This window comes from Rutidosis leptorrhynchoides, chromosome 9 (assembly GCF_046630445.1).
Source record: "Rutidosis leptorrhynchoides isolate AG116_Rl617_1_P2 chromosome 9, CSIRO_AGI_Rlap_v1, whole genome shotgun sequence".
NCBI lineage: Eukaryota > Viridiplantae > Streptophyta > Magnoliopsida > Asterales > Asteraceae > Rutidosis > Rutidosis leptorrhynchoides.
This window is the reverse complement of record NC_092341.1, coordinates 219,492,533-219,564,621: the sequence shown is the minus strand read 5'-3', so window position 1 is coordinate 219,564,621 and position 72,089 is coordinate 219,492,533. Positions and strand designations below refer to the sequence as shown.

Sequence of the window (72,089 nt, the reverse complement as noted above, 5' to 3'; positions counted from 1 at the left end):
CTAGCCCGGATGGGGTTGTCAAACCCGATAGATCTATTAATAGGATTCGCGCCTACGATACAGAGACCAATAGATTACGTTACCAAGCTATGGGAATATTTGTGATTCTAACCCACGTAGAATTAAGTTTAGTACTTGTATCTATTTTGTAAAACAGATATAAAACATTGCATGTATTCTCAGCCCAAAAATATATATAAAAAGGGAGCTATGAAAACTCACGATACAGTATTTCGTAGTAATTATACGTATGACGGCACTGAACAAGTGCAGAGTTGACCTCGGATTCACGAACCTATATCAAGTATATATATTAACACATATACTCGTAATCGAATAAGTTTATATATATATTTCAGTTGTTATATATTTCTATATATATACTTATATATATATATATATATATATATATATATATATATATATATATATATATATATATATATATATATATATATATATATATATATATATATATATATATATATATTCTATATATAAGTATTAATTTGATAAAATAATATTAATAATGATAATGAATAAAGAGTTGTATCATTTTATAATAATAATAATAATAATAATAATAATAATAATAATAATAATAATAATAATAATAATAATAATAATAATAATAATAATAATAATAATAATAATAATAATAATAATAATAATAATAATATTCATAATGATAATGATACTAGTAATAAAGATGTTAATAATAATAATGATATAGTTTTAATGATAGCAAAAATGATAATAACGATAGTAATAATAATAATTTCAATAAAGATGGTAATTTTTGATAAAAATGATAAGATAAAATGATACTTTTAATTATAACCATTTTTTTAATATTAATGTTAATAATAACTTTAATATTAGTAATAATAATAATATCAATAATTAATAATACTAATAATAATATTAATAATGATAATACTAATAAGCTTTAAATGATAATACTTGTAATAATAATGATAGTAACATTCATAATATTAATTTTAGTGATAACCATAATTAATCATAATAATAATAATAATAATAATAATAATAATAATAATAATAATAATAATAATAATAATAATAATAATAATAATAATAATAATAATAAAAGTTTGATAATGAAACTACCTCAAAAAGCTTTTCAAAAAAATTGCCACGGATGGGACTCGAACCCGTGACCTCTAGCTAACCCGTAAACACTCTAAACCAATGATCTGTTTCATTTTATCTGATTATATATCATCCCAATATATTTAATACTTCTTTTCCGTTTTCCCTTTTTCTCCATCTTCTCCAAAACCCAATTCGACCAGAGACTATCATAATCATATCCATGAATTAATTTGTTGGATTTAGGGGTGATAATGGAACAAAAACATTCAAATGTTTTCGATATAAAGTTATCAGAAAATTTAAAAATAATAATAACAGTAACTGTGCTCAGAAAAAAAATGAAGAACATATAAATTTGATTTTTGAGTTTGAGATGTTTTGAGACCTTGATTTCTACATGACATATTTTATAAATGATCATTAGAATCTACTAGTATCATCAATTGAATATAAGTTGTAACAGAAATCTCGAATTCGATTGAAGAACAATTGTTGACTTTTTCAATTCGAAACTTTGACTCAAAAATTCGAATTCATTTTGAAGAATTGAGAGATGAAATTTTGCATATAGTTTGAGTGAATGATTCCTAACACGACTACATTTATGGAATTTGAAATGGGATTCATTTTTGAAGTTTTTGAAAAATGAAACGTGAACAGAGGTACGGGCTTATATATAAAACATTTCTGTGTTTGATTCTTTGAATTGCAGTAAGTATAGTTGTTAGTGATGGTGGAATATCGAATTGTTTTATAACTAGAAAGAATTGATAGAGACAAGATCATAACCAGTAGAGGATTAAAATAATTAGGAGAAAGAATAAAATAATAATAAAGCTGGATCGTGGAGAAAAAAATAAAAAAATATATATAAAAATTAGGAGGAAGATCAAAGGCAGATACGATCAATTTAAAAAAAATAAAAAGTAGATTTAAAAAAATTACATGATTAGTTCATTGTTTTTGACTTTTAGTTTTTTTAATTGATATTAATAATTAATAAATATATTAATTATAATAATACTGTTAATATTATTAATAATAAAAAATACTAATAATAATATAATTAATAATGATAATAATAATTATTAGTAATAATGTTAATTATAATAATAATATTAATGAAAATATTATTAAGTTATTTTATAATGACAATAACAATAATTATAGAATTTTTAATAATTCTAGTAATAATAATATTAATAATAATAATAATAATGATATTTCATTATTTTAATATTAATGTTAAGTATTAATACTAATACTAATAATATTGATAATTATTAATTATAATAATTATAATACTGATAATAATAATGATTGTAAATTATGTATATACACACACATATATATTTACATATCTTTTTATAACTGGTTGTTCGTGAATCGTCGGAAACAGTCGAATGATAATTGAATTCATATAAACAGTTCAAAAATTTTAAGATTCGTGATAACAGACTTTGTTTATCGTGTCTGAATTATGAAAATAAGTCAAAAAATTTCGGGTCATTACAATGATGATACTTAGGACTTAATTTATTCATTTTTAAACTTTTGGGGACGATCTACTAACTTAGTAACCTATGACTTAGGTTGGGGACCTTTCGGACTGACTTACTACTTGCATACTTTTCATATCGACTTTTACCGCACATTCACTGTGAGTTATAGCTCCCTTTCTACTTTACTATTTTTGGGACTGAGAATACATGTGCTTTTTATGTTTTACATACTAGACACGAGTACTTAAACTTTATACATGTGTGGGTGATATAACGGCACAAAGATTCCCCTTAGCACGGTAACGTTTAACTATTAGTTTTTGAACTGGTAGACGCGAATCTTAGATATGGATCCATAGAGTTTGACATCCCCACTCGGCCTAGTCGTGCTAGCATTTAACGGGTGTTTAATACTTCAAGAACATACGCATTCGCCAAGTTTACTTTTAGAGGGTGATATTTATTTTACGTTAAGTTAGTTACCAGGTGCCCACGGACAAGCATATACTTTTCATAGTGTTTTGAATACGAAATCTCGTGGTCTACATTATATCGTTGTTTACAAAAACTATAGCTCACCAGCATTCGTGTTGACATTTTAAAGCATGTTATTTCTCAGGTGCTTAGACGTTGTTGCTTCCGCTGTTAGACTTGCTGTTATAGACTCACTGTGTTAGACTTCTGCTGCATTGTCTAGAGATGTCTCAATCATGGAACATTTATTTTGCATTCACAACTTACGTTACATTTGAACAATGGCTTTGTAATGACCTTTGTGTTACGTACTTATGTTAATACTTTCTATTCGTAGAAGCACGATATCTTTTGTAAAACATTTGACGTTGGTAAAAACGTTACCTTTTCATGAATGCAAAACTTATTTTAAAACAGCATATAGTATTATACCGTGTAAAGGACCTGTTGTTGATGATCCGTACACGTTGATTTTGTACGGAGCGTCACATTACGCTACGTTTTACTAGAGGAATTGTATTTTATAATAATTATCCTTAATATAATTATTTAACATATATTTTGTTGTCCTTTCTGAAACAAACACAACAATAGATCAAATAACCTCTGTTAACCCGTCAGATAAAAACCAAAAAAACGTAAACCGACTCCTTCAAGAACATTTCAAGACACACACCCAAGGAGTGAGAACACCACATTCTTAATTTATTGACTTGTTAATAGTCAATAGTTAATTAACATTGTTTAAACTCTTATAATCCTAATTTCAATTTCAATCTCAATCTCAATTCAATTTTATTTTATTTTATTTATTTTTAATTATTACTCTTATATACTAATAGCCACCAAAATATGTGTAGTTTTAGTACATAAGCATTGTAGTTTTGCTCTTGGTTTCACACTTGGTTTTTATATTTTTTTTTTAAAGCCACATTTGTGATGACCCAGAAAATTTTGACTTATTTTGAACCAAAAACTATATATGATTTCATATTTCTGATACGATAAGCAAAGTCTGTATTGTTGAATCTCAAAATTTTTGAACTATTTTCATACAATCATGTAACTTCGATAAGCAAAGTCTGTATCATTAAATTAGCCCAACTTTAATGGATTTATGATCCATTAAGATGTAGTACAAAAACCCATTAATATGAGCCAACGTACTAGCATTTTTGTTAACCATTACTACACATGTTGCATGGGATCCCAACAACAAGCACCACTTTTAGACCACCACCATGCAAAAAGCAAAAAGTTGTCCCCCTTGTCCCCCCAATACCTACGGCCATACCACCCCCACCACCACTATAAATACAAGCCTTGATCCTTCATTTCACACTTGATTTCATTCTCATTTTACACACACTTGCTCTCTAATTTTCTCTCTAGTCTTTCTCACACTAAAATTGTAAGTTCTTAAATTTTCTTCTTCTTTCTTCTTCTCTTCATAATCACGACATCATCATCATCTTAAGATCAAGCTTTTTAGCTTTTTGATCTTGTTATATCTTGTAGATTCAAACTTTGATTTGAATTCTTCAAGAACATAAAAGATTCAAGCTTTCTAGCTTTGAATCTTCATTACTTTGTTGGATCTAAGTTTTCTAGCTTATGATCTCTTTATTTTTGTTAAAAAAAACAAAACTTGTGTTTATGATCTTATTATATCTCTAAGTTTTCTACCTTATGATCTCTTTATACAATCATGTAACTTCAACCAATTCCGACGATTCACGAACAAATAATTGTAAATAGATTTGTGTGTATTTAAATATATATATATATATATATATATATATATATATATATATATATATATATATATATATATATATATATATATATATATATATATATATATAACTGGAAATATAATTTGAAATATTATATGGTGTAATTGCTAGAATTAATATTGTAAAATAAATTAATATATAATAATTATCATTTAAAACATAGCTATATATATAATTGAAGTATATTGAATATATACATATAGTTTCGAATTCATTTAGTAAACAGTTGTAGCACTCGTTCATCATTCGATGGTTATTTAAGCAAGTTAAAAAGGAACTTATGTATTTAAAAATAAACGGTAATCCGAAAATGAGTTATATAAATTATACATTTATTAAAAATGTATTTAGGAGCTATTTGTTAAATTTTAACACTTTTTATATTTTACACGGGATCGAGCGCGGGCAGTTGATTTAATTTTTTATTTAATAATTTTAAACAATAAATGACCATTTTTATAAAATAATGATTAGAATAAATAAATATAACTACTGTAAAAATTTGACATTTTTCCGAAGACTTTTTATCCGCCACTGATTTATCAACGGAGCACGAATTTCAGTCCGTGAATGAAATAGTAGACGAAGGCTAATATTTCACACATTTTATTTTAAAAATATTTTAATAATTAATATTATATTTATATAATTATTTATGTTACATTATTATTGTACTATTATTATTATTATAGTATTATATAGATATAGATTGATAGGTGATAAATATATGGATGTTTCTCACTCCCACATATTGTTTCTCCTTTCTGTTTCCTTTCTGTTTCAATCAACACTTTCTGTTTAACATCCTATTCATAAAATGTAACATCCCAACCCGTAATCCTTGCCATAAATAAAATTTTTTTATACAACACAATTACACGCCAATTTAATATGTAACCCATTTCACGAGTTCTATTTAAAACGCACAACAATTAATTGTTTACAATAGGCACGAGGGCCACGAATAAAGTTTAGTACAAGTTTGACCCTTTACAAATGATAGTTTATAAACCAAACGACGTTCCGAGCATGGTTTGGGACTAAACTACCCAAAACTAGGCCAACTTCCAAAAGCTCCAACATAACAACAACAAGGGACACCTAGTGCCCAACGACCCCCTTGCCCTTGTCCGCGCCTGCATCTAAAAAGATAAACAACGATAGGGGTAAGCAAAGCTTAGTGAGTAGAATAAATATATACATGCATATAAGAGTTACCCACACTCATCCACGATATCATATAACGCACACAATCGCATAACATCTCGATAAATAAGCTAGTATCGTCAAACCGTACAACTAGCCACATTAATAACATAAATATCATAATCATAAATCAAATGCTAGCATCACCAACTATAAACCATGGTTAACCAAAATCCTTCGCAAGGGGAATGACTTTGCGAAACAAGTCATCGATGTTCATAACAACCGTTAGCTCCCAAACCCGGCTATGGTATACTAACCCCCGAAGTGTTCCAAAAACGGCTATGGCATCACCCCCAAGTGTTCCCAAAAACGGCTATGGCATCACTTGATCAACATGTGAGTAAAACACGGCTATTACTCACAATCTTGTACACAAATACGGCTATGTGCACAAATAACACGGATAACAACGTGGGAGTAAAACACGGCTATTACTCGCCACTATATGCACAAACACGGCTATGTGCATAAATAACATACGTAGATAAAAATGGCTACATCTCACAACTATGGTCACAAAACGGCTATGTGACACCATCAATACGGCACATAAATCATATACATGCATATATAGATATTCCACTCACCTCAAGTCCCTTGTGAAAGCTAACCGAGCTTGCAACCCTTCAATGTAATGTACCTATTACATTATGCATTTATTAACATACAATCTAGTTGAATTAAATGTCAACCACTAACCCTTGAGCATTTAATGACCCGTTTGCATTAAATGACTCAACTACACCAAAACCGCCCATTAATGGCCATGCCTCGTCATAAATCACTAAAAGCTAGTGATTAGGGTTTAATAACATCAACTAACATAAACTTGGTGTATCTCATAACCATTTCGCCCGATTAGGTCAACTAGTGCTCTTTGACTCTTTGACTCACAAATCAAGTCAAACTTACACAATAACAACTCTTTCATCATTTTGAAAGTGCATTAATGACTAACAACATCATTTAGCCCTTACAAGTTCTGATCTGGATTTGCTTTGTTTGCCTCGTCGCGGCCCCATTCCTCGCGACGCGGCATTGGCCTGTTCCTGGTCACTTCGACAACAAATCATAAAACGAAGGTTCATACAACTAGCACACCTCGTTCACTATTCCTATGCACGTCTAAGCTTCGCCCTTAAGTCTCACACGACTCAACACCATCGCGACACATACACAAACACGTATACGCACGCATTCGCATATACCCATATATATACACACATATACATATATGTACTTACACCTAACTAACACTTTAGTTTATTTAATCACATAACGAGTAAGTTATAAGCGTACTATTGATTAAGTACGTACCTTTAGACGCGCACGGGAAAACGGGGTGTTACAACTCTCCCCCACTTAAATCGGAGCGCGTCCTCGCGATCCAAGCCGCATGACACGAGGGAAGATAAACCAACACAAATTCTTCGGGCTTCCAAGTAAACTCGGAACCTTTACTACGACGCCATTGGACCTTAAACGTACTCACCTCCTTGTTACGCAACATTTTAACCTTCTCATCAAGTATAGCAATCGGCTCTTCGACATACTCTAACTTGTTGTTTAACTCGATATCATCTATTGGCATCCACGACGAATCATTCGCAAGACACTTACGGAGATGAGAAACATGAAATGTATTATAGATCCCCGCAAGCTCTTCGGGTAATTCCAAACGATAAGCAACTTCACCAACACGAGCCAAAATCTTAAATGGCCCAATAAACCGAGGAGCTAACTTTCCCCGTTTTCGAAACCGAATGATACCCTTCCATGGCGAAACCTTGAGCATCACCATATCACCTTCTTGGAATTCGATCAAGCATCTACGCTTATCGGTGTAAGACTTTTGCCTATCTTGCGCCTTTTTCGAATGTTCCCGAATCATGTTGATTTTATCATTTGTATCCAATACCAAGTCGGAGCTCCCGACTTCCCTTTGTCCCACTTCGCCCCAACAAATCGGGGTTCGACACCTTCTACCATACAACATCTCATACGGTGGCATTTCAATACTAGAGTGAAAACTATTATTGTACGAGAATTCCACCAAAGGTAAATGTTCATCCCAACTACCACCGAAGTCAATGATACACGCACGTAACATATCCTCCAATGTTTGATTCGTACATTCGGTTTGACCGTCCGTTTGAGGATGGTACGCCGTACTCATATTTACCCTCTTACCCATATCTTCATGAAACTTCTTCCAAAATCGAGAAGTAAAACGTGTGTCCCGATCCGAAACAATAGACGCGGGAACGCCATGTCTCGATATCACCTCTTTAATGAACATCTTCGCGAGTGCCTCCGACGAAATTGCTTCTTTAATAGGAAGAAACAACGCACTCTTCGTCAATCTATCGACAATCACCCAAATAGTGTCAAATTGGGTTCTTGCCGTTTTCGGCAACTTGGTAATAAAATCCATGGTAATATGCTCCCACTTCCACATCGGAATATCTAGCGGTTTCAACTTACCATACGGCTTTTGGTGTTCGGCTTTAACTTGCAAACACGTGACGCATTGCTCAACATACTTAACAACGTCGCGTTTCATGCCCGGCCATCAATAATCTTTCTTCAAATCATGGTACATCTTTGTCGCACCCGGATGTATGGAATACTTAGACTTGTGCGCCTCATCAAGAAGCACCTTTCAGAAATCACCCATCTTAGGCACCCACACTCTTTCTTGAAAAGACAATAAACTACGCGAACCCATCGTAATGAATTCCGATTGCCCCACAATTCGTTCCGCATGCTTGTTGTGAACGTAAGCCTCTATTTGAATCACACCAAGTTTTTCAAGAAAATCGTTGGTAATAATTATACGTAACAATCCCAATCGTAACGCCGGGTGGTGACTCTTTCGGCTTAACTTATCCGCGACCACATTTGCCTTGCCCGGATGATAAAGTATCTCATAATCATAATCCTTCACCACATCCCTCCATCTACGTTGACGATAATTCAAATCCCGTTGATCAAAAAGATGTTTCAAACTCTTGTAATCCTAATAAATCGTACACTTGACACCATACAAGTAATGGCGCCAAATTTTCAAAGCATGGACCACCGCCGCTAATTCGAGATCATGAGTCGGGTATCTCTTTTCATGTTCCTTTAATTGGCGAGAGGCGTAAGCGATGACTTTACCTCGTTGCATTAGAACACACCCGAGCCCATTCAAAGAAGCATCACAATAGACCGTCATATCATCTACACCTTCCGGCAATACTAAGACCGGAGCTTTGCACAATTTCTCTTTCAACAATTGAAAAGCGATTTCTTGCTCGTTCTCCCAATTGAATCTCGTATTCTTCCTTGTCAACTTAGTTAATGGCGAAGCAATCTTGGAAGAGTCTTGGATAAACCGACGATAGTAACCGGCCAATCCGAGAAAACTTCGGACTTTCGTAGGCGTAGTCGGTCGTCCCCAATCCTTCACCGTCTCTATCTTCCCCGGATCCACTTGAATACCATCCTTGTTCACAATATGGCCAAGGAATTGAACCTCCCTTAGCTAAAATTCACATTTTGAGAATTTAGCATACAACTTCTCTTTTCTCAACGTCTTCAATACTTCGCGTAAGTGGTGTTCATGTTCCGTCATGCTCTTAGAATAGACAAGAATATCGTCAATGAACACAATTACCGACTTGTCCAACATAGGTTGGCACACTCGGTTCATAAGATCCATGAATGCCGCTGGTGCATTCGTAAGACCAAAAGGCATAACCACAAATTCAAAATGCCCATAACGAGTACGAAAGGCCGTTTTCTCGATATCTTCCTCACGGACCCGCATTTGATGATAGCCGGACCGTAGGTCAATTTTAGAGAAGTACGTCGCGCCTTGAAGTTGGTCGAATAAATCGTCAATCCTAGGCAACGGATAACGATTTTTGATCGTCACTTTATTTAACTCCCGATAGTCGATACACATCCGCATACTTCCATCCTTCTTTTTCACGAATAAAACCGGAGCACCCCATGGCGAAGCACTCGGTCGAATAAAACCCTTCTCAAGTAACTCTTGAATTTGATTCAACAACTCTTGCATTTCTGTCGGTGCTAAACGATAAGGAGTTTTAGCAATGGGAGTAGCTCCCGGAACCAACTCAATGCGAAATTCAACTTGTCTTTCTGCCGGAACACCCGGTAACTCATCCGGAAAAACATCATCAAACTCACTTACCACCGAAATTTCACGAATGAGTGGTGGCTCATTACGAGTATCAACAACATGAGCAAGGAAAGCCATGCCACCGGTAACAACGAGACGACGTGCCCGTGCAAAAGTGCATATCGGCACCGGTCTCCTTCATTTATCACTATGAATAATTAGCTCTCTCCCACTAGGGGTCTTCACATGAATGGATTTCTCATGGCATGCAATATCGGCCCTATTATGATCGAGCCAATCCATACCAACCACGATATCAAAATCACCCAAGGTCATCGGGATGAGATCAATTTTAAAGTTCTCGGAACCAAACACCACATTACAATCTTTACACACATCAACTACTAGAACCGCCTTGCCATCCGCTATTTCGACTTCTACCGGACGACTTAACTTAGCTAACGGTTTATTAAGTTTAGGCACAAATTTTGGTGACACAAACGATAAATTCGCACCGCTATCAAATAGAATCCTTGCCGGATTAGAGTTAACCATGAAAGTACCTGAGACAACTTCGTTGGATTATTTGGCTTCATCATTCGTCATCAAGTAGTTACGCCCCCTAGCCGACCCCGCCACCTTCTCTAGCCTCTTTACTTGGTCGTTTGATAATTCGGGACATTCCGCCTTCCGGTGCCCCGTCTTTTGACAATTAAAGCACGTGACCGTCTTGATCAAACAATCACGAGCGTAATGACCCGGCTTCCCACAACTATAATAAGTAGGCGTAAAAGTATTCGAACCACCCTTCTTCATACTTCTGACGCTTTCAGACACACCCTTGCTCTTCTTGTTGGAGTAACTAGGTGCTCCAAATTTTCTTTTGCTCGACTCATAACTAACCAGAACCGGACTCGGAGCTTGTGCTTCAAGCCCTTTTGCCACCGCCAAAAGCTTAGCGAAAGTTTCAACATGACCGATACTAATTTTACCCTTTAAATCATCTGTAAGGGTTACATGAAAGTCTTCCATTAGCATTTGATCATTTCCCGCATACTCGGGACAAAAACGTGCCTTGGCGAGAAAGTTGGTTTTGGGAGTGTTTAGGTCCAAAGACCCTTGACGCATGTTCCTTAACTCATTTCGCAATTTAGAAAGATCCGCTTGCGTACGATATTCAAGGAAAAACTCTTTCTTGAACTCCGCCCATGATAAACCTACAAAAGCCGCATCACCCACCATATCAATCTTACCATCGAGCCGATCTTTAGCATGGCCCCTTAACAAACTAGTAGCAAGCCTCCTTTTCTTCTCGGGTGGGCACTCGGTCGTGCGAAAACAACCTTCAACATCGGAAATCCAAGCCGCACTCTTCATGGGGTCGGGATCCCCATGAAAGTGAGGAGGCTTAGTCGCCAAGAAGTTTTTATAGCTAAACTCCAACTCGCCCACATTTTGAGGTCTAGGAAACCTCCTTTCAACTTCTTCTTTAACGGCATTAGTCATCCGTTCTTGAATCATATCGACAATTTGTTCCGAAACCGACTCTTCGAATATTTGTTTAACCCTTCGTGAGAAAACCGAAACATAGTTTTCTAAAGCGGTCTCAATCTTGGTAGTCATCTCATCTTCCTCCACATGAGAGGGACCACCATTGCCATTCGTATTCGTTCCATTTCTAGTCTTCATTATAAAGATTAAAAATGGATTAGACATCACCAACAATTTAATACACCTATATACCTATGCATATGACCGCACACACACCACATCTAGCTCGATACTTGTCGCACATCCTTGCTTGACTTGACTTGCAACCGTAATAGTGGTCGCGACTCACTATTACGCTCACATGCCGTGCCATGCTCAAACGTGTCACAACCATCTTGCTCGATGTTCAAAACAACAACACATGATTAGTAACATCATAACATAGCATAGTTGTCCACTTATGCATCAAAGAACTAATCAAACCCCGCACTGACCCGTAGTTCTACAAGTCCCGCATATAATTCCACAACACAAAAGTCTAAGTCTAGGCGCCTATCTCAAGTCACCTAAATCCCTTAGACCATGCTCTGATACCACTTGTAACATCCCAACCCATAATCGTGGCCATAAATAAATTTTTTTATACAACACAATTACACGCCAATTAAATATGTAACCCATTTCACGAGTTCTATTTAAAAAGCACAACAATTAATTGTTTACAATAGGCACGAGGGCCACGAATAAAGTTTAGTACAAGTTTGACCCTTTACAAATGATAGTTTATAAACCAAACGACGTTCTGAGCATGGTTTGGGACTAAACTACCCAAAACTAGGCCAACTTCCAAAAGCTCCAACATAACAACAACAAGGGACACCTAGTGCCCAACGACCCCCTTGCCCTTGTCCGCGCCTGCATCTAAAAAGATAAACAACGAGAGGGGTAAGCAAAGCTTAGTGAGTAGAATAAATATATACATGCATATCAGACTTACCCACACGCATCCACGATATCATATAACGCACACAATCGCATAACATCTCGATAAATAAGCTAGTATCATCAAACCGTACAACTAGCCACATTAATAACATAAATATCATAATCATAAATCAAATGCTAGCATCACCAACTATAAACCATGGTTAACCAAAATCCTTCGCAAGGGGAATGACTTTGCGAAACAAGTCATCGATGTTCATAACAACCGTTAGCTCCCAAACCCGGCTATGGTATACTAACCCCCGAGGTGTTCCAAAAACGGCTATGGCATCACCCCCAAGTGTTCCCAAAAATGGCTATTGAAATGTCCCGTTCTTATTGATTAAAAACGTTCCATATTAATTGATTTCGTTGCGAGGTTTTGACCTCTATATGAGACGTTTTTCAAAGACTGCATTCATTTTTAAAACAAACCATAACCTTTATTTCATAGATAAAGGTTTTAAAAAAACTTTACGTAGATTATCAAATAATGATAATCTAAAATATCCTGTTTACACATGACCATTACATAATGGTTTACAATACAAATATGTTACAACAAAATAAGTTTCTTGAATGCAGTTTTTACACAATATCATACAAGCATGGACTCCAAATCTCGTCCTTATTTAAGTATGCGACAGCGGAAGCTCTTAATAATCACCTGAGAATAAACATGCTTAAAACGTCAACAAAAATGTTGGTGAGTTATAGGTTTAACCTATATATATCAAATCATAATAATAGACCACAAGATTTCATATTTCAATACACATCCCATACATAGAGATAAAAATCATTCATATGGTGAACACCTGGTAACCGACATTAACAAGATGCATATATAAGAATATCCCCATCATTCCGGGACACCCTTCGGATATGATATGAATTTCGAAGTACTAAAGCATCCGGTACTTTGGATGGGGCTTGTTGGGCCCGATAGATCTATCTTTAGGATTCGCGTCAATTAGGGTGTCTGTTCCCTAATTCTTAGATTACCAGACTTAATAAAAAGGGGCATATTCGATTTCGATAATTCAACCATAGAATGTAGTTTCACGTACTTGTGTCTATTTTGTAAATCATTTATAAAACCTGCATGTATTCTCATCCCAAAAATATTAGATTTTAAAAGTGGGACTATAACTCACTTTCACAGATTTTTACTTCGTCGGGAAGTAAGACTTGGCCACTGGTTGATTCACGAACCTATAACAATATATACATATATATCAAAGTATGTTCAAAATATATTTACAACACTTTTAATATATTTTGATGTTTTAAGTTTATTAAGTCAGCTGTCCTCGTTAGTAACCTACAACTAGTTGTCCACAGTTAGATGTACAGAAATAAATCGATAAATATTATATTGAATCAATCCACGACCCAGTGTATACGTATCTCAATATTAATCACAACTCAAACTATATATATTTTGGAATCAACCTCAACCCTGTATAGCTAACTCCAACATTCACATATAGAGTGTCTATGGTTGTTCCGAAATATATATAGATGTGTCGACATGATAGGTCGAAACATTGTATACGTGTCTATGGTATCTCAAGATTACATAATATACAATACAAGTTGATTAAGTTATGGTTGGAATAGATTTGTTACCAATTTTCACGTAGCTAAAATGAGAAAAATTATCCAATCTTGTTTTACCCATAACTTCTTCATTTTAAATCCGTTTTGAGTGAATCAAATTGCTATGGTTTCATATTGAACTCTATTTTATGAATCTAAATAGAAAAAGTATAGGTTTATAGTCGGAAAAATAAGTTACAAGTCATTTTTGTAAAGGTAGTCATTTCAGTCGAAAGAACGACGTCTAGATGACCATTTTAGAAAACATACTTCCACTTTGAGTTTAACCATAATTTTTGGATATAGTTTCATGTTCATAATAAAAATCATTTTCTCAGAATAACAACTTTTAAATCAAAGTTTATCATAGTTTTTAATTAACTAACCCAAAACAGCCCGCGGTGTTACTACGACGGCGTAAATCCGGTTTTACGGTGTTTTTCGTGTTTCCAGGTTTTAAATCATTAAGTTAGCATATAATATAGATATAGAACATGTGTTTAGTTGATTTTAAAAGTCAAGTTAGAAAGATTAACTTTTGTTTGCGAACAAGTTTAGAATTAACTAAACTATGTTCTAGTGATTACAAGTTTAAACCTTCGAATAAGATAGCTTTATACGTATGAATCGAATGATGTTATGAACATCATTACTACCTTAATTTCCTTGGATAAACCTACTGGAAAAGAGAAAAATGGATCTAGCTTCAACGGATCCTTGGATGGCTCGAAGTTCTTGAAGCAGAATCATGACACGAAAACAAATTCAAGTAAGATCATCACTTGAAATAAGATTGTTATAGTTATAGAAATTGAACCAAAGTTTGAATATGATTATTACCTTGTATTAGAATGATAACCTAATGTAAGAAACAAAGATTTCTTGAGGTTGGATGATCACCTTATAAGATTGGAAGTGAGCTAGCAAACTTGAAAGTATTCTTGATTTTATGTAACTAGAACTTGTAGAATATATGAAGAACACTTAGAACTTGAAGATAGAACTTGAGAGAGATCAATTAGATGAAGAAAATTGAAGAATGAAAGTGTTTTTAGGTGTTTTTGGTCGTTGGTGTATGGATTAGATATAAAGGATATGTAATTTTGTTTTCATGTAAATAAGTCATGAATGATTACTCATATTTTTGTAATTTTATGAGATATTTCATGCTAGTTGCTAAATGATGGTTCCCACATGTGTTAGGTGACTCACATGGGCTGCTAAGAGCTGATCATTGGAGTGTATATACCAATAGTACATACATCTAAAAGCTGTGTATTGTACGAGTACGAATACGGGTGCATACGAGTAGAATTGTTGATGAAACTGAACGAGGATGTAATTGTAAGCATTTTTGTTAAGTAGAAGTATTTTGATAAGTGTATTGAAGTCTTTCAAAAGTGTATAAATACATATTAAAACACTACATGTATATACATTTTAACTGAGTCGTTAAGTCATCGTTAGTCGTTACATGTAAGTGTTGTTTTTAAACCTTTAGGTTAACGGTCTTGTTAAATGTTGTTAACCCAATGTTTATAATATCAAATGAGATTTTAAATTATTATATTATCATGATATTATCATGTATGAATATCTCTTAATATGATATATATACATTAAATGTCTTTACAACGATAATCGTTACATATATGTCTCGTTTCAAAATCATTAAGTTAGTAGTCTTGTTTTTACATATGTAGTTCATTGTTAATATACTTAATGATATGTTTACTTATCATAATATCATGTTAAATATATATATAACCATATATATGTCATCATATAGTTTTTACAAGTTTTAACGTTCGTGAATCACCGGTCAACTTGGGTGGTCAATTGTCTATATGAAACCTATTTCAATTAATCAAGTCTTAACAAGTTTGATTGCTTAACATGTTGGAAAAATTTAATCATGTAAATATCAATCTCAATTAATATATATATACATGGAAAAGTTCGGGTCACTACAGTACCTACCCGTTAAATAAATTTCGTCCCGAAATTTTAAGCTGTTGAAGGTGTTGACGAATCTTCTGGAAATAGATGCGGGTATTTCTTCTTCATCTGATCTTCACACTCCCAGGTGAACTCGGGTCCTCTACTAGCATTCCATCGAACCTTAACAATTGGTATCTTGTTTTGCTTAAGTCTTTTAACCTCACGATCCATTATTTCGACGGGTTCTTCGATGAATTGAAGTTTTTCGTTGATTTGGATTTCATCTAACGGAATAGTGAGATCTTCTTTAGCAAAACATTTCTTCAAATTCGAGACGTGGAAAGTGTTATGTACAGCCGCGAGTTGTTGAGGTAACTCAAGTCGGTAAGCTACTGGTCCGACACGATCAATAATCTTGAATGGTCCAATATACCTTGGATTTAATTTCCCTCGTTTACCAAATCGAACAACGCCTTTCCAAGGTGCAACTTTAAGCATGACCATCTCTCCAATTTCAAATTCTATATCTTTTCTTTTAATGTCAGCGTAGCTCTTTTGTCGACTTTGGGCGGTTTTCAACCGTTGTTGAATTTGGATGATCTTCTCGGTAGTTTCTTGTATAATCTCCGGACCCGTAATCTGTCTATCCCCCACTTCACTCCAACAAATCGGAGACCTGCACTTTCTACCATAAAGTGCTTCAAACGGCGCCATCTCAATGCTTGAATGGTAGCTGTTGTTGTAGGAAAATTCTGCTAATGGTAGATGTCGATCCCAACTGTTTCCGAAATCAATAACACATGCTCGTAGCATGTCTTCAAGTGTTTGTATCGTCCTTTCGCTCTGCCCATCAGTTTGTGGATGATAGGCAGTACTCATGTCTAGACGAGTTCCTAATGCTTGCTGTAATGTCTGCCAGAATCTTGAAATAAATCTGCCATCCCTATCAGAGATAATAGAGATTGGTATTCCATGTCTGGAGACGACTTCCTTCAAATACAGTCGTGCTAACTTCTCCATCTTGTCATCTTCTCTTATTGGCAGGAAGTGTGCTGATTTGGTGAGACGATCAACTATTACCCAAATAGTATCAAAACCACTTGCAGTCCTTGGCAATTTAGTGATGAAATCCATGGTAATGTTTTCCCATTTCCATTTCGGGATTTCGGGTTGTTGAAGTAGACCTGATGGTTTCTGATGCTCAACTTTGACCTTAGAACATGTCAAACATTCTCCTACGTATTTAGCAACATCGGCTTTCATACCCGGCCACCAAAAATGTTTCTTGAGATCCTTGTACATCTTCCCCGTTCCAGGATGTATTGAGTATCTGGTTTTATGAGCTTCTCTAAGTACCATTTCTCTCATATCTCCAAATTTTGGTACCCAAATCCTTTCAGCCCTATACCGGGTTCCGTCTTCCCGAATATTAAGATACTTCTCCGATCCTTTAGGTATTTCATCCTTTAAATTTCCCTCTTTTAAAACTCCTTGTTGCGCCTCCTTTATTTGAGTAGTAAGGTTATTGTGAATCATTATATTCATAGATTTTACTCGAATGGGTTCTCTGTCCTTCCTGCTCAAGGCATCGGCTACCACATTTGCCTTCCCCGGGTGGTAACGAATCTCAAAGTCGTAATCATTCAACAATTCAATCCACCTACGCTGCCTCATATTCAGTTGTTTCTGATTAAATATGTGTTGAAGACTTTTGTGGTCGGTATATATAATACTTTTGACCCCATATAAGTAGTGCCTCCAAGTCTTTAATGCAAAAACAACCGCGCCTAATTTCAAATCGTGCGTCGTATAATTTTGTTCGTGAATCTTCAATTGTCTAGACGCATAAGCAATCACCTTTGTTCGTTGCATTAATACACAACCGAGACCTTGCTTTGATGCGTCACAATAAATCACAAAATCATCATTCCCTTCAGGCAATGACAATATAGGTGCCGTAGTTAGCTTTTTCTTCAATAACTGGAACGCTTTCTCTTGTTCATCCTTCCATTCAAATTTCTTCCCTTTATGCGTTAATGCAGTCAAGGGTTTTGCTATTCTGGAAAAGTCTTGGATGAACCTTCTGTAGTAACCAGCTAGTCCTAAAAACTGGCGTATGTGTTTCGGAGTTTTCGGGGTTTCCCACTTTTCAACAGTTTCTATCTTTGCCGGATCCACCTTAATACCTTCTTTGTTCACTATGTGACCGAGGAATTGAACTTCTTCCAACCAAAATGCACACTTCGAAAACTTAGCGTACAATTCTTCCTTCCTCAATACTTCTAACACCTTTCTCAAATGTTCACCGTGTTCTTGGTCATTCTTTGAGTAAATAAGTATGTCATCAATGAAAACAATGACAAACTTGTCAAGGTATGGTCCACACACTCGGTTCATAAGGTCCATGAACACAGCTGGTGCATTAGTTAAACCAAATGGCATGACCATAAACTCGTAATGACCGTAACGTGTTCTGAAAGCAGTCTTTGGAATATCATCTTCTTTCACCCGCATTTGATGATACCCGGAACGTAAGTCAATCTTTGAATAAACAGACGAGCCTTGTAGTTGATCAAATAAGTCATCGATTCTCGGTAGTGGGTAGCGGTTCTTGATGGTAAGTTTGTTTAACTCTCGGTAGTCGATACACAACCTGAATGTACCATCTTTCTTCTTGACAAACAAAACAGGAGCTCCCCACGGTGATGTGCTTGGTCGAATGAAACCACGCTCTAAAAGTTCTTGTAATTGGCTTTGCAGTTCTTTCATCTCGCTTGGTGCGAGTCTGTAAGGAGCACGAGCTATTGGTGCAGCTCCTGGTACAAGATCTATTTGAAATTCAACGGATCGATGTGGGGGTAATCCCGGTAATTCTTTCGGAAATACATCGGGAAATTCTTTTGCAATGGGAACATCATTGATGCTCTTTTCTTCAGTTTGTACTTTCTCGACGTGTGCTAGAACAGCATAGCAACCTTTTCTTATTAGTTTTTGTGCCTTCAAATTACTAATAAGATGTAGCTTCGTGTTGCCCTTTTCTCCGTACACCATTAAGGGTTTTCCTTTTTCTCGTATAATGCGAATTGCATTTTTGTAACAAACGATCTCTGCTTTCACTTCTTTCAACCAGTCCATACCGATTATCACATCAAAACTCCCTAACTCTACTGGTATCAAATCAATCTTAAATGTTTCGCTAACCAGTTTAATTTCTCGATTCCGACATATATTATCTGCTGAAATTAATTTACCATTTGCTAATTCGAGTAAAAATTTACTATCCAAAGGCGTCAATGGACAACTTAATTTAGCACAAAAATCTCTACTCATATAGCTTCTATCTGCACCCGAATCAAATAAAACGTAAGCAGATTTATTGTCAATAAGAAACGTACCCGTAACAAGCTCCGGGTCTTCCTGTGCCTCTGCCGCATTAATATTGAAAACTCTTCCGCGGCCTTGTCCATTCGTGTTCTCCTGGTTCGGGCAATTTCTAATAATGTGGCCCGATTTTCCACATTTATAACAAACTACATTGGCATAGCTGGCTCCGACACTACTTGCTCCGCCATTACTCGTTCCGACACCATTTGTTCCTTTCGTTCTATTAACCCCTGGTCCGTAGACCTCACACTTCGCCGCGCTATGACCATTTCTTTTACACTTGTTGCAAAATTTGGTGCAGAACCCCGAGTGATACTTTTCACACCTTTGGCATAGCTGCTTCTGATCGTTATTGTTGTTGTGGTTATTATTGTTGTTGGGATGATTGTTGTAGTTGCTGTTGTTGTTGTTGTTGTTGTTGTTGTTGGGCCGTTTGTTGTAGTTGCGATTGATGTTGCGATTGTTGGGATAATTGTTGCGATTATTGTTGTAATTGCTGTTGTTGTTGTATTGGTGATTCTTATCACCGTTTTCCTCCCACTTTCTTTTGACTTGCTTCACATTGGCCTCTTCAGCAGTCTGTTCTTTAATTCTTTCTTCAATCTGGTTCACTAGTTTGTGAGCCATTCTACATGCCTGTTGTATGGAGGCGGGCTCGTGTGAACTTATATCTTCTTGGATTCTTTCCGGTAATCCTTTCACAAACGCGTCGATCTTCTCTTCCTCATCTTCGAACGCTCCCGGACATAATAGGCACAATTCTGTGAATCGTCTTTCGTACGTGGTAATATCAAATCCTTGGGTTCGTAACCCTCTAAGTTCTGTCTTGAGCTTATTGACCTCGGTTCTGGGACGGTACTTCTCGTTCATCAAGTGCTTGAATGCTGACCACGGTAGTGCGTACGCATCATCTTGTCCCACTTGCTCTAGATAGGTATTCCACCATGTTAACGCAGAACCTGTGAAGGTATGCGTAGCGTACTTCACTTTGTCCTCTTCAGTACACTTACTTATGGCAAACACCGATTCGACCTTCTCGGTCCACCGTTTCAATCCGATCGGTCCTTCGGTTCCATCAAATTCCAAAGGTTTGCAGGCAGTGAATTCTTTGTAGGTGCATCCTACACGATTTCCTGTACTGCTAGATCCAAGGTTATTGTTGGTATGTAGCGCAGCCTGTACTGCGGCTATGTTTGAAGCTAGAAAAGTACGGAATTCCTCTTCATTCATATTCACGGTGTGTCGAGTAGTCGGTGCCATTTCCTTCAAAATAGTCAAATGGAACAAGTTAATCATACAGAATATTAAGAGTAGTTAATAGTATTTCATAGCATAATATGAACTCATTTATAAAAGCTTTTTCTTCATATTAGCGTTTTATAAGTTTAAATTCGGGTAGTACCTACCCGTTAAGTTCATACTTAGTAGCTAATATACAATTCAACTACTACAATTCTATATGAAAAACTGATTATAATAATATTTCGCCTTCAAACTTTTACACAATATTTTACAAACTTACAATACCGCTTATTTTACATATAGCATGAAATATAGCACACAATAAATTTGATACAAGATGGTTGTGAAGATAATTCTAGCTAGTACACAAGTCGTTCAGCAAAGGCAATAAAGACACGTAATTCATACGTCCAGAAACAAGTCATGCATTCTGGTTTTACTAGGATTACTTCCCATCCTTGGTCTTGTGGAACATAACCGTTATGGCCGTTGATAAGACAGCGTGTTGTAATGTCGTCAAAGGGACGAGGGTTACGTAATGTCCAACAGTCCCGTAATAATCTAAAAACCTCATTTCTTACCCCAATTACCGACTCCGTCACTTGTGGGAACGTTTTGTTTAATAGTTGTAGCCCGATGTTCTTGTTCTCACTTTGGTGAGAAGCGAACATTACTAATCCGTAAGCATAACATGCTTCTTTATGCTGCATGTTAGCCGCTTTTTCTAAATCACGAAGTCCAATATTCGGATATATTGAGTCAAAATAATTTCTTAACCCATTGCGTAAAATAGCATTTGGGTTCCCCGCAATATATGCGTCAAAGTAAACACATCGTAACTTATGGATTTCCCAATGTGATATCCCCCATCTTTCGAACGAAAGCCTTTTATAAACCAAGGCATTCTTGGAACGTTCTTCGAATGTCTTACAAACTGATCTCGCCTTAAATAGTTGTGTCGAAGAATTCTGACCGACTCTAGACAAGATTTCATCAATCATGTCTCCGGGTAGGTCTCTTAAAATATTGGGTTGTCTATCCATTTTGTGTTTTTATACTGTAAAATAGACAAGAGTTAGATTCATAAAAAAAAATACTTATTAATACAAGAAATTTTTACATATATCATAAAGCATAAGCACACTATATTACATATATTACACCACACGAATACAACTATCTTATTCCGACTCGCTTGTTTCTTCTTCTTCGGTTTTGGTTCGTTTTGCCAAGTTTCTAGGGATATATGATGTTCCCCTAATACTAGCTGTTATTTTCCACAACGGTTTAGAAAAACCTGGTGGTTTAGAGGTTCCTGGGTCATTGTTACAACTTAAGGACTTCGGGGGTTGACGATACATATAAAGTTCATCGGGGTTGGAATTAGATTTCTCTATTTTTATGCCCTTTCCCTTATTATTTTCTTTTGCCTTTTTAAATTCAGTTGGGGTAATTTCTATAACATCATCGGAATTCTCGTCGGAATCCGATTCATCGGAGAATTGGTAATCCTCCCAATATTTTGCTTCCTTGGCGGAAACACCATTGACCATAATTAACCTTGGTCGGTTGGTTGAGGATTTTCTTTTACTTAACCGTTTTATTATTTCCCACACCGGTTCTACTTCTTCATCCGGTTCCGATTCTTCTTCCGGTTCCGATTCTTCTTCCGGTTCCGACTCTTCTTCCGGTTCCTCTTCGGAAACTTGTGAATCAGTCCATGAATCATTCCAATTTACATTTGACTTTTCATTATTATTAGGTGAGTCAATGGGACTTGTTCTAGAGGTAGACATCTATCACATAATATCAAACGCGTTAAGAGATTAATATATCACATAATATTCACATGTTAAAAATATATAGTTTCCAACAAAATTTGTTAAGCAATCATTTTTCAAGTAAACACGGTCGAAGTCCAGACTCACTAATGCATCCTAACAAACTCGATAAGACACACTAATGCAAAATTCTGGTTCTCTAAGACCAACGTTCGGATACCAACTGAAATGTCCCGTTCTTATTGATTAAAAACGTTCCATATTAATTGATTTCGTTGCGAGGTTTTGACCTCTATATGAGACGTTTTTCAAAGACTGCATTCATTTTTAAAACAAACCATAACCTTTATTTCATAGATAAAGGTTTTAAAAAAACTTTACGTAGATTATCAAATAATGATAATCTAAAATATCCTGTTTACACATGACCATTACATAATGGTTTACAATACAAATATGTTACAACAAAATAAGTTTCTTGAATGCAGTTTTTACACAATATCATACAAGCATGGACTCCAAATCTCGTCCTTATTTAAGTATACGACAGCGGAAGCTCTTAATAATCACCTGAGAATAAACATGCTTAAAACGTCAACAAAAATGTTGGTGAGTTATAGGTTTAACCTATATATATCAAATCATAATAATAGACCACAAGATTTCATATTTCAATACACATCCCATACATAGAGATAAAAATCATTCATATAGTGAACACCTGGTAACCGACATTAACAAGATGCATATATAAGAATATCCCCATCATTCCGGGACACCCTTCGGATATGATATGAATTTCGAAGTACTAAAGCATCCGGTACTTTGGATGGGGCTTGTTGGGCCAGATAGATCTATCTTTAGGATTCGCGTCAATTAGGGTGTCTGTTTCCTAATTCTTAGATTACCAGACTTAATAAAAAGGGGCATATTCGATTTCGATAATTCAACCATAGAATGTAGTTTCACGTACTTGTGTCTATTTTGTAAATCATTTATAAAACCTGCATGTATTCTCATCCCAAAAATATTAGATTTTAAAAGTGGGACTATAACTCACTTTCACAGATTTTTACTTCGTCGGGAAGTAAGACTTGGCCACTGGTTGATTCACGAACCTATAACAATATATACATATATATCAAAGTATGTTCAAAATATATTTACAACACTTTTAATATATTTTGATGTTTTAAGTTTATTAAGTCAGCTGTCCTCGTTAGTAACCTACAACTAGTTGTCCACAGTTAGATGTACAGAAATAAATCGATAAATATTATCTTGAATCAATCCACGACCCAGTGTATACGTATCTCAGTATTAATCACAACTCAAACTATATATATTTTGGAATCAACCTCAACCCTGTATAGCTAACTCCGACATTCACATATAGAGTGTCTATGGTTGTTCCGAAATATATATAGATGTGTCGACATGATAGGTCGAAACATTGTATACGTGTCTATGGTATCTCAAGATTACATAATATACAATACAAGTTGATTAAGTTATGGTTGGAATAGATTTGTTACCAATTTTCACGTAGCTAAAATGAGAAAAATTATCCAATCTTGTTTTACCCATAACTTCTTCATTTTAAATCCGTTTTGAGTGAATCAAATTGCTATGGTTTCATATTGAACTCTATTTTATGAATCTAAATAGAAAAAGTATAGGTTTATAGTCGGAAAAATAAGTTACAAGTCATTTTTGTAAAGGTAGTCATTTCAGTCGAAAGAACGACGTCTAGATGACCATTTTAGAAAACATACTTCCACTTTGAGTTTAACCATAATTTTTGGATATAGTTTCATGTTCATAATAAAAATCATTTTCTCAGAATAACAACTTTTAAATCAAAGTTTATCATAGTTTTTAATTAACTAACCCAAAACAGCCCGCGGTGTTACTACGACGGCGTAAATCCGGTTTTACGGTGTTTTTCGTGTTTCCAGGTTTTAAATCATTAAGTTAACATATAATATAGATATAGAACATGTGTTTAGTTGATTTTAAAAGTCAAGTTAGAAGGATTAACTTTTGTTTGCGAACAAGTTTAGAATTAACTAAACTATGTTCTAGTGATTACAAGTTTAAACCTTCGAATAAGATAGCTTTATACGTATGAATCGAATGATGTTATGAACATCATTACTACCTTAATTTCCTTGGATAAACCTACTGGAAAAGAGAAAAATGGATCTAGCTTCAACGGATCCTTGGATGGCTCGAAGTTCTTGAAGCAGAATCATGACACGAAAACAAATTCAAGTAAGATCATCACTTGAAATAAGATTGTTATAGTTATAGAAATTGAACCAAAGTTTGAATATGATTATTACCTTGTATTAGAATGATAACCTACTGTAAGAAACAAAGATTTCTTGAGGTTGGATGATCACCTTACAAGATTGGAAGTGAGCTAGCAAACTTGAAAGTATTCTTGATTTTATGTAACTAGAACTTGTAGAATATATGAAGAACACTTAGAACTTGAAGATAGAACTTGAGAGAGATCAATTAGATGAAGAAAATTGAAGAATGAAAGTGTTTGTAGGTGTTTTTGGTCGTTGGTGTATGGATTAGATATAAAGGATATGTAATTTTGTTTTCATGTAAATAAGTCATGAATGATTACTCATATTTTTTGTAATTTTATGAGATATTTCATGCTAGTTGTCAAATGATGGTTCCCACATGTGTTAGGTGACTCACATGGGCTGCTAAGAGCTGATCATTGGAGTGTATATACCAATAGTACATACATCTAAAAGCTGTGTATTGTACGAGTACGAATACGGGTGCATACGAGTAGAATTGTTGATGAAACTGAACGAGGATGTAATTGTAAGCATTTTTGTTAAGTAGAAGTATTTTGATAAGTGTATTGAAGTCTTTCAAAAGTGTATAAATACATATTAAAACACTACATGTATATACATTTTAACTGAGTCGTTAAGTCATCGTTAGTCGTTACATGTAAGTGTTGTTTTTAAACCTTTAGGTTAACGGTCTTGTTAAATGTTGTTAACCCAATGTTTATAATATCAAATGAGATTTTAAATTATTATATTATCATGATATTATAATGTATGAATATCTCTTAATATGATATATATACATTAAATGTCTTTACAACGATAATCGTTACATATATGTCTCGTTTCAAAATCATTAAGTTAGTAGTCTTGTTTTTACATATGTAGTTCATTGTTAATATACTTAATGATATGTTTACTTATCATAATATCATGTTAACTATATATATAACCATATATATGTCATCATATAGTTTTTACAAGTTTTAACGTTCGTGAATCACCGGTCAACTTGGGTGGTCAATTGTCTATATGAAACCTATTTCAATTAATCAAGTCTTAACAAGTTTGATTGCTTAACATGTTGGAAACATTTAATCATGTAAATATCAATCTCAATTAATATATATAAACATGGAAAAGTTCGGGTCACTACAGCTATGGCATCACTTGATCAACATGTGAGTAAAACACGGCTATTACTCACAATCTTGTACACAAACACGGCTATGTGCACAAATAACACGAATAACAACGTGGGAGTAAAACACGGCTATTACTCGCCACTATATACACAAATACGGCTATGTGCATAAATAACATACGTAGACAAAAATGGCTACGTCTCGCAACTATGGTCACAAAACGGCTATGTGACACCATCAATACGGCACATAAATCATATACATACATATATAGATATTCCACTCACCTCAAGTCCCTTGTGAAAGCTAACCGAGCTTGCAACCCTTCAATGTAACGTACCTATTACATTATGCATTTATTAACATACAATCTAGTTGAATTAAATGTCAACCACTAACCCTTGAGCATTTAATGACATGTTTGCATTAAATGACTCAACTACACCAAAACTGCCCATTAATGGTCATGCCTCGTCATAAATCACTAAAAGCTAGTGATTAGGGTTTAATAACATCAACTAACATAAACTTGGTGTATTTCATAACCATTTCGCCCGATTAGGTCAACTAGTGCTCTTTGACTCTTTGACTCACAAATCAAGTCAAACTTACACAATAACAACTCTTTCATCATTTTAAAAGTGCATTAATGACTAACAACATCATTTAGCACTTACAACCTCAAATCACAAGACCAAATCCTAGATAATAGCTATTTAGGGTTTCCTTTCAACAATCCAACCCAAAACTTACCCATTTAACCCTCAAATGGGTCACACTAGTTCCATATGAACCAAACCCTAGCTTAAACTAATCAAAACTCAAGACTTAGAGTTAGAACTTACCAAGACTATGAATGTGTAGCTAGAGATACAATGAACAACTTTAATTCTTGCTCCTAGGTTTGATTCACAACTCTTCACCTTCAAATCTCAAGATTAAACTTAGTGGGTTTTATGTTTTGGGAGGAAAAGTGAAAGAAAAAGGAAAAGAAATGAGAAATAAAGAATAAGTGGTTGATATTAAAAGCTCCAACCAGATCTATACGCAAAAAGACCAAATTGCCCCTAAACCCTATTTAATTTGAATGGAATTCGGAGTCAGAACTGCAGAATTGCCGCGGCGCGGCACCTTTATCGCGGCGCGACATAAAGAAGGAAAGACGACCCTTCTTAACTCAAGTTCTGATCTGGATTTGCTTTGTTTGCCGCGTCACGGCCCCATTCCTCGCGGCGTGGCATTGGCCTGTTCCTGGTCACTTCGACAACAAATCATAAAACAAAGGTTCATACAACTAGCACACCTCATTCACTATTCCTATGCACGTCTAAGCTTCGCCCTTAAGTCTCACACGACTCAACACCATCGCGACACATACACAAACACGTATACGCACGCATTCGCATATACCCATATATATATACACACATATACATATATGCACTTACACCTAACTAACACTTTAGTTCATTTAATCACATAACGAGTAAGTTATAAGCATACTATTGATTAAGTACGTACCTTTAGACGCGCACGGGAGAACGGGGTGTTACATAAAAGAATTTCGATGACTAACTGTACTACTATGTAATCTGTGATTGAGTTTTATATATAGATAGGGAAGTTACATAGATATATACTTGAACAAACACCCACTTAAGTTACCCACTTTATTTTTTTTCTACTTGTCTTCTACAAACATCACCACCCATTACAATCTTCACACTATCACCATTTCATAAAACCATCAACCGTCACCATATCACCATCCTCATTACCTTTATTATGCGTAGTATTTTTTTTTCTTTTTATTTGTTTTCTGATCAAACACCAAAACACAAACCCAAAACCGAACCACTTCAGGTTCTTGTTTCTCTAAACATGAAGTCCACAACATCCTACATGATCGAACCATGTTATTTGAGTCAATTAATTGTTACTGCACGTACCATCACCGAAATCACCACTTTAGACCCATCACAACCTCCACATTTACTACTATACTTTTTGTTTAAACCACCTTCATCCGCAAAACACCACCATGATGAGACAACCTGTGACGACCCGGAAATTTCTGACCAAATTTAAACTTAATCTTTATATAATTTCGACTTGATAAGCAATGAATTTTAATAAATCTTGAACCTCCAGAAAGAGTTTTACACAAGCTTTTGGTCACCCTTTTATTCCGACGATTCACGAACGTCATAACTTGATTTAATTATTTAATTTTTTAATTATTGTGTATATATATGGAATTATATATATTTAACTTGAATATATGATAATTAAATATCTCATTAAGTATATTAACAAAGTATTATATATATATTTTTTCATACTACTAATTTAAAGAATTTTTTAACAATATATATGTTACTATTTAAACGACGTAATTAACTTATGTTAAAATGTATTTACATATAATGTATTACGAGTGTAAATACATCCTTACAAGTATTGAATACACTTTATAATATACCAATACATATAAAGGATAGCTATACTCGTATTTCCATTCAATTTTCTCAAGAATTCTACTCGCATTCTTACGGTATTTTTACCCGTATTATACACAGCTTCTAGAAGTATTTACTATTGGTATATACCAATAGAAATCTGCAATTATTTGTGTAATATGTCATCTATGACCTAATCAATTTAATATATCATGCATGACTTAATACAATTCAACTTATCTTAGATATCTTCGCTAAAAGCTAAAATTATAAGCTTATAAATAAGGACCATTTTAACTCATTTTTACTCCACATTTTCTTAAACTAAAAACATACACTTGAATGCTCTCATATCATACTTCAATCTTAAAAACTTTCCTCTTCATAATCAAGGTAAAATACTTCTCAAAATCCTTGTTCAATTCCTTGTATAGTTGCTATCTTATTATACTTATAAAACTTGTAAAAACTATAACTTGTTTTGGTGAACACCAAGCTTGTTTGAAAAACTAATCTAATCTTTCTAAATTAACTCTAATAACACTTATTTATATGTATTATGATGTTATATTAAGTTAATATAAGAATTTATAGCTTGTACATATGAAGAACACCTTGAAACTTAACATATATCCTTTAATCTCCATTCAGCAAAAAGCGGGCGGTTTTAGGTTGGGAATTAAAAACCTATCTTAGACATTGATTACGAGCCTAAGACTTTGGAAATATGTTAATATATGTAAATAAGACTTCCAGTATTTTTTTTTATGATTTTAGACAAAGTGAAAGTATTTTATCAAAAATCATATATTGGGTGGATGCCGGGATTTTTCCAAATCTGTCCACCGACACAAAAAGAGGGTAAAGCTCTAAAAATTACTACTTGGGATAAACTTTTCGAATTGGTTTTGTAAAATTTACTTCTTAAGGAATCCATAGCAATTTGATTCACTTTAAACGGAGTTGTAATGAATATTTGGCGAGCAAAACAAAATCTGCTAAAATTAACGTTGTATGGACGAAATTTATATTATAAAAACTATATTAACCATATCCTTGTTAACTTTTCCTATATCCTATATATATTTGGATATGTTATCAGTAGTATAACAAAATATTATAATCTTGGTTAATTCTGTGATTGTATATATGTATAATAATATTCTTGGTACGTCCTAACACAATAAGTATACAATACGTTTTGATAAATCCTAAGACAATACGTACACAATATGTCTTAGTTAATTCTAAGATAATACGTATACAATACGTCTCTGGGTTGATGCAAAGACAATACGTATACAATACGTCGTGGGGTAATTCTAAGATTTTATATATATATATATATATATATATATATATATATATATATATATATATATATATACCTATTATTGGACTGTTGGACTTTTCGGACTATTTTGGACTACTAACAAAGGACTACTAACATAAAATGTTAAAAAATTATTATATAAGTATTCTATGAACTTGCTTTATTTTATTCATATGTCGTATTATTATCTGAATCGTTATTATTGTTATAGGTTCGTGAATCCAAGGACGACGGTCATATTTTTAATAAGTTGAAAACTTATTATTAATATACTTTTACTACTGTGAGTATATAGTCCCATTTTTAAACTCTACAAATATTTTGGGATGATAATACATGCATTTTATGTTTTACGCCATAGACACGAGTACTTAAAATATATTCTACGTTGAGTTGTACCACTTTAGATATCTTCCCTAATAGCTTGGTAACTAATATTTACATGTTGTAAGAACATGTATACGCGAATCCTATTGATAGATCTATCAGGTTTGACAACCCCAACCGGGCTAGTAGCTCTAGTATCGTAAATGGTTGCATAGTACTTCATTTTTACTACACTTGGTACAGTGTAGGGAGATTTCATAATAAAGGGAATATGCCACATTAATGGTTAAGTATGGTTACCGAAGCGCTCAATAACTTATAGAATACTTTTATACACTTACGAGTGTACATATATTTATAACTATGAAATCTTGTGGTCTATATTTATATCGATGCTAAACCTATATATCTCACCAACCTTTGTGTTGACTGTTTAAGCATGTTTATTCTCAGGTCCTTAAGAAAGTCTTCCGTTGTTGCATTATCTGAGCAAGCTGTGCATGGAGTCTCATGCTTTGCTTTAAATAAAGTGTTGCATTCAATAAAACCTTTGTCATGTATTATATTCGACTATTATGTCACGTGTGTAGTATTTGAAAACCGATATATTTTGGGGAATATTTCTTAAATAATCGCCCACTTGTTTAAAACATGCATTATGTATAATAATGGTGTTTTTTTTAGAAACGAATGCAATATTTTCTAAAACGTATCATATAAAGGTCAAATACCTTGCTATGGGACCAATGAATAACGTACCGCGTTTATAGTAATATGGACGGGTCGTTTCACAACCACCTTCCATCGCCACCACATCCCATCGTGAACCACCACTAAACCACCATCTTTATTATTTTGCTTTCTTCCTTGTTTTGGTGTACCATCGAACACACCACCGATCACCACCGTCTACAACCTTCATGAACCTACCCAAAACAACCACCATCAACCAAAGAACCATCATCGTTATTATTATTATTTTTTTCTTCTTTCTGCAGCCGCAACCGAGACCCAAACCCCCTTATGGTGCTACTGTTTTACTGCAGTCAATGCGGCCAAGAACCACCTAAACCGCCACCTTGAGATGCGGTTGTGCTCCTATACTATTACGCTACTGTTGTTGCTAGCGTGTTTCTATTTTTTTTTTCTTTCTTTCGACTTCTGTTCCAGGTTCTAGTCCTTTTGTTTTCTGTTAAAACACGTCACAAAACCCCAATATGTTTATGCAAGATGATAATGTATAGCGAATACATAAATTGATGATGAACGATCAAAGATGATATTGAATAACGAGGTTGAGATGATGATAACGATGAGGAAACTGTAAACGTATGATGACGATAAAGAGGTGGAGGACCCGCGAATTCGCGGGGCTATGTGAGTGTTTGTAAAGAAATAATGTTTATGATTATTGTATTTAATGTAAGTAGTTATGTTAGTTGTTCTGTATCCAATGTATGTACTTAAAATTTAAAAATCAACCATATATGTCTGTAAATAACTTTAAAAGTTGAACATAGTATAAAATACTTAAACAGTTATTGTAGACATATAAAAAGCATTGATAATGAAAACCAAAAACATATTTATTATATAAAAAATCTAGAAGAAAATGTAGTCATTGAAATGCAACATAAAAATAAATAAAAAAGTTTGTTTGAGGCGTTTGGCTCGTGTGGTTGCACAATCAGACCACGTTTATTGTAGCGTGAGTATTGCATGTTGAAAAAATATACATTATATTTATTCAAAAATTTGACAGTGCATCAAATCAGAATGGTTGAATCTTTGCTATATAGTTGTTGAGCAAAAGTCTATCTCAAATGCAGCTCCATTATGCGGTGTAACTTTTTCGTCCTCATTTTTCACAATTTTAGCTAATTGTATTTCACACTACAAAATAAAAATAATAATAAAAAATTCAGTTTCATATACCTATGTATATTAGCATGTAACCATAGACACGAGAATTTTGCCAGTTTATCTGCTTGATGTAATCATAAGACATTACTGAAGCACATAAAGAGAAAGAGTTTCACCTCAAATATGTTGGTTAGAAGTTGCATCAATTGACACCATCTCACTTTTTGTCCAAGTTCAATACTTAAAGCATAACATCGATCGCTTACAAATTTTATTAGGTACATCACCTTAGTCGTGCCTACAAAAAATAATTGTAAATTTATCAAATTCATGTATCTAATATTTGGGTATACATTCACACTAACTTAGAGTGTATCTTCAAACACATGAACGACATATCAATAATTAACCAAATTTTGCAAATTTCATTAAGCGTTAAGATGTAACCAACTGGTAAAGTGATCTCATTTATATACCAACAAAATACTGCAGTTTGCATAGAAGGAAGACCATTTTTTATTTATATTGTATATTGTATGTACCTAAACAATGTTAATCAGCATACCACGGATCAGGTACTGACAACAACATGAACAAAGTTGGTTAACCACGTGATAGGCAGCAAATCTGAGAGAATTACCTTCGTTACCAGCACCGTTTAATCGTGGTAGAAATTAGGAACATTCAAAGTACTTTAAATACTCTAAACCTGGTTACCTACATATAAAGAATAAAGAAATAGAAATTATAAAAGCTTAATATACAATTATGAACAAATTACATCAGATCATCTTAACGGTATATGTATATAGTAGTCGATTTAAACAATTTTGATTGATTGTGACCCAACAATAAGTTATCGACTGACATTACTGCATATCCAACCGACAACTAACAATCAAAGATGACATATGAAAGACTTTCTGAGATGTATATACTCATTCATCATTAAAATGCTTAAAATGCAACCATATAACAGTAGTAAGAGTTTCGGGATATACTTTTTATAACATTGTAGTAGTTCAAAGGATATATTTTTTAATGAATAATTTAGTTAAGAGTAAGTACACGCCTACCTCTTTCTATCCGTGAAGTCAAGTGTAGACGTGACATACCGCTTACCAAATACTCCGTATATATGAATAGCATAGGTGTAGCTGACAAAAAGGTTATGAATAATAAACAATTGATGAAAAAGATTGTACTTAAACAAAATATTAGATATAAATCAAGATTATTATAAACTTAATAATGATCGAAGGCTTAAATCAAAAATACTCACCCGCGAATCAAGATTATGCATGAATCATCTTTCTTGAAACCCGCGAATTCACTAGTTTTTTTAAGGGTCAAATCAAAATGTGTATTAATATTGCAAAAACTAAATAACACGAAGATGTAAATCATAATATCACAAAAAGGCGAGACTTTGTAGTTATGAGTATACTTTGGATCGTTGTAAATCATAATAATGCGAAGTATACTTTGGATGAACAGATCAATTACTTTGGATCGTTGTAAATCATAATAACACGAAGTATACTTTGGATGAACAGATTGCTTCAAGGTAACAGCGCTTAATTTATCTACCTGCCTGCAACATGTATAAAATTCTATAACTTGATAATAATTTCAAAATGGTGCACATTTATCATACCAGTGTAATTTTTCTAGAAGAATTTAGTTAGAGATAGCATACAAAATACAACAAAATAACAATTTGTATAGGTAGTAAAAAAAAACCTAAGTAACCCACAAAATAGATAGAAAAAAAAAACATGAAGTATGCAAAGATTCATTACATAAACTATTTAAATCTGTCACAATAACTGCTTTGGTATATATGATATCCATCAATTGAAAAACACCTTTCAACTCAGATAAGACTAAGAAAGTAAAATACACAAACAATATGTGTAAAGCAATATAAATGTCTTTGCTTCTCTGCTTCCAAATTTGAGCTTTCAATTGCTACTAACTACAATAAAAGGTGATCAACCGTCAACGAAATCTACAAAGTCTATCAACGATGAATGATTTACTTCGAACTTTGTCATTTAGAATTAACATCAGAACTCCCCAAATCTGAGCTAAATCACATAACAATATTTATCGAAAAACATGAATAACTTTAACACAACAAACAAAATAAAGAAACGCATACTATATATGCAATACACTTACACTTAATCTATATATAACACTATCAACAATGAACAATATGAAAACCCTCCCAAACCAAACCTCAACTTGAAAAGACAAATAACTGATAATGGTTATTTTGTTCAAACATCAAATAACATGCAACACTTTAAACCACCATTTGACTGCCAACAATACCAATACACAAATCAAGAAACTGAAATCCATTAGTAAAACAGAAAAATGCAACAATGCAATAAAACCAACATCAATGAAAAATAAATGTATTAACCAGCTGTTAACAAATATAGTAGATAAATGAGCTCTATGTTTTATAGTCTCTCTTTTATCTTACTAATTCAAAATTTAAAGTAAAAACATAAAACATGAACATACCTCAATCATCCACTTCAAGTTCATAAAAAAACCCGGTCAATCGCTGAAACATCGTGGTACATCCTTTTTTACACCAAGAAAAACGATCTTGTGAAATGAATATCAAGTAATTGACCATCAAATAGTGCATTCCCAAATAAATCATAGTGAATCTTAATTCTTAAGTAAGAAAAGCACAATTATGGATCTCAAAATACAAAGTGAAGATGGTTATCTCAACCCATATAGTCATTAAATAATTGATTTGGGTCATGATTTACTTATAATTTTTAAATCAGGTTAAATAAACCCAATTAGAAAAAGTATAATGGGTTTTAATAACCCATAATCAAGATATAATTTTCTTGACTATTTAACATTTCTAAGTCTATTTGAGAGTTCAGTTCCAAAAAATACCAACTTTTATCTTTCAAAAAAACACTTAACTTTAATCTTCTTTAACAATAAAAAAAAAAACCTACAATTATAGGAGACACTTACATAGCCATTGTATTTTTTGAGCAACTACATCAACTTCTTCAACCGATGACATACTAACAAACCCAAAACCTTTGCTTCTTCCACTAATGTTGATATGTATTACCTACACAAAAAAGCATTCTATTTCATTATCGTTTTCATTTCAGAATGGTACTTTCCCCCATTAAAAAACAAAAGTTTAATCTTAATATTACACTTAACTACTCACACATATAGTATATCATCAAATGGTTAATAAAGATAGCTTCTTGCAGCTAAATAAAGGTGCACCAGCTAATGATATGTGATTGTTGTGCTAATACAACACATAGTAATAACAAATTATCCCACAAATACATAACAATAAACAACCATACCGGGGGTTGCATATGCAAGCTCAATCAACAGTTCGTTTGCCGCAAGGACCATATACACCATGACTGAGTGTAACAAAACCGATTTGCGTACAAAACTCTATACCCACAGTTTCTCTGTTGAACAAAAAAAATTATTAAAAAAAGCAAATGCGATAAAAATCAAAATCAAAATCAAAATCAAAAGGAGAAATAGATGAATTTGTAGGTCAATTCCATTGACATTAACAATAACATTATTATATTAATCTTCGTGCACGATAAAATCAGACAGCTTATTATTCAAAGAACATTAGATTCATGAATTTTAAATAAAATAGATGTGCTTCAATGCAAGTTGACCCAAGTTATGCAGAATTTGTACCTAAATCTTGAAACACATCTTCACTATTTTAAAACCAACATCACATTTGCATTAACTGGATCAGTTGCAAGAACATCATGCTCAGACTTCTCTCTGTTTGGGTCAACATTGCCATCATTATAGAGAAAACTGTGCTTCCACCTAAATATCACATTTATACATTACGAAAATTGTATTAGGAGAAACCTATAACGACTTTCAAAGTCTCACCAAGAAACATCGACATAGAATGCTGATCAGAGGTGGAAATTTCAACCCACTTCAGTTTTATACAACATTAAAGTCTGGTTTTACCAACCGTTCAAAACCCGTTCAGACTCGACAAAATCAAACACATCATATACAAATTTGAAGGTTGTCGGATCTAATTTCTAACTTAATAATTAGCTTTCATAGGAAATTACCCTTTTTAATTTTCGAGAGCGTAAAGTACACCCAAGAGTAATTTTAACTTTTTTTGCCCAAAATAACATAAAATGGGTTGATGACTCGTTATTTTTATCCTGTTGACCCGTTTGACCGAAAATCATCCCGCAGCTCCAATATCATATTCTAAATGTCTTGGTAACTTCAAAACCTCAAAATCACCTAAACGTGTCAAAATATGCACCTTTCCTTAAATAATTTTTAACAAACCGTTTAATTAAAATACATGTAAATCTCATTTTTGAAAACACCAAAAATTGAAAACACACCTAGGACAACATAGTAGATGTGTCCAAACAACCTTTACCCAATTTGATACTAAAACGGCAAAAAGGATCAGATGGGTCCAAATGGGCACCAAACGGCTTATAAGTTTAAAACTCTCAAAAAACTATTATTTCTTTCTAGGACCGGCAGATTACCATTATGATGTTATTAAGCCGATGTTTCAATTTTAATGGTCATGATGTAATCAATTTCTTTAAATAATGGCTCAGATCATTTTAATTCCTTAAAGATGGAATTGAGGATGTGCAAGTCGTAATGGCTAACTACATACCTAGTGGATACCTATGTTTGAGGATGTGCAAGTCGTAATAGCTAAAGAAGGTTGAGGTCGTAAACATCTATGCATCCTACAGTTGTGTATACTCTGCAAATGAATATGTAGATTAAGATTAATGAATTCAGTTATGTATGAAAGTTACACATAATGCAAGTCAAACATAAATTATAAGACTAACATAGAAAGTTACGTATAATGAATATTATGTATGAATTCACCAAAAATATGAGCATCCTTATTTAAATGGTATCTTGGAGTCCTGATTAATCCAGCCATCCCAAGAAATGTGGTTCCATACTGATTACAAAATTAGCAACATAAAATACTATTAATACAAAGACAATTAGAAGAAACACTTACCTAAAAAACACCAGCAAAGCAATTAGCTTTCTTTATCAACTCTTCAACAAAAAGTGCAAGAATTGATGCAACTTTGTGGCGCACAAGCAAAGAAGAACGATACATGTTAAGTGAGAAAGAAAATGGAAATGAAAAAGAAAATAATGAATGAGTGGACCAGATTTGGGGATAAAATCTGTCCAATATGCGAAATGACCAAAACGCCCTCACTTTCCCTTTAAAATTGCAAAATCCGGAACCAAACTCCCAGAGGAGCCGCGCCGCGGCCTTCCTCCTCCGCGACGCGCCCCAACAGCATGTCTGATGGTTGTTTTTTGTCGAGCGACTGTTTGTGAAATCAACGTGATGTCGCGCCGCGCCCCACTGGTCCCACGCTGCGGCTCAATAGCCATTTTGCCCCTTTTTCGCGTACTCGAGTCCTTCCACTCGTACACGCTTCGAACTCTTCATTCATGCAACGCACATACACTTTAGAACTTGTATAACAACCCTCGATCAACGCTCGCACTCTTTATGCGTACATGCATATATATACATATAATTATTCGTTACATATATATATATATATATATATATATATATATATATATATATATATATATATATATATATATATATATAAATTCTTTACTATATATATATATATATATATATATATATATATATATATACATCGTACGAATAAACGGGTCTTACAATAAGCCATGCACATATACATTCATATGAATAACACATATTATGATTCTAACTGGTACTGGGACTTGGATTCTTATTGAAGTAAACTGGACTGTAAGATTTAATTATGAATTACACATTTAATGGTGGATGTAGTGAGATATCCATCAGAAATGAAGTGACAAACTTAAAAAACTAACAAAGTAATCACAGACCAACAATAAAACTATTGTTTTATAAAAGTAACTTAAAACTTTTATGATCTCTCCAGTTGGAATATTTAAACCGCAACTCACAAAATGAAATAGTGTAAGAACTCTAAAATTGCATGGAGAAAGTATACATAATACTTACATAGAATTTCAAATTCATATCGATTATTTGGATCTAATTTTATACATAACACAGTAACTATAGTACTCCGTACTAATATATTACGAATCCCAAAATATACGAAGTGAACAACCTAAACATACCTCTTTTCACTAATATAAGATTAACATCCAAAGAACGGCACCTTCTAAGTACATTGACTTCTACCACCACAATCTTTAATCACTATGAATTGTATGTCATCTTCCAAGTAATACTATACCATCACTACTATCAAGAGCTACAACAAACACAAAAGAAATTGAAGAAATACATACCGGAATCAACTAAAATCGAAACTCGCTCGAATCCATTTGTTGTAAAGATAATGCAATAAAACTCCACTGCTATTTGACATTTAAAAGAATCATTGAGATAGAGAAACATTTATTCTGTATCTTCTATCTTTAGTACTACGTAACAATTAATAATAAAACACTAAAACACCAAATCGACTACTATATATAAAATTGAAGAAATAATGAAAAACAAAACACGAAACAACAACCTTTCAATTCTTGAAATGAGAAAAAGTTGTCTGAAATTAAATCTTATTTATTGGAGAATTAGCAAAACCTAACCCTAGAAAATCAATATGTTGAAATGAAATTTCATATAAAATAGAACCTTACCTTTCAATAAGAGTGCCAAAATAAAATAACCTTTTAAATTCGCATGTATAGATTTAGGTATTTGCTTGTAGCCTTATTGCTTAGACACCTGAACAATACCAAGTACTTTATAAATATATCAAGATTCACATACACATCATTTTTTATCTTAAAGCCTTATTGCTTACACAGTTACACTCCTAAACAAAGCCATGTACTTGTTAAAAGATTCCTTCTATAACCAAACTCTTGAGAACTACAACCTCAATAATTCAAGCATAGAACCCAAATGTAGATGGATAATGGATGTTTGCGTAGATTTTTTATGACTGATGTTGATTTTAAACACAATGCTGGGTATAGAAACACTAAACACTTTAAATATGCAATGAATGCTTATATTCATCTCCGTCATTTCATCGAGCACCTAATGTGCATCAAAGATGGTACATATATTTTGCCTAATTTAAGAAAATTTCAACTTTACAAAACCAAATGCATTCATCCCATCAATGAGTTAACAACTTCAAACAAACCAAATTTATGTTTTTAAGCAAACAAAAACACAAAGTCATTTCAACTTCAAGCAATCAATTGTTGAGAAATATTAGCAGAACGCATGTTAAATACACAAATATTGTTAGCTGAATACCTTAGCTTTAGGAAGAGATATGAAAGAAGGAGATGATGGTTAAAGAGATCGGTCCAAGGTCTGCACCAATCAAAAGGCGAAAAAAAGAAAGAATTACTCAGGCAAAACTCAAAACCTGCACTGGAATCAAGTTATCATATGTCAATAAAGTCGCCCTCAAAATTCAAAACCCTAGTATTCTACTAACGATTTAAACCGAGGACGAATATACACGTATAGATACATATACATATACATATACATATACATATACATATACATATACATATACATATAAATACATATATCTGAAAGGCAGAATAATTAAATCGCTATCAAACTGATGGATTTTACCTTCGATGCTTAATGCCGATGAAGAACGGATCGTGGTTTTATTCTGAAAAGACCCGAGTGATATTCATCGGGTTTGATCGGATATGTGAATTAGAGATTTTGAATCTGATGAATACCGAGTGATATAGATATTGTTGATTAGCTGAGTGTTACTGATTTAAGATGAGAGAGTTTCGAAGGGTTGAAGAAGACTGCGTAGCTTGCAAATGAATTTGAGATGGAAAGATCCCTAATTTTAGGGCTAAACCCCGTACGTTTTTTAAGGTTAATTTTGTCTGATTACCTCTTAATCCAACAATTATCACGTGATTAAGGGTTGGTTTTGAAATGAATGGCTGTGATTAGAGATGATTAAAAGATTGGATGGCTAGGATTTATTTTTAAGGTGATTTGTCACTTAATTGTATGTTTACTTTAATATATATAGAGATAGAGATAGAGATAGAGATTATTATTATTAAAAGAATCATTATTTTTTTAAAAATTATCATTTTTATTAAAATTAATATTTTTATTACCATTAAAACTATCAATATTATTATTATTGGAATTATCATTATTTTTTTTCATTATTATTATTAATATTATTTTTATGAATATTACTATCATTTTTATAATTACTAGTATCATAATTATAATTATTATTATTATAATAACTATATTATTATTATTATTATTATTATTATTATTATTATTATTATTATTATTATTATTATTATCAATATTACTATTAATATTATTATTATTATTACAATAAAATTAGTTATTAAAAATACTTATATGAAACATATATAAAAGTGTGTGTGTATATATATATATATATATATATATATATATATATATATATATATATATATATATATATATATATATATATATATAACAATTGAAATAATAAATAAATTTGTTCGATTACGATTATATGTTTTAATATATATAATTGATATAGGTTCGTGAATCCGAAGCCAACCTTGCATTGTCCAGTTCCGTCGTATGCATATTTTTACTACAAAATATCATATCGTGAGTTTCATTTGCTCCCTTTTCAAATGTTTTTGCAATATATATTTTTGAGCTGAGAATACATGTGCTTTTATAAATGTTTGACGAAATAGACACAAGTACTTAAAAACATTCTACGATTGGATTATTATACTGGATATCGCCCCTTTAGTCTGGTAATCTAAGAATTAGTGAACGCCACTAATTGACGCGAATCCTAAAGATATATCTATGGGCATTGACACGCCCCATTCAGAGAATTTGAACTGCTTTAGTACTTCGATTTTTATACAGATTGCTTTATGCCTATATTTATATATACTGATTGCGATTGCCGGTATATAGCATACTGATTGCGAGTGCCGGTATGCTGGGAATATTCTATATGCATTATGTTAATGTCGGTTACAAGGTGTTCATCATATGAATGATTTTTATACAGATTGTTATATGCATGTATGTTATTTATGAAAAACGAAATCTTGTGGTCTATTAAAATTATCGAAATCAATGTTTATGATAAACCTATGAACTCACCAACCTTTTGGTTGACACTTTTAAGCATGTTGATTCTCAGGTATTAAAGAAATCTTCCGCTGTGCATTTGCTCATTTTAAAGATATTACTTGGAGTCGTACATGACATATTTCAAACGATGTTGCATTCAAATCATTTGAGTTCAAAAAGATTGTTAATAGATGAATGACAGATTAGTCAATTATATTTGGGAAGCATGATAATATCATTGGTATGCATATTTGTAAACTTTCGTTGAAATGAAAGTTTGTCTTTTAAAAAGAATGCAATTTTTGTAAAACGTATCATATAGAGGTCAATACCTCGCAATGGGACCAAATGTAGATGTATTCGTCCTTATGGATTTGGACGGGTCGCTTCAACATTCACAATAGTTTTATTATCTTTTTATTATTAGGCTTTTTAAGATGTTATTATATTTTTCTTTTCGTTTTTTTAATGGCGATTTTTTTTGCATCAGTAGAACATTTATTTCAACGCCCCTCATCATTTGCATGTAACACGCACGTTCGGGCGAAAACCCGAACTCAATCGACGGTTGCCGGGAACACATCCATTCGAGCAGTGTTCCTGGTAGAAGTCCTTGAACGAATCCGGTAAAACCTCCCTATGAGGTTAATATATACCACCATTATTTCATTACTCCTTATTGTACTAAAGGACTCAAAATTTTGTAGTTTGAGTAGCTAAAACGACAAATTTTGTCTATTTGTGATTGCTTTCATTTATTTTTTTTATTTTTATTTTTGAAACATTTCAAAATTTTAATATACACAAGCAACTACCTAATTTAATATATAAATATACCTGACTAATATTAACATGAACAGAATAATTTTTATTGCAACATTATCATTAGTTTTCTTAAATTGTTTACTTATTAATATTTGTTTTTGGTTTTCTTTTGAAATTTTTTTTTCATCGTTATTGATTTTCAAAGATAACGCGTGATTATACTTGCTACAACGCGTGCTCGTAGCCATTTTATTGATGTAAATACTCAGCGCTACGCGTAACGCTATCGAATAATATTAACTTATGACCCACTACTAATCGACTACAAAAACATAGCAGTTAAAACGCACCCACATCAACGCACCAGCCATTTATTAACTAGTTTAGATCAATTGAATTGATTGATTTTATTCTAGCAACGGTAATCCATTATCGAACGTCATCCTCATTTCAATTTTCGGATAGGGTCCAAACTCCAACTCCAAACTACTAAACTATAGTACAGTCACTTACCCAAACACACCGTACAACAAATGTCCACGTCACTCTTCAATCACACTCTTCTTCTTAATCATCTTCGTCCAAAAACCCTAATTACATTCAAACCCTAACTCAATCAATCAAATTAAACCCTAATTCCACCCAACCTGAACCCAAACTCAACCAAATCAATCAATGGATCCCCGCCGTGCCGCTCGCACCGTCATCGACCCAAAAGTCCGGCACGTCGGTTTCTTCGCACCACCAGACCGTTCTCAATCAGTGCCGTTAACACAAAACCCTCCGTCATCTCCACCGTTATCCGACCTCTCTCCTTCCGGTAACTCACTCTCTCCGGTCATGATTCCACCGCCACGTCATCTATCTGACGTGTCATCTCATCCAATTCCAGATGGATTCCCTCCAACTCGTTCGTCACTGTATCGTGAATCGGTTATTCCTGTTGGTAGTTATAATCCTTCCGAATTTTCGTCTCCGTCTGTTGGTGATTGGGAGGATAAGAATGCAAGTTCGCCTGGGAGACGAAGGAGCCGTGGATTCGTTGGATCAGGGAAGTGTGCCTCTTCTTTGCCTGCTGGTGCTTTTGAGATTCCACCGAAAGTTGAACCGAAGAGTTTGACTACGGTTACGGTTGTGAGTAACTTGAAGCCGAATGTGGATGGTAATGTTTATTGGCTGCAAATTACTTTGTTGATTGTGTTACATCTTAAGTTGCTATTTGTTAATTGTAATATATAGTTACTTATTAGGGTTTTGTGGTTTGTGGAATTTAGGATATTATAGGTAGCAATAGGGAATCGAAATCGAAATGCAGATAGTATCGGTTTATTTCTGTAATTTGATTTCTGATAGTTGTTTAATCATAAGTGGAATTAGGTACCCGAACTCTATAAACTGATTAATGCAGCTTGAAGTGGCAATCATTAACGTAGTAGTCAATGTTAGTCACGACTGTCACGTAATATGCTATACAATTAAAATTGTTTGGAGAATAGATTGCATTTGTAATGGTAATAATGAGTGTAGTATCATGTTTCTATTTAAGACATTGTTACTTCGCTCGTGTGATCATTTGATGTTGCTTTATTCAAGAGACTCTTAAAGTTACAAAGACTATATTTTTATTCTTACTTTTTAATTCAATTCCAAATGAGCCGATGCAATACTTTTTCTTTTATCTTATGAGTCTTGTAATGTACAGCTGGATATTTCCTTTCTGTGTGAAGGCTGCTACGATAACACCTGGTCTCAGTATTTAGTAGTTTATGTTGCTTTTAGGGAAATCCTTACCAGCCCACATCAGATTGTCCAGGCCCATCTCGGATAAGTAAATCAAGTTCATGTAGATGTTGTCCAGGCCCATCTTGGATTGAATCTGCAAAATCTAAAAATGCCCCCATCTCTAAAATCGACTAGGCTATGCTGAAATTAGTTTTTGAGAATGTCTAGCTAATATTTCTAGTTTAAGTTTTCCTATGTCTTTATTTATGAATGGGACTTCATTAAGGGTGCATCTTAACAACATAAATCGTCAATATAATGTGATGTAATTGCCTTGTTGTTTGTTATTTTTATGTATAGTATGCGCCGGAAGCTCGACAGGCATCTGCCTAGAAATTAGCTTATCAAATTATTTTCACATTTACATTACACATTTACTCATAACTAAATAAATATGAAGTAATTAAAACATAATAGTCACTTTCATATGTTTCACCCTAGAAGGTTAAATTGCGAGGAACACTTAACGACAATAAAGGAGTAATATTTATCATTTATGTCAATCATCTCTAAACTTCGCAAATGATATCTTATGCCGCATTGTAACAACTGCTTCATTTAATCTAATAGAGCCAATCATAATTTTATTGCTGAAGATTGTATTTGTATGGTTTTTTAGTATGATCATTTGGAGCTTAATTTCATAATCTGTTTCACGTTTAAACTGTATATTGATATTGACACCTATTCACGTGTATCTATTTGCCGTTTTAATTGTTTTTATTTTGCTCTGTTGTCTTATTTGATAAGTAACATTATATCTTAGTTGCCAAAATCGACGGTCTAATATGTGTAACCTGACAAGGATTGTTTGTTTCCTAGAACATGTTATAAACGGTAGTTGCAATTATTTCGGAAGGGTGAAAGTTTTTTTTTCAAAATAATTATCTGCATTGACTTTTCTTTGCCACAAATTTACTAATCTTGACCTATTTTTTTTCTCATTTTTTATGTTTGACCACCAGCATTTATTTTCCTCTTATCTATTTACATGTAAATAGTTTAATTCTTGCATTTCGCATATATTCTATTACAAGGAAAAGATTAAATTACACTTTTAACATTAAATACATGTCTGACTGTGACCGTCATTTATCACTGATGTATTGATGTTAAATTCAGAGAATCACTCGTATACCTATGTCCTTTAGCTCTGAACTTTCTAAACCCTAGACCACTAATTCGTCTGTCGAAATGCATCCCGCGCGTCGTGAAAACTTTGTCCCAAAAGTTCGGAATGTTGGTTTTTATGTCTCATCAGATAAACATCGACCCGAGACATTGATTCCTTCATCTCCATCTCTTTTGTCTCGATTATTTGAATCGAAAACTGGAAACCTTGTTTGTTCTTCACCTGCGGGTTTAATTGATTCTCTGTTGATAAAGCCGAATGCTTCATCTGTCAATGATATAAATGGTATGAAGATCTGTGTATTTGATTTTTTTTTTAATGTTTAGAAGGTAAAGGTAATTCAATTCAATGATTAATTTTGGTAGGAATGGCTGTGTGAGTTTGATTCATGATTAGTATAAGATCTATTGTAGAGTTATATAACAGAAACTTGCACTTTTAGTACTTCTATTAATTAGTATTCGTTTGGCTAAAATGACTGCACAGATTTTTACAATGTTTATGAGATAAATGTGATTTTTTGATAATCTCATATTTAAATAGGAATAAATTTGTTTTTTTTTTTTTTGCGTTCAAATCGACTTTGACATTGAAATTGTCATGTTTGACCTTCTATGACATATTTCATTCTTCTAGCAGTGAAGTATCATTAAGGTTGCAAAAATCTCTACTCGGGGAGTACTCAGTCAGGACTTTTTAGGGTGTACTCGGCAACTCGGGGAGTGCTCGGATGTTGACTAAGTTTGACTTTGACCAATTACCGAATCTTGACCAATTTTGACTGATTTTCCGAGTTTTTGCCTATTTTCCGAGTAATCTCGAGTTTGACTGAGTACTCCCTGAGCTGCCAAAACCCTCGCCGAGTTCCGAGTTCTGAGTTCTGCAACACTGAGTATCATTGGTTGAAATACTTGCCCTATTTTTGTTTCATTGTGATAGAGTATGATTTATGATTGATATATTTTATACTAAATTCTTAGAAAAAGTTGGGGAAAGATCTAGTGAATCTCAAGATGGACGTGGTGCAAATTCAAAGCCATTGAAAGAGAAAACATCAAAGGCTGAAAGGCGTGCTCTCCAGGAAGCTCAACGAGCTGCAAAAGCTGCTGCAAAAGGTGACGCCTTAACTCTTGTATTTGTTAGCAGTTGGTACTTTATGGCGTTCATCTATTTTAGTTTCTGAAGCTATAAGTCTGTTCTCCACCAATATATAAATTTGCTAAACTACTCTTTTACAACTCCACTTGTAGTTGTAAAACTCTTTAGAGTCGGTAGTTAACTCCAAACAAAGGAGTCAGTTTATAAGAAAAAGGTCCACCCATACAATTATAGAAATATGGTTCCTCCTGATAGGAAGAAGCACTGTTGTAAACAACCCTGATTACTCCCGATTAATCCCCGATTACTCCCTATTAAGAACAAACTGATCTGATTTTCCAAATTCAGTTTAATTAATCGGCCAACGTCGGTTAATGGGTCAAAATCAGATTACTTGGTCAAATTCGGTCAAAGTCAAAATTGGTCGACATTATAATATGAATTTAAATTTAAACTAGAATATTAGAGTTTTTAAACAAATGAACGATAATGTTTTTAGACAATTTTGTTAAAGTTAATGTTTATGAATTTCTTCTACTTTTACACATAATTTTGAAATTTATTATTTAAATATAAATGATTACCCCTCTAAACTCCCCGAGTAGCGAGTTTTGCAAACTTGGGAAGAAGTCTTGTAATTTCGATAACCAAAGTCAATAGGTTAAAGCTGTTTATTATAATTAAAATATGAATGAGTCCATGAGATGCTATGAATATGACTATTTTGACAAACACACAAGTTGTGTGAAAATATGACGATTGTAATATGAAGATAAGAGAAAATGAGGGTCAACAACTCATTGCGTATATGTGTTTATGAAGTAGACAAGACGAGAGATTATCATTATAAGGAGTTGGGTAAATTGTAGAGGATTAAGATGAGAGTTACATTTGAAAAATTAGAGTAAACAATGACATTATAGAGAGGGCTAAGAGTCGCAAATAATGAATGAATCTAAATCTAATTTATTACTCTTTTGGTTTTATGAAAAATGGATTTTCTGAAGAGATTTCAAATTAATAGTTGAATCATCGTAATAACCAACATCTTTTGATAAAATGCACCTCGAAATCAATATAGTTTGTTTTGATCTCCTAAAGAGATGGGAAACCACATGTCACAATTTTACAGAAATTTTTGTTTTAACTTGATCATGATCGATTGATTAGTTATATTTCAGATGGTTTCTTTTTGTTCCAGATTTTGATCTCCAAGTGTTCTACTTGTTCAGTGACATGATTTTTTGGATGCATGTTATGTAGGAGTGGCTCATTAATATATGTTGAGTTTTCACGAGTATAAAAATCAATAAAAGAAAGTTTTATTGAGGAGAGAATGAGAAGAAATTGCTATAAATAAGCATATTTTGTTTTGGATTTTAAAAACAGAGTAAATAAATGGAGTGTTGTCTTTTGATATCTCTGATCAATTCCGTTTTTTTTAGTTGGGGTGAAACGAAAAGACAACAATAATCAAGGGTAGTTTTTTGTAGGCTATTGTGTAAGGTTCAAATAATTCTCGAACTCCAAATTTTCACATATGGGAGATATGTTTGAAGAGAAATATTAGCCGAATATTTCCCCTAGTTCTTAGTGTCTCATGTTAAAATAACTTCACCAAGGCCATAGGTCTTTCAATTGTTTTTTTTCTTTTCTTGTTTTTTAACATTTTTTCTCCCTAGTTCTTTTATATTATTCTCAAACCTTTTCGTTCCGGATAATATCTGGTACAGTTTTTGATGATTTGGTCAAATGAATACTATGCACTACACTGTTATTTGTTCAATACTTAGTCAGAGACGTGTTATATTACAATTTTGGTCTACCAGTTGGTGCTTAGTTGTGTCAGAGATGCGTTCTCTCTTAGTTTCCTAACACACCAAACACTTCTTTTTTGGAATAGTTAAATGAATAACGTACTATGGGTTTTCAACTATTTTATTTTCTTATCTTTTTCCTTTTTTTTTTTTTTTACAGTAATAAAGATTATGGGTCTAAAATAATGTTTTTATGAATATGAATAAAAGGCGTAAAGTGGGACTTTTAAGTATTGTGTTTCTCTATTTCGTTATATCATCTGGATTTAGGTGGAAATAATGTAAGTTCTCCTGAATAGCTCCAATTTTTTCAACAGAGTCTTTTACTTTTTATTTGATTTCCGTACAAGGTGTCTTGATGTGCATCCATACTCGCAAGATGTACAGGTTCGGTAGCAGGTTAAAATGGGTTGTAGTTGAAAGATTACATTGTTTGTCTGAAACAAAATGTACAGGCTTGGGTTAACCCACTAAAACTTTTTTTGTTGATATATTTTATGCATAATGAGTACGTTGATTACAATTAAAAAGGTACTGTTATTACAGTGGTACTATGGATATGACAAAATGATTTTTAGGCTCTATGTATTAAAAGTAGACATTAGGAGGCTTATAATCTGTTTGACCCGTTTCCCTTTTTTCAACTTTCTTATTTAAATCGTTCCTCTTCGGCTTAAAATTATTGTGTATTTGGATTAATTTATTGTGTATGTGACTTAGTGATTGTTCTGGGCCAAAGTATGTAGATACAAGACAACCCAGCTATTCGGAATATTCATTTCATTACGTGTTAAGTAATCGCTTTGCACAATACACATTCAAACAGCTTAATCTCACAATGACTAGTAATTAAAAAACAGCTTAAAGAAAAGAAGAGTGCTCAATTTGTTCCTTATGCTGGTGATTCTTCTATTCCTGTTAATGAAAAAATACTCCCTGAAGTAATTAAAAAACGCAAGGGTAACAGGAAGAAAGGTGGGTATGGTAAGAATTCTGCTATAACTGATCATTCTATTGATGATATTGTAGTTAATAATGATGATATTATTGCTAAATCTATTGGTGAAACAATTGCTGTTGCTAAGCCGACTGTTTCTGCTAATCCTGTTGTATTCTTTAAGAGTTCAACAGATGGTAGTTATAATGAGGTTGATGTAAACCTAGTGGCTGCTGCTGAGAATGCTGTTAAGTTATTTAAGAATGATGGTTTTAGAGAGTCAATTATTGTTCCTGATGATTTCTCCCAATTTACATTGGGTGGCGATGTAATATTAATGAATATGCAGGATAATAATAGTGGTGATAATGATAATGTTGTTCCTGGGATTAAATCTGTAACAAAGGAGGGAGTTGAGACTAGTGATGGGCAAGGCAATGCAGATAATAAAACCCCAAGAGCATGGGTAAATCCAAACGTCACTTTTGCTGACTTCTTAAAACAAAACAAAGATGAAGAGGAATTAAAAATGGAATTCATTCCACCTGTTTTAATGTCTAATGGTCAAAAGAGAGTTGTTTTCTCCGCTGAGGAGGTTAAGAAGGGCGGTAGTGTATTTTCTCTTCAATTATATGGGTATTTTATCGGAACTTCTATGGATTATAGGGTTGTTAATGCCCATCTAAGGAGAATGTGGTGGAGGTATGACCTTAAAGAAATCATGAAAACAGCTGCAGGATTTTATTTATGCAAATTTAAAAGTGAAAAGGGTATGAAGGAGGTGCTTGAGAGTGGTCCATGGTTAGTTAATAATGTTCCTTTTTTTGTGAATCAGTGGGAACCTGAGGTTTGGCTTGAAAAAATTGAACCTGAAAAAGTCCCAATTTGGATTTGTATTCACAATATTCCAATTGAACTATGGAGTGGCAGAAGTATAGGTAAACTTGTTAGTGGTATTGGTAGGCCTATGTTGATGGACAAAGTTACTTCAGAGAGATGTTTGAGTAAAAGTGGAAGACTAGGGTTTGCTAGAGTTTTGACTGAAGTCAATGCAAATGATGACCTTCCTAGCTTTGTCGAATTTTCCTATCCTGTGATTGGTTCTTTTCCAGCCAAAGTGGGTAAACTTGAGGTGACCTATCAATGGAAACCGCCTTCATGCACTCATTGCAAAGTGTTTGGCCACTCTTTTAATACTTGTAAAATTAGGCCTAAAACAGAAGATGAAGTATCGGCACAAGTGTTAAAAGACGTTTTGAAAATCAACAATGATGGTGAAACAGTTGATTTAAATAACCAGTGTGTTGAGGATGGCTTTAAAGTTGTTGGTAAGAAAGGAAGGGTTTTTCAGAAGTTGAATTTTGATAATAATAAAAGTCAAAGGCAGTCAACCGAAGCAAAAGGTATCAAGCAAAATGCAGTTAAGAATAATTATGGTATTAAAGACAATATTGATGTGGAGGAAACAGATTGGAATGTGGAGTCCCAGAAAAGTCAAAATCATAATGTTTTGAGGAAAGGAGATAAAGGGAAGGGCATTGATGGTGAAGGTAATAATAAGACATATTCTAAAGATAGAATTGAAACAAACAATCCTTTTTATGTATTAGTAGATGATGAGGGTAATACTGATGGTACTACTGATGAGATTATAATTGAAGAATCTATAAATGATAAATTTGATGATAGGTGGAACTTACGGAATTCAGAAAAAAAGAAACTAAAAAGTTATTTGGATAAACATAATCCTCCAGGAAAAGAAGTAATCGATCAATGGCAACCACACGAGTTCAAGTATTTTAGGACTCAATGGATTGCTGCTGGATTTGGTAACTTTGATAAAGATGGCATGGTTATTGGCGATTGATGTTAAGTTTGATAATAATGCTCCGAAATTAGGGTATTCATCTTGTTAGTTTCTTACTTTATGTCTAGTATAGGTCCTCGAGTTTCACTCAAATTAGTGTTACTCGTATTGTAATCCTCTTTGTATCATTTCCTTATCAATAAAATTAGCTTGCTTTTCAAAAAAAAAAAAAAAACAAAAACAAAAAAAATCTCACAATGACTAGAGTTTTATCATCTGCGTTTTTTTATTCTTGTTTTTCGCATATTCAGCAGAAGGCAATGCCGATTCAGGAAACATGAAAGCTGGAAAAGCCACTAAGGCTCCTGTTCAAAAAAAGGACAATGTTTCGGTTGCTGCTTCTGAAAAAAGGGGAGGTGATAGGTCGATAGATAAAGACAGAAAGAAAGACGTTCCTCATCCACGAATGCAGTTTGATGATACAACTCGTGTTGAGAAAGCTAAAAAGCGTGCAGTTGTTAAACAAACTGAAGTCCGGAATAGAGTTGAGCTTTTTAGACATTTACCTCAATACGAACATGGAACAAAGCTTCCTGATCTTGAAAAGAAATTCTTCTGCCTCAATTCAGTTCACCCTGCTGTTTACAAGGTAACTCATTACAACTTCGTTGTCTTTCATGCTCGCAAAAAAATTGTGTGTGTTTGCCTTTAAAAAAAAAAAAAAAAAAAAAAAAAAATTCTATTATTATAGTACATTTATTAATTAATTTTTTATGGGATACTATGTAAGTTGTCGTTTTTCCCAGCTAATTTAAGATGGGCTTTGGATTTTCGTTTACACTAGAACAATGCCAGGCAAAGAGTCAACTTTTGACTGACTGACGTTGGCCGACTTTTCCCCACTTTGACCTAACTTATAGCGTTGACCGACTAATTAGACATTTTTGGGCGAAACGGGACTAATTAGTCGCCAAACTGCCGCAATGGCCAAACGGGATGGGTTAGTCACCAAATTGCCACAACGGCAGTCGCAATGGCCGCTGCAACCGCCATTTGCAACCATGCTATTAAGTATGAATATATAAACCGTGTTATTACTTCAACAATCCAATTTTTTGATAAAATTATTTACGAGGTAGGCTTACTTAGCTTTCTTGATTATGACTTATTCATAAGCAAGTTGGACATATTGACACTTCAAGAGTCGAGTATTTATCCATAAATTTGAGCTTGAACTCTATTCAAGTGAGCTCAAGACATTACAATTTGATTCGAGTTCAAGTTCAAGTTCATGTTTTACTAAGCAGGGTTTTGTCAAACAATGTTTTTGTATTATGTTTTAGCTAGTCGAGCTATTGAACTAAGGTTGCTTTACATGGATATTTTTAGCTATTCAAGCTCTACCCTTTCTAGAGCTGAGCCTGCGTTAGGAAGAGTCGTCAATCTATTTAGAACTGATTCTTTCTTTTTTTTAATTTTTTTTTAAGTCCATGTGGTATGACTAATAATCTTGGTGCGTCTTTTTTAATCAGGTTGGATTAAGGTATTTGGCGGGTGATATATCTGGCGGAAACGCTCGTTGCATTGCAATGCTTCAAGCATTTCAAGAGTCGATTATGGAGTACTCAGCACCACCAGAAAAAGCTCTTAACAGGGACTTAACTGCAAAGATCAATACCTACGTTTCATATCTAATCGAATGCCGTCCTCTCTCCATCAGCATGGGAAACGCAATCAAGTTTGTCAAAACTCGAATCGCAAACCTACCTCTAACTCTTTCCGAATCAGAAGCAAAATCCAACATCTTATCCGAAATCAATCGTTTCATAAACGAAAAAATAATCCTAGCTGACAAAGTTATCGTAAGCCATGCCGTTACAAAAGTACGAGACGGGGATGTTCTTCTTACATACGGATCCTCGTCAGCAGTCGAGATGATATTATTGCATGCGCACGAACTTAACAAAAAGTTCCGTGTTGTTATAGTTGATTCCCGCCCGAAACTTGAAGGGAAGTTATTACTTAGGAGGCTTGTGGGAAAAGGTATCAGCTGCACGTATGTGTATATAAACGCTGTTTCGTATATCATGCATGAAGTCACTCGACTGTTTCTCGGTGCTTCGTCAGTGTTGGCAAATGGGACGGTTTATTCCCGAGTCGGGACTGCGTGTGTTGCTATGGTTGCTAATGCTTGCGGTGTTCCTGTTATCGTATGCTGTGAAGCGTATAAGTTTCATGAACGAGTGCAGCTCGATTCAATTTGCTGTAACGAACTTGGTAAATCTACTTACTGCCTTATGCAGTAGTTTATTTTCACTTAGATTCTAATATATCAAACATGTAACTGCAGGGAACCCAGATGCCATTTCTAAAGTTTCTGGGCGGGAGGAGATCAACTACTTGAAGGATGTTGCTGATAATGAAAATCTTCAACTTCTTAATTTAACGTAAGGATAATTCTATAGTTAAAAGTTAAATTTTCTCCACCATGTTATATAATTGATGCTTATACATTTTGTTGTAATGAAACAGGTATGATGTAACACCTTCAGATTATGTATCATTGATTATAACAGATTATGGCATGGTGAGTGTCATTGCTATTACACGTATTTAGATTATGGTTTGGTGTTTATGTTTTTGTGGTGGCTAATATCTATGCTGATGTTCATGTTTTTAGATACCTCCAACAAGTGTACCTGTCATCGTAAGGGAATTTCGCAAAGAACAGGGGGATATCAGGAGCGGATAAGATTTACAAAAATGAGATTTTGGAGACTTTTTTGCCGGGAAACTGTCTAAGTTAAATTACCGTAGCTTGTTGTTTAGTTGATTGTCAAACTGAGACAACTGACTCAGGGAAGAGTGCGATATTCCGCCTCTCCGGAGCTTTGGTGTTTTGAGTCTCTTTTGTCCTTTGACTCTTGTTATGGATTTAGAAGAACTAGTTTTTGAGTCTGGTCTATGTACTTCAATTTTTGTTGTGGTTTTTGAGTCTGGTCTTGTACTTTAAATTTTGTTGTGGTTTTTGAGTGAACTTATGTGGATTAATTATGCCTTGTAGAAGGTGGATACTGGTGAACCCTGTGGTCAAGTCGTTTTTTAAATGGAAGTGGACCTTGGATCATAATTAATGTGCATTATGCATATATGGTTTTGTGGACCTTTCGTGCATTAATATAATTTACATTAAACATTATATTAAATTAAATGTTTTCTTAAAGAATACCTAAAACTTCTGTCAACCAACTCTTGAGGTTTGACTGACAGAGTTTTATGAGATCTGCATCGCTATCATATTCATTCAAAAAATCACATAAATGATTATTTTAAAAGATACAGGTTTAGTGGAGGTTGGTTTTGATATTTGTATAAGTCTCACTTTCAAATTTTAGTATGGGGATATTTTGGAGTCGCTTCATGCTACATAATTTGCATAAAAATATTTCTTGTTTTCGAATAACGAATAGCACGATCGACAATAGTTAAATGACATTGTGCAACATGAAGATGTTTTAAATTGTCTTTATAGTGAAAGTCCAAATAATAATAATTATACAAGTTACATCTTCGAGATATTTAAAAAAAAGAAATGCACAAATCAATTTATATGATAAGCAAAGAACAAAATAATATTTCAGAATTTCTATATAGCAAAATTACTGTTACGAATCGCTTACGATTTCATTGGGCGGGGTTTGATCTTGCTGTGAACCGTTCAAGTGACAAAGCTCTTCGATCTGATTAGTCACTTCAACCATCGACGGCCTCTTATCTGGATACTGAGCCGTACATTCAATAGCCAGTTGCAACAACTGAACCATGTCATCTTCAGCATTCTCGTACCTCAAAAGCTCGAGATCAAAAACCTCTGAAGTCCACTCTTCTCGGACCACTGACTGGACCCACCTCGGCAGGTCAACCCCATCTTCATTATGTGTTGGAGCTTTACCTGTTAATAATTCTAATAGTAACACACCGAAACTGTATACATCTGCTTTTTGAGAAATTTTATGGCTATCGGTTACTTCAGGTGCACGATACCCGTCTACTCGTGATGTGGCTGTGGTAGGGCCCATAAGTTGAGCTAGGCCAAAATCTGACACTTGAGATTCGTAGGTTGGAGTTAAAAGGATGTTTGATGATTTTATGTTGCCGTGTGAGACTTTAGTGCCTTGCGAATGAAGGTATGTGATTCCTCGAGCTACTCCAAGAGCGATTATCGATCGTTTTTCCCAGTTTAATGGTGTTCTTCCAGCTCCCCTGTTACCTGTTGTGTGATTTTTTTTCAAGTTTAGTATGATACCAACTATTCAAGTGCTAACCATATATAAAGTTAAAAGCCTAAATATTTACAGTTCTAAATAAAGTAACACTTTCACCATAAAAGTTAAAATAAAAAAACTCTAGTTTACTAAATGATAGGAAATTGCAAACAAGCTTAAAAATAGCATGCACGTTGCTATAGAAAATAGTTTAGCTCTATACTTTAACCAAAAAAAAAAATAATAATAACGTTACCTTGACACCGTGCTGACATAAGCGCCAGTATTTTTATAAAAATCGAAATTACAATATTATAATGCCAGTAAACGGTGTTAAAAGACAATGCTCACAGCCTAAAACGACTGCAATAGCGTCAAGTTTTAGTATATATATATATATATATATATATATATATATATATATATATATATAATACAATGAGTCCAATTTTTGAGTTATATACAATTAACAAAAGCTAATTTATTGCCAAAAAAAAAAAAATTTAAAAAAAAAAAAAAAAAAAAGCTAATTTATTGCAAAAAATAAAATAAAAATATGGAATAGTTTGAAAAGTCAAAACAAGTGCACCCAAATGCTACTAGTATTTATCAATAAAAAATCATAATTGTTAGCATTAAAAATTCACAGTCCCATGTGTTTGAACACAAACAGATCTTAAATCTGAAAAAAAAAAACACAAGTTAACAACAGCTCATTTTGACTAACAAGATTCAAAATCCATGATCAAAAACATGAAAATCTCAATCTTCATTTTGATTACAAAAATTAAAAAATTAAAGGACATAAAGTACATTACCATGTAAGAGTGCAGATAAGCTTCCAGTAGGCAAATAATCATAAACAAGAAGCTTTTCTTCACCATTAAAGTAATAAGCTCTTAAAGCAACCAAATTCTCATTATTCATTTTCCCTACACTTTGAATTTTATCTCTTAATTCTCTATCACTCATTGTAACATCCTTTAATCGTTTAACAACAACCGTAAATCCAACTTCTAAAATCGCCTTATACGCAGTCCCAAACGTTCCTTTTCCCAAAACCTCTGCAGACGCCCTTAACAAATCCTCCAAATCAAACTTTTTATTTTCTTTATTCGCACCAAAAAACACCAATTTGTTACCAACTTCACCTGATTTCCCTTTTCCCATTACCGCAGACGGAAATTGACTACTCGAACTATCAGCATTGTTGTCGTGTGGCATTTCGACTTCAACATGTTTCCCTCCATGTCCCTGACCCTGTCCCTGGCCCACATCTATCGATCTGGACGCTTGGGCACGATTATCTCTCTTGTTACAACATAAAAAGAATAAAACTAGTAAAATTAAAACAAAAACGAACAAAGATCCAATCACAATTCCGGCAATTGCACCACCCGAAAGGTTGTTAGACGATTTAGAATGGGTCAAGCCCGTTAACGTTTCCGACCCGTTTTTGTTATTATTATTATTACAAGGTGAAAGTGGGCGTCCGCATAATAAGTTCCCAGAAAATGAATTTTCAGGAAAAGTAACAAACTTTGATGGTATTTCACCAGTGAGTTTGTTATTTGAAACGTCAAAAGTAGCTAAACGAGTTAAGTTATTAACCGAACTAGGAATCTGGCCCGAAAAATTGTTCCCAGCGAAACTAACACGAATGAGGTTCTGAAGCGGTTGAAATGAATCGGGAATTGGGCCTGAAAAAAGATTGTTTTGAACGTAAAGGTTTCGAAGATTAGTAAGTGAGAAAATATCCAGTGGAAGTTGTCCAGAAAGCGCGTTATAACGAAGTGAAAGTGTAGTGAGTTGAGTTAAGTTGCCAAGTGTGTTTGATGGGAGTACTCCGGATAGGCCCATTCCGGGAAAATGGAGCTCCACGACCCGGTTCGTTACGTTGTTGCAAACGACACCAGGCCATGTGCATGGTGTGGAGGGTTGAGAGATGTTCCAAAGAATGGATCTGCCGCCGACGGATGAGCGGATGGCGAGGATCGCTGATCTGTCGGCGGCGAGATCGGGTTTAATGGTGTTGAAGAAGAGGAATAATGATGAGAAGAAGAAGAAGGATGGAAGGTGTCCGGATTTCATGGTGAGAAATTAAGGGGACAAAATGGGAGTGATGCAGTGAGTATATATTTATTTTGGAAAATGTGACAGGTTTTTATTTTTTTATATGTATAAAGTCTTTGTCTCCAACTGTCATTTGATTCTTCTTTATGGCTTAATTGATAATGTTTTATAAATACATCACAACTATACTCTAATGAATTGTAATATATTTTTCATTAGAGCATAATTGTGAAGGATCTACCAGAAATTATGATGCAAATATCACCGCTAGTTAAACTATATATAAAACATATGAATATCACCATATAGGACCATATCAATTAATTAAAGTTTCTCCGTACCCATTTAATTTTAACTTAATCATCAATCTACATATCTACATATCCAATTAATCCATCGGGTTAATGGATAATTAATTAATTTATCGTTGAATATTTTTATCAATTTAATATTATTAAAGTAATAGTTTATTATAAAATTATATAATTACTTAAAATAAGTCGTACGTACAACTTAGATGTTATAATAACATACTTGACTAGTTTGTCGTAACTAATGTATATATACAAATATACGATATGATGTCAACAATTAAACAACATAAATATTAGAATATGATAATCTCTAAGCGTACAAGCGTACAATGATCGAAATATCAGTTAATGAAGAGAAATACCTCACCAATAAGAAATACGAAATATTATAAATTAAATGCGATAAAAAGGTGAAAAGATTATTTATAAATATAATGAAATACTAATCGAGAGTAACTATGTGATATATATTTATATATGTATGTATATGCATGTATATAATAGGTTTATATATTGAAGCATTTCAGGTTCATTCATAGATTACAAATTGTCATCCATATATGATTCAATAAACATTCATATCCATATCTATATCCAGTATTTATTCATTTAGATTATCTATATCCGTTTTAAAATATATCGGATCTAATAGATATATATCGAATTGAATAGTAATTATCATCCCTATCGCCACTCATTATTAGAATATTAATATTTAATAGTAAAATAAATAATAATAATAATAATAATAATAATAATAATAATAATAATAATAATAATAATAATAATAATAATAATAATAATGATAGTGTTAGTGATGAAATTCAATAGTTTATTGTGGATGTGCATCTCATATATATATATATATATATATATATATATATATATATATATATATATATATATATATATATATATATATATATATATTGGTAGGATCAAGAGGGAAGTAACCATTCGGGGGGAAGCAAAATTTTATTTTATTTTTTCGTTTTTTGAAAAAACTTTGTTTACGAACATTATAGATTGGATGAAAATATGAACATTTAATAAAGACACTTCGTGATAAATGTTTTTATTTTGGCGGGAAAACGCTCGAAGAAGTCATATATAACAACTATCGTGTTTTTCGAGCATATGTTGAGGTTTTAAATATTAGAGTTTAGAAATTAGGGTTTAGATATTAGGGTTTATAGGGTTTAGATATTAGGGTTTAAAAATTTAGGGTTTAGGGTTTAGATTTAGGATTTAGATTGAGTTTTTAACACGAACGGTTTAGAGTTTAGGGCTTAGGGTTTGGTGTTTTGGGTTTATGGAATAAACCCAAAACACAAAACACCAAACCCTAAACCCTAAACCCTAAACTCTAAATCGGGCTAAATTTTACTTCACAAAACATGAAGAAAAAAAAACGTTCACATTGTTCACGAACAATATTATCTTGAATGTTATTTTTGTCGATCATTTTCCCACCTAAATAATAACATTCATCACGAAGTGTCTTTTCTAAATGTTCATATTTTTGTGTGATCTTGATGCCGGAAAAAAAATTCCGAAAAAAATGAAATTTCTTTTTTTTTTTGCTTTCCCCCGTTTCCCCCCGATTGGTTACTTCCCCATTGATCCTGCCCCTATATATATATATATATATATATATATATATATATATATATATATATATATATATATATATATATATATATATTGTAAGACCCTAATCTTCATTGTACAGCAGAGTATAGGGTACATGAAGTGTGGGTGACCTTGTATATTAAAACAGAGGTCAGAGGGCGAACTGAGCAGGGTGCGCTCAGCGCACACTTAGGGGTGCGCATGGCGCACTCCTCACTGTAGCCGGGTTCTGTTGTTTTATTCAGATATTTTGATGGGCATTTTGGTAATTTCACTTGTGGACGTGTTGGAGGCCAGTAGGCCAGATCTTGGGGTATCATTCACTCCATTTTCAACAACCTTATCTTCTTCACTTTAATTTTGGAGAGAGAGTGTGATTTCTTGAGTGAGAAAGCTTAAATCCAAGAGGAAGAAGTTGTTCTCGGGCCAAAGTGCGGGTATTAAAGTCGTTCATCTACTCACTAGCTACGTTGGGGTTGTAGTGGTAAGCTCTAATCTTGATTTCCCTACTTTGATTTTGTGTAGGGTTAGGGTTTGGGTAAATGAAGAACATAAAACCCATAATTGTTGATTTTGGGTGTTCTTGGGTAAGATGGAGTCATGAAGACTCAATGGTAACTAACTTAGGGTTTCAAAGTGTTAATTGATGTTATGAGTCCTAATTGGTTAGTTAATTACTAGCACACCTAGCTAATTGGTAAATGGGTGTTAGTTGGGTTAGTGGATGACCCGAAATGGGTGTGTTGACTTTAAATGAGTCAAAGGGGTTAATGATTTACCTAGTTTGGGATTATGGGTATGAATTACCCTAATTGTGTTATAGTTAGTGTTGATAGACCTTAATCACTAGCTTTTAAGTGATTGACGAGGGTCTTTGAAATGTCCCGTTCTTATTGATTAAAAACGTTCCATATTAATTGATTTCGTTGCGAGGTTTTGACCTCTATATGAGACGTTTTTCAAAGACTGCATTCATTTTTAAAACAAACCATAACCTTTATTTCATAAATAAAGGTTTAAAAAGCTTTATGTAGATTATCAAATAATGATAATCTAAAATATCCTGTTTACACACGACCATTACATAATGGTTTACAATACAAATATGTTACATCGAAATCAGTTTCTTGGATACAGTTTTTACACAATATCATACAAACATGGACTCCAAATCTTGTCCTTATTTTAGTATGCAACAGCGGAAGCTCTTAGTATTCACCTGAGAATCAACATGCTTTAAACGTCAACAAAAATGTTGGTGAGTTATAGGTTTAACCTATATATATCAAATCGTAACAATAGACCACAAGATTTCATATTTCAATACTTCTAACACCTTTTTCAAATGTTCACCATGTTCTTGGTCATTCTTTGATTAAATAAGTATGTCATCAATGAAAACAATGACAAACTTGTCAAGGTATGGTCCACACACTCGGTTCATAAGGTCCATGAACACAGCTGGTGCATTAGTTAAACCAAACGGCATGACCATAAACTCGTAATGACCGTAACGTGTTCTGAAAGCAGTCTTTGGAATATCATCTTCTTTCACCCGCCTTTGATGATACCCGGAACTTAAGTCAATCTTTGAATAAACAGACGAGCCTTGTAGTTGATCAAATAAGTCGTCGATTCTCGGTAGTGGGTAGCGGTTCTTGATGGTAAGTTTGTTCAACTCTCGGTAGTCGATACACAACCTGAATGTACCATCTTTCTTCTTGACAAACAAAACAGGAGCTCCCCACGGTGATGTGCTTGGTCGAATGAAACCACGCTCTAAAAGTTCTTGTAATTGGCTTTGCAGTTCTTTCATCTCGCTGGGTGCGAGTCTGTAAGGAGCACGAGCTATTGGTGCAGCTCCTGGTACAAGATCTATTTGAAATTCAACGGATCGATGTGGGGGTAATCCCGGTAATTCTTTCGGAAATACATCGGGAAATTCTTTTGCGACGGGAACATCATTGATGCTCTTTTCTTCAGTTTGTACTTTCTCGACGTGTGCTAGAACAGCATAGCAACCTTTTCTTATTAGTTTTTGTGCCTTCAAATTACTAATAAGATGTAGCTTCATGTTGCCCTTTTCTCCGTACACCATTAAGGGTTCTCCCTCTTCTCGTACAATACAAATTGCATTTTTATAACATACGATCTCTGCTTTTACCTTCTTCAGCCAGTCCATGCCAACTATTACATCAAAACTCCCTAACTCTACTGGTATCAAATCAATCTTAAATATTTCTCTACCCAGTTTAATTTCTCGATTCCGGCATATATTATCTGCTGAAATTAATTTACCGTTTGCTAATTCGAGTAAAAATTTACTATCCAATGGCATCAATGGACAACTTAATTTAGCACAAAAATCTCTACTCATATAGCTTCTATCCGCACCCGAATCAAATAAAACGTAAGCAGATTTATTGTCAATAAGAAACGTACCCGTAACAAGCTCCGGGTCTTCCTGTGCCTCTGCCGCATTAATATTGAAAACTCTTCCGCGGCCTTGTCCATTTGTGTTCTCCTGGTTCGGGCAATTTCTAATAATGTGGCCCGGTTTTCCACATTTATAACAAACTACATTGGCATAACTTACTCCGACACTACTTGCTCCACCATTACTTGTTCCGACACCATTTGTTCCTTTCGTTCTGTTAACCCCTGGTCCGTAGACCTCACACTTCGCCGCGCTATGACCATTTCTTTTACACTTGTTGCAAAATTTGGTGCAGAACCCCGAGTGATACTTTTCACACCTTTGGCATAGCTGCTTCTGATTGTTGTTGTTGTTGCGGTTGTTATTGTTGTTGGGATGATTGTTGTAGTTGCTGTTGTTGTTGTTGTTGTTGTTGTTGTTGGGCCGTTTGTTGTAGTTGCGATTGATGTTGCGATTGTTGGGATAATTGTTGCGATTATTATTGTAATTGCTGTTGTTGTTGTATTGGTGATTCTTATCACCGTTTTCCTCCCACTTTCTTTTGACTTGCTTCACATTGGCCTCTTCAGTCGTCTGTTCTTTAATTCTTTCCTCAATCTGGTTCACTAGTTTGTGAGCCATTCTACATGCCTGTTGTATGGAGGCGGGCTCGTGTGAACTTATATCTTCTTGGATTCTTTCCGGTAATCCTTTCACAAACGCGTCGATCTTCTCTTCCTGATCTTCGAACGCTCCCGGACACAATAGGCACAATTCTGTGAATCGTCTTTCGTACGTGGTAATATCAAATCCTTGGGTTCGTAACCCTCTAAGTTCTGTCTTGAGCTTATTGACCTCGGTTCTGGGACGGTACTTCTCGTTCATCAAGTGCTTGAATGTTGACCACGGTAGTGCGTACGCATCATTTTGTCCCACTTGCTCTAGATAGGTATTCCACCATGTTAACGCAGAACCTGTGAAGGTATGCGTAGCGTACTTCACTTTGTCCTCTTCAGTACACTTACTTATGGAAAACACCAATTCGACCTTCTCGGTCCACCGTTTCAATCTGATCGGTCCTTCGGTTCCATCAAATTCCAAAGGTTTGCAGGCAGTAAATTCTTTGTAGGTGCATCCTACACGATTTCCTGTACTGCTAGATCCAAGGTTATTGTTGGTATGTAGCGCGGCCTGTACTGCGGCTATGTTTGAAGCAAGAAAGGCACGAAATTTGTAATGACCCGGAATTTTCCGACCAAATTATACTTATGAGATTAATATTTACATAAATTAAACCATAACAACATGATAAGAAATCCAAATTGTTGAGACTTGTGTTTTTGAAAAGAGTTTTACACAACGTTTGACCGTCCAATATGACCAATGATATCACGAACTCTATAACATACGATAATTATACGTTTGTGTATATATATGTATTTATATATATTTAACATGATCTAAGGATGGCTTAACATCTCATTATGTACTAATGACAATGAGTTATAAGTATATTTTGAAACTACTAACTTAAGTTTTCAAAACGATAACTATACGTAACATTCTTTGATATATATACTTATAATCTATAATGCTTATACATGTATCGTATATATAATGTATTTAATCACTTTTTAACATAAAACAATATAAGTATATTCACAAAAGATAGCTATATTTGAATTCTCGTTCCGTTTTCTCAAGATTTCTATACGTATATCTAGGGTATATGTACCCGTATCATACCCAGCTTCTATACGTATTTACTATTGGTATATACACATCAAATCAACATCCTAATCAACATTATTACTGCCCTAGATATGAGGTAACTAGAATTTGTCAAGTATTATGAATTATTAGTAAAAAAAACAAAATTAGGAATCCTTTTCTTTCTTTATAAACTAAAAACGTTTTTATAAATGAACACCATTTCTTCACTCCATTTTCTCATACCTACACCCTCATTTCTCTCTCAAAATACTCCTAACTTCATACTTGATCATCTCCAAGCATTTTCCCCATCATTTAGCTTCAATTACAAGCCTTAAACACCATAAGAAAACTCTTTCAAGAACATATCAAAATAACCACCTATTTGAAGAAGTTTACTTCCAACCTTTTGATCTAACTCCACCACTCTTTGATTCCAAGATTATTTCTTATCTTTTGCAGTAACTTTGTCCAAGTAACTTGAGGTAGTAACCTTGTTCATAATCTTATTCAATTCATATTCATATAGCTATCTTATTTTGTGGTATAAAATTTTAACAACAAGAACATAGTTTGAATGATTTCAAACTTGTTCGCAAACTAAATAGATCCTTCTAACTTGACTTTTAAAACACTTCATGACCTGTAATATATCATAATGATATGCTAACCTAACAAGATATAACTTGGTTTTACAAAGAACATCTTAAAAACTGAATCTACGTCGTCGGAGTGCAACCGGGGGCTGTTTTGGGTTGGATAATTAAAAACCATCTTGAACTTTGAATTGGAAGTTTATGTTCTGGAAAAATGATATTTCTTATGAATATGTTAACACATAAAAATTTCATGGTTTAACTCAAAGTGTAGGTATTTTTAGAAAAATGATCATTAAATGTTGTTTTTATGATGGAAAATGATCACTTTCATAAGTTTCACCAAAGTTTGACCTATAACCTATGATTTCGAATACAAACTAAGGTATTTTCAGTTCGTATTCTTAAAATTTGACTCGATCCAAGGAAGTGGCAAGTTGAACCAACAAAAACGGAGTTGTAATGAAGAAACTACGACTAAAACAAGATTGGGTATCCGAAGCTAGTTTAGCTACGAAAATATTTGGAGAAAAAGTAAATTAATCTTATCTTTTCTAATTAATATGATATTTTATATATAATTACTTATGATTTGATTTTATATATTTCAGGACCACCCGTAAACAACACGAGAAGATTAATCATAAGACCTCATGATTGTACGCAACACGTCATTTGACAACACGGTACTTTATGTACGCAACACGTCATTTGACAACATGGTACCATGGGTCGAGATTAATTTTATTCAATATGAATACGATGGGGTCTTTATTTATTTTATTTAAGCAACTAATTGTGGACCACTAACATCGGACTGCTAACTACAGACTAAGAAAATATTAAAAGTACTAAAAGTATATATATATGTAACGATTACTTAAAAAGAAAATATGTTGATAGATTATATATATGGTTAGGTTCGTGATATCTATCGGAGACCAAGTCGAATTAAATACCTTCAAGGCAAAAGTGAGTTTCATTTGCTCCCTTTTTAATTGCTTTTGCAATATATATTTTTGGGCTGAGAATACATGCGCTGCTTTTATAAATGTTTACAAAATAGACACAAGTACTTAAAAATATATTCTACGTTGAGTTGTACCACTGGCATATTTCCCTATAGCTTGGTAACTACTATTTACATGGGTATTGTAAACGCGAATCCTGTTGATAGATCTATCGGGCCTGACAACCCCAACCGGACTGGACGACCAGTATTCAACGGTTGCACAGTACTTCGTTTTGGTGACTACACTTGGTACGGTGTAGTGAGATTTCATAATAAAGGGAATATGCGACGTTGATTAAATGTTAAGTATGGTTACCAAGTGCTCAACCACTTAGAATGCTTTACATACACTTGCGAGTGTATTATGTTTATGATTATGAAATCTTGTGGTCTATTAACATATTGAAATGATTGTTATGATAAACCTATGAACTCACCAACTTTTTGGTTGACACTTTAAAGCATGTTTATTCTCAGGTACGAATTAAGTCTTCCGCTGTGCATTTGCTCAATATAAGGACATTACTTGGAGCCGATCATCGTAATGGGACCAAATGTTGATGACTTCGTCCAGGTGGATTAGGACGGGTCCTTTCAGTTGGTATCAGAGCAGTGGTCGTAGCGAACCAGGTCTTGCATTAGTGTGTCTAACTAGTAGTTGTTAGGATGCATTAATGAGTCTGGACTTTGACCGTGTCTACATGTCAAAAGTTTTGCTTATCATTTCTAGTCGTAAATCATCTGCTTATCATCCTTAGGAAATTACCTGCTTATCATTCATAAGTCTAGACACGTTTTACTACATTTACTGCATTGATAGTGTATAGACGAATTCTTATCTTAGCATATCTGTTATTGCAAACTTTGACTGATATCTTTTCAAAGATTTTCCATAATTTACGGGATTTTGGTATTATATATACATATGTAAATTATGTATTGAAGAGTACCAAATCTAACTCCTATAATCTATTCCATACCAAAAATTCATTTTCCCCATTATACAAGATGGATTCCGCATCTATTTCGAATTCTTCAGATTTCGACAGTTATGCCGATATGGATTTCCATTCGGGCTCCGAAAGCAGCGTCACCGGAATGGATCAACCAATTTCCCATCATCTATTCTGGATGAATTGGGGATGAGTTCGTAATATAATAAATCACTGGAGACAAGAAGAAGGTGATCCATTCCATCCACCAAATTGCCCTCTTGGCGATGAACCTGAAGCACTTACCGGCGAACCTATTCGAAACACCATTTTCTCTCTCATTTCTAGAGTATCTCGTCACGATTATATACTATCCCATATTACAAATCTTGTTCATTCGCTTGCTTCAACCGCCAATCATCCCGGTGTACTAGCAGAAGTTAACGAACTTCGCGCTCGCGTGACGGCTTTGGAGAACATGGTGCGAAGGTTGCAAACTCCAGCAGCAGCACCAGCAGCATAATCAGCACCACCATCAATAACATCAACAATACCATCATCACCACTAACAAACAACATCCGCATCACACGTCTCGACATCATAATCTGTCCCACAAACATCAACATCATACGCACCATAGATACCAAGGAGTACCAACAATAATGAACGATGAAATATTGATCCATAACTTCATTGATATTCTGCGAAGAATATGTGGTTTCAAAAAGTTTTAGAGATTTCTTATTCTAGCTCAAACCGAAAAGCAAATGAGATTAATATCATATTAACTCATTAAATTCATGATTTCATCTGAAGAAAATATATATGTATATATGTTTTCATAAAGATTGTAATTAAAAGTTCTTTTATACAAAATATTAATGGTGAAATTTTTTTTAACGGGTAGGTAATACCCGAGGAATAATTAGATTTCATCTTAATAAGTTACATTGTACATTCGTCGAAGCTGATTCAACAGTCATTTACTATCCTACTTACAACCACCGATATACGTATCCGTTCACCGCAGAATAACCATTTTCATTCAATTTCATATTTGAATTTTGACTTCCCAGAATCCAACAAGTGGCATATGAAGAAAACATATGACAAAATAAAATCTGTTAGAAACAAACAAATTAACTATGAAAAATTTTGTTAAGAATCCACGCTAACTGTTCCAGCTAACTGTTCCTAGCTAACTGATTACATTTTATTTATCGCAGTTTATTTATCGCAATTTAATTATCGCACTTTTATTTATCGTCATTTAATTTCTGTAATTATTTTACGCACTTTAAATATCGGGACGCGTATACAATGTTTTGACATATCATATTGACGCATCTATATATATTATTTGGAATCACCATAGACACTCTATATGCAGTAATGATCGAGTTCTCTATACAGGGTTGAGGTTGATTCTACAATAATATATATAGTTTGAGTTGTGATCGAGTCTGAGAGGTATACGGGTCACGACACGTATTAATTAATTCGTATATTATATATTAAACTATATATGAATTATTGGACTGTTACTGTGGACTATCGACTGTGGACTAATGACATTGGACAATTAAAATAAATTAAAATATTGATTATAACATATGAAACTAAACATTTCTTCAAGATTGCCACTTGATTTCATCTTAAACCTCATTGTATCTCGACGATTACAATCAGAGTTCAAATCTATCATGATTCTTAAAAACACCTCAATCGAGAGGATAAACCAACCGCACTTCATCTACGGAAGAAAAGATTGATGCATATAGTTATGCACCTGAAAAACCCTCGGAAACTGAGTAAACGTTTGACACGTATCTGTTCTAGTTCCTTTGACATTGTTATTACCGAAGATCGTTTTGCAATCCCTTTCCAAAGTAGCTAATTTTGTCACAGCTCCAGCAAGTCAACTCTGACTTTTCATCCGAAACAACTTTATTGTAACCGCGATATATATGCGTACTCTTTATTGTTGCTGGGGAACCTTTTATATTCCACAATATTACCATCAGCGATTAATCATTCTAAAAACACAATTCTCCTGAAACTACCTCGGTTTGATAACCGATGACCCAGATCAGTTAACTTTGAAAATGCTGAAGAAGCAGCATGTTGTAGATGATCTTACTATCCAAAAGTTTGATGATAAAGAAAGGAGTGTTAGGAACGCTCGATAGAAAATTTAGTACCGAAAAGCGGATTATGTGAAACTATGAAGAAAGCCGTGGACAAATCACAACGAATAAGTTTGCCTTCAAAGAATCCAAATGATTCTGTACCTGCCGAAATCGTTAGCAAACATCTTATTTCTCATTCTAAACCTTCACAGACAAATCTTCTTCATCATCCATTGATATTAGAAATTCTAAGATATTCTCGTATGTTCTATTATAAATATCCTCCATATTTCTGGCGATATTTTCACATCTATTCTTATCTGAGATCATTTATCTCCCCGTAATATCTGCAACATAAAAAAAAACTGTGTTAGTTTCTAAATTCTGAAACCTTCGAGTTTAAAATATGAATATTTTGAAGTAGTGTTGGTAACTGAAGCATGGATTAGTATAATATAATGACACTTGATCAACGTCATTATATTACAGTAAGTCATGCTGAGTTTCTAATGAAGCATGATGATTCACAGTACCGTCATCATGTGCCATTTACATGACTCTTACATTCTATCTAATCTCTAAACATATCAAGAGAATATTTTTCTGGATGACTCGGTCTTCTCCAGGGTATTCTGGTAATTTAACAAATCAAAATCATCCTATTACCATTTTCTTCTTAGAGCATTAGCTATGTTCATTCTGAATTTCATATCTACGAATTCCAGACCATTACTCGCTTGACTCGAAGTCGGGAAGAGAAAACGAAAGCATGAAGCTCCGAAAAATAATGAAGAATATAAACTTCGATAATAACCCCGAAATTACAAACCGTGTATATTGATGCAGATAGCAATATAGAGACACGGGAGAATTAGAAACACTATAAACACAAGAGTATAGTAGAAGTAAATAGATTCTTCTGGTGGTAGATGAAAAAGAAGAATGACAGATATAAAAGTTAGGAGTATATCAAGAATCAGGACTGGATGGAGCATATTGATGAATGCTTTAAAGTAAGAATCAAGGGAGAAAGAATAGAAGGTGTGAGTCGTGGAAAATAAGGAAACGAAGGGATGAATTTATAGTGAAATATCCGACAGAGCAATCGAAACAGATTATTGCATATAATCAACGAAGATCATGATTTCCTTAATCACCAAAGAACCAAATCTTATTACGTAAGATTCTCTTTAAATCCCTTAAATCCCAGAAATCAATCATAACTACGTCATCGGTTAAGACGAATATATTTTACTCATCTCACTCTTTTACGATAGTCTCATTTGTATTCTTCGCATAATCGAATCGTTTTATCTACATTACTCAATGATGATAAAACTCCATTATCACCTTATATTTGTCATGAAAACCTTCTTATTGTTATCCATAACAACCTCTATCAAATTTCGGGGACGAAATTTCTTTAACGGGTAGGTACTGTAATGACCCAGAATTTTCCGACCAAATTATACTTATGAGATTAATATTTACATAAATTAAACCATAACAACATGATAAGCAATCCAAATTGTTGAGACTTGTGTTTTTGAAAAGAGTTTTACACAACGTTTGACCGTCCAATATGACCAATGATATCACGAACTCTATAACATACGATAATTATACGTTTGTGTATATATATGTATTTATATATATTTAACATGATCTAAGGATGGTTTAACATCTCATTATGTACTAATGACAATGAGTTATAAGTATATTTTGAAACTACTAACTTAAGTTTTCAAAACGATAACTATACGTAACATTCTTTGATATATATACTTATAATCTATAATGCTTATACATGTATCGTATATATAATGTATTTAATCACTTTTTAACATAAAACAATATAAGTATATTCACAAAAGATAGCTATATTTGAATTCTCGTTCCGTTTTCTCAAGATTTCTATACGTATATCTAGGGTATATGTACCCGTATCATACCCAGCTTCTATACGTATTTACTATTGGTATATACACATCAAATCAACATCCTAATCAACATTATTACTGCCCTAGATATGAGGTAACTAGAATTTGTCAAGTATTATAAATTATTAGTAAAAAACAAAATTAGGAATCCTTTTCTTTCTTTATAAACTAAAAACGTTTTTATAAATGAACACCATTTCTTCACTCCATTTTCTCATACCTACACCCTCATTTCTCTCTCAAAATACTCCTAACTTCATACTTGATCATCTCCAAGCATTTTCTCCATCATTTAGCTTCAATTACAAGCCTTAAACACCATAAGAAAACTCTTTCAAGAACATATCAAAATAACCACCCATTTGAAGAAGTTTACTTCCAACCTTTTGATCTAACTCCACCACTCTTTGATTCCAAGATTATTTCTTATCTTTTGCAGTAACTTTGTCCAAGTAACTTGAGGTAGTAACCTTGTTCATAATCTTATTCAATTCATATTCATATAGCTATCTTATTTTGTGGTATAAAATTTTAACAACAAGAACATAGTTTGAATGATTTCAAACTTGTTCGCAAACTAAATAGATCCTTCTAACTTGACTTTTAAAACACTTCATGACCTATAATATATCATAATGATATGCTAACCTAACAAGATATAACTTGGTTTTACAAAGAACATCTTAAAAACTGAATCTACGTCGTCGGAGTGCAACCGGGGGCTGTTTTGGGTTGGATAATTAAAAACCATCTTGAACTTTGAATTGGAAGTTTATGTTCTGGAAAAATGATATTTCTTATGAATATGTTAACACATAAAAATTTCATGGTTTAACTCAAAGTGTAGGTATTTTTAGAAAAATGATCATTAAATGTTGTTTTTATGATGGAAAATGATCACTTTCATAAGTTTCACCAAAGTTTGACCTATAACCTATGATTTCGAATACAAACTAAGGTATTTTCAGTTCGTATTCTTAAAATTTGACTCGATCCAAGGAAGTGGCAAGTTGAACCAACAAAAACGGAGTTGTAATGAAGAAACTACGACTAAAACAAGATTGGGTATCCGAAGCTAGTTTAGCTACGAAAATATTTGGAGAAAAAGTAAATTAATCTTATCTTTTCTAATTAATATGATATTTTATATATAATTACTTATGATTTGATTTTATATATTTCAGGACCACCCGTAAACAACACGAGAAGATTAATCATAAGACCTCATGATTGTACGCAACACGTCATTTGACAACACGGTACTTTATGTACGCAACACGTCATTTGACAACATGGTACCATGGGTCGAGATTAATTTTATTCAATACGAATACGATGGGGTCTTTATTTATTTTATTTAAGCAACTAATTGTGGACCACTAACATCGGACTGCTAACTACGGACTAAGAAAATATTAAAAGTACTAAAAGTATATATATATGTAACGATTACTTAAAAAGAAAATATGTTGATAGATTATATATATGGTTAGGTTCGTGATATCTATCGGAGACCAAGTCGAATTAAATACCTTCAAGGCAAAAGTGAGTTTCATTTGCTCCCTTTTTAATTGCTTTTGCAATATATATTTTTGGGCTGAGAATACATGCGCTGCTTTTATAAATGATTACAAAATAGACACAAGTACTTAAAAATATATTCTACGTTGAGTTGTACCACTGGCATATTTCCCTATAGCTTGGTAACTACTATTTACATGGGTATTGTAAACGCGAATCCTGTTGATAGATCTATCGGGCCTGACAACCCCAACCGGACTGGACGACCAGTATTCAACGGTTGCACAGTACTTCGTTTTGGTGACTACACTTGGTACGGTGTAGTGAGATTTCATAATAAAGGGAATATGCGACGTTGATTAAATGTTAAGTATGGTTACCAAGTGCTCAACCACTTAGAATGCTTTACATACACTTGCGAGTGTATTATGTTTATGATTATGAAATCTTGTGGTCTATTAACATATTGAAATGATTGTTATGATAAACCTATGAACTCACCAACCTTTTGGTTGACACTTTAAAGCATGTTTATTCTCAGGTACGAATTAAGTCTTCCGCTGTGCATTTGCTCAATATAAGGACATTACTTGGAGCCGATCATCTTAATGGGACCAAATGTTGATGACTTCGTCCAGGTGGATTAGGACGGGTCCTTTCAAAATTCCTCTTCACTCATATTCAAGGTGTGTCGAGTAGTCGGTGCCATTTCCTTCAAAATAGTCAAATGAAACAAGTTAATCATATAGAATATTAAGAGTAGTCAATAGTATCTCGTAGCATAATATGAACTCATTTATAAAAGCTTTTTCTTCATATTAGTGTTTTATAAGTTTAAATTCGGGTAGTACCTACCCGTTAAGTTCA

The 72,089-nt window shown here is 33.6% G+C and overlaps 3 protein-coding genes across 5 annotated transcripts; 2 read left to right on the top strand and 1 right to left on the bottom strand.

Moving 5' to 3' along the window:
• Positions 1-42,628: 42,628 nt before the first annotated feature.
• On the top strand, positions 42,629-53,845 carry LOC139866565 (uncharacterized). 3 transcript variants are annotated; one of them, XM_071854837.1, is made up of 7 exons: positions 42,629-43,267; positions 46,000-46,134; positions 50,993-51,327; positions 52,211-52,955; positions 53,029-53,125; positions 53,211-53,265; positions 53,359-53,845. In XM_071854837.1, exons 1-7 carry the CDS (start codon positions 42,781-42,783, stop codon positions 53,428-53,430), a joined length of 1,926 nt encoding a protein of 641 aa, XP_071710938.1. In that variant the 5' UTR covers positions 42,629-42,780; the 3' UTR covers positions 53,431-53,845. The 3 variants fall into 3 exon arrangements, with proteins under 3 accessions (XP_071710938.1, XP_071710937.1, XP_071710939.1); XM_071854836.1 differs by having other exon boundaries at positions 50,990-51,327; positions 53,359-53,844; XM_071854838.1 differs by lacking the exons at positions 42,629-43,267; positions 46,000-46,134 and adding an exon at positions 50,697-50,771 and having other exon boundaries at positions 50,990-51,327; positions 53,359-53,842.
• Positions 48,439-50,739, top strand: LOC139866554 (uncharacterized). Its single transcript, XM_071854817.1, has 3 exons — positions 48,439-48,465; positions 48,795-50,421; positions 50,561-50,739. Exons 1-3 carry the CDS (start codon positions 48,439-48,441, stop codon positions 50,593-50,595), a joined length of 1,689 nt encoding a protein of 562 aa, XP_071710918.1. The 3' UTR covers positions 50,596-50,739.
• Positions 53,846-54,343: 498 nt separating the features above from the next.
• Positions 54,344-57,034, bottom strand: LOC139868531 (probable inactive receptor kinase At5g16590). The gene is made up of 2 exons (XM_071856869.1): positions 55,762-57,034; positions 54,344-54,948 (listed from the first exon to the last, which is right to left on the bottom strand). The coding sequence occupies exons 1-2, from the start codon at positions 57,032-57,034 to the stop codon at positions 54,344-54,346; spliced, it is 1,878 nt and encodes a 625-aa protein (XP_071712970.1).
• Positions 57,035-72,089: the final 15,055 nt, after the last annotated feature.

Excerpts from the sequence above, each read along its gene's own strand:
- LOC139868531 (XM_071856869.1), bottom strand. The coding sequence starts at position 57,034 with ATGAAATCCGGACACCTTCCATCCTTCTTCTTCTTCTCATCATTATTC. Across the intron at positions 54,949-55,761 it reads CTTATCTGCACTCTTACATG|GTAACAGGGGAGCTGGAAGA; the intron begins GTAATGTACTTT and ends ATCACACAACAG.
- LOC139866554 (XM_071854817.1), top strand. The coding sequence starts at position 48,439 with ATGAGTACGTTGATTACAATTAAAAAG. Across the intron at positions 48,466-48,794 it reads CGTTGATTACAATTAAAAAG|CTTAAAGAAAAGAAGAGTGC; the intron begins GTACTGTTATTA and ends ATTAAAAAACAG. Across the intron at positions 50,422-50,560 it reads GAAGGGCATTGATGGTGAAG|GTGGAACTTACGGAATTCAG; the intron begins GTAATAATAAGA and ends ATTTGATGATAG.
- LOC139866565 (XM_071854836.1), top strand. The coding sequence starts at position 42,781 with ATGGATCCCCGCCGTGCCGCTCGCACCGTCATCGACCCAAAAGTCCGG. Across the intron at positions 43,268-45,999 it reads CTTGAAGCCGAATGTGGATG|AAAAAGTTGGGGAAAGATCT; the intron begins GTAATGTTTATT and ends CTAAATTCTTAG. Across the intron at positions 53,126-53,210 it reads CTTCAACTTCTTAATTTAAC|GTATGATGTAACACCTTCAG; the intron begins GTAAGGATAATT and ends GTAATGAAACAG.